The sequence below is a fragment of the Rattus rattus genome, chromosome 7 (genome assembly GCF_011064425.1).
Source record: "Rattus rattus isolate New Zealand chromosome 7, Rrattus_CSIRO_v1, whole genome shotgun sequence".
NCBI classification, from domain to species: domain Eukaryota; kingdom Metazoa; phylum Chordata; class Mammalia; order Rodentia; family Muridae; genus Rattus; species Rattus rattus.
The window spans coordinates 21,297,020-21,357,967 of record NC_046160.1 but is presented as its reverse complement, the minus strand read 5'-3'; the positions used below and the strand labels follow the sequence as shown (position 1 = coordinate 21,357,967).

Sequence of the window (60,948 nt, the reverse complement as noted above, 5' to 3'; positions counted from 1 at the left end):
GTCGATCTGAGGGGAATTAAGCCCTTATCTGTTCAGCCTCAAAGAGCTCTACAGCTTTGCCCAAGTGCGTTTGTCTCACTGAAGGCTGCGAGCTAATTACTATTTTTCACATAACAAATCAAATCAGACTGACGGGCAACCGAATCATGTTACAATTATAGGCCTAGCTTCAAGTCATTCTTATTCCCCCTCCCCACAGCGCCACTGCGGGGGTCCATGTTAAAACCCAGTCCACAGTGTCAGTGACAGTGGCTCTGACAGTACCCGGGAGGGATAAGTATTGCTGTCTTCTTCTAGGGGTGAAAATGATCCCTTTCCTCGGTGGATTCGAGAGTGAGTTTGGACAACCATTGCAAGTCTCAGATTGAGGGTGAGAGAAAGGGCCTTGCTTTGTGTAGGAGACAGAGCCGAAGAGAGCACTGCAGAAGGCTTCATCCCAACGCGCCGATCAACGTGGGTCTCTCATGATCCCAGAGCGCATCCCAATGTGCCGATGATGCCGATGAAGTGGGCCTCTCAAATCTCAGGGCGTATCTCAGCGGGGCCATGAGCATTAGTAGAAAGGCTGGAGTTCCCTGCACCCGCTTTTCTCTTTCTCGAAGGGAATGGAGTTTAGGGAATTAAGGGTTGTCTTGTGTTCTCCCTTCACGCGCCTTGTTGCGACAAAGGAAAACCCCGTGTCACGTTCGGCTTCATTTCTTTTATCGCCGTCACCAGCTGTTTCTCGGCATGTCCACGAGGAAAAAGAGTTTCTGTGTTTAAGTGACTTCTTTTGAGGTCTTTGAAAGTCTAACATAGATGATACTTTGAAAATAAAGCGAAATAGATTTGATTTCTTAAAACCAAATATCAGATATTTTAAGCTGTAGGAAATTCACCTACAGCCCTCATTTTCCTACCTTGGTGGGAGGTTGTTGGCCGTCCTTTGGAGTTTCCTGTTTCTGCCTAAGCTAGAAAGGAACACCGCTGAAAACAGGCTTTTAGCATAGTCGACTATGCCTCTGAAAGGAGGGGCTCTCCAGGCTCTGGTAATGAGAAAGGAGACTCCTCAGTGAATGCCCTGTCATGGCCCCTGAAGAACACTTGTAGATGACGCTGGAAGTCAGAACCCTCCCAAGGCAAACATATTGGGCTCTTTGTGGACACTAAGAAATGCAAATCGTGCAAATCGACCACTGCCAGTGCACGCGGCTTCTCATCCTCAGCACAGCTCCAAGTCAGCAGGTCTAACGTCTCCTTTGGGAAGGCAGCTCTGGTTGCAGGAAATATTAAGAGACGTGAGTGAAGTTACACTGAAGGCGTGGTGGTCACCAGACATGGCTAAGAGTTCTGTCCACCGTGTGGCTTGCAGGAAGCCATCTGGGCCTGTTGGTATTCTGTTTAAGCTCCACCCACACAGCTACCTGGCGGCAGCCAGGTATGCTCCGCCCCACAGTTGCCTGGCAACAGCCAGCTGTGCCTGACATTATAAAAAGGGGTTGCTTGACCTCTCCTCCTCCTATTTCCTCTTACTCTCTCTTACCCCTCTTGCTCTTTGTTCTTCTCTGTTCTTGCCCCCTTCCCACCCCCCTCCACGTGCCTTTCCTCTCCTTCTACTCTTCTCTCATTAAAACTCCTCCACGTGGAACGATGGTGTTTGGCTGTTTTCTGTCCCGGCACGGGCGGAGATTTAAATCCTAACAGGGCCCACTTCCTTTCCCAAATGGCTTTATGATTTTGACTAGGAAGGGGAAAAGTGAAGGGATGCTGACCCTTCTAGCCTGCTTCTCTGTGAAGGAAACATAACGTCTCACTAGGGTTGAGCCCTGAATTCATTATATTTGGTCCTAAATGAGTTATTAAGGTTAAGGACACACAGCTATGTCCAGCAGGTTATGGGCTGGCCATTAGGGTTTCCCTGACCCAGGTGAAGTCTCCTAGGTTACACAGTAGGGAGCTGGAAGGATCCCTTGAAACCAAACCCTTTAGTTTTTTCATGGGTTCTCCCCCCAACTTCTTTGAAATGGTTTTTCTGCTTAGTTCAGGCTAGCCTTGAACTCATGATCCTCCTGACTCAGACTCCTCGGTGCTGGGGTTAAAGATTTGTGTCACCATGTTTGGATTCCTTAATTTTTAAAAGGAGAAAATTCCAATCCCTTGCCCGAGTGACCCAGGTGGGTGATGGCCGTCTAACACGATCTCTATCCCACCCTCACCCCTACCCCCACGCCCACCTCCGCTTGCTCCTTGTTTGGGGAGTGATAGCTGGGTGCCAAACCATCCCTCATGACGTCATCATCTGAAATTTGACCGACTTGGTATTCCTCTCTGTTGGCAAATGGCTTCCTTACAATGTAAATATGTATAGGGAGGTCTGATAGCGAAGTTGCTCAGGCTCTGAGTTTAATAAGAACTCATGTTTTAACTGACACCAGCTGGCAGAGGAGCATGGTAGGTAACTGCGGGTGAGTGTTGACAGGGATGGAGTGAGGAGAGAGCATGCAGGGTGTCCGAAGAGGAAGTGGATCTGGGCAGGAACCGGAAAGAGGCCGAGGTTGTCCTCTACGGAGCCTGGTAACACCACTGTCCCAGGCGAGGGGCGCACACTCGTTTTACATGTATCATGCCGCAGAGAGAACAGGGTGGCTTTAGTTTTCTGTCCTAATTCACAGGACTTTCACGCCGTCCCACTAATTTTACATAATCACTCTGTCCCTGTCAAACTTTTCAAGTGTTTGCAGCTTAGCAAGAGTTTGGATTCAAGGATGCCTTTGAAATGAACTCTACCTGCGTCAGGGAACCAAGTGCAAACAGAACCTGACTAACAGCCTTCCCGTGGTTTCTCTGGCATCCTCTCTGATTTCAGGACATCGTGTCAAGGAATTCAGGAATAGTAGTTTGTATCTGTGAATGCGTGAGTGCGTGCGTGCGTGCGTGCGTGCAGCATGGGGAACCATCTGCTGCTGTGAAATTAGTAAAGTTGGATTGTGGCCTCTTTTGGGACTCATTAAAAAAATGCATTAGCGAAAGACAGATTGACAGCACTTCAGACAGCATTGGGAATCTTGCCCTGGAAAGCCTGCGTTTGGAGGAGTCTACGTTCATACACATTTTTTTTTTTTTTTTAATTTAAAGAGGGCTTTAAAGCTCAGGAGGACTTTTAATCCTGATGCATTACTGGAGAAAACCTATCACAGTAGCCCAGTCATTAGAATTGCTTACAGGTGCCTCTTGTGGATTTGGATGGAAAAGCCCCACGTTTTCAAATAATAAAATTAGTTTGTAATTATGTAATACTTTACCACCCTAGGGTTCACCAAATATTATGTGAAAATGACTATTTTAAAAGAGCTTCCTTTCTGTTTCCAATATTTGGGAGTTCGGTCTTTACAGTCTTCTTTTGAGCCCCAAAGGAGACAGTCAAGATGGCAGTCTTGTGACTGTCATCAGACAAAGGGAAACCTTACCTCCAGTGGGAGAGCCAAGAATCCTCAGTGTGCATAGGTCAGTCAACCCCACAGCATTTGGGAGCTACCAGAGTGCAAGAGGACTGCTTGTGATTTTGTGTTTACGATCTCCCAGGGGGACCAGGGCGTTACTGTCTTTTTTGGATATGTGCCTGGTTAACTTCAGTTAGCCGGGACTCAGACACCACTTGGTGCCAGAGAGCCTACCGTAGTCTGCTAAGCAGGACGTACTGTTTAAAGGCAGATGCCGCACCTCTCTTTTGATTTGACGTATACAGGCATCATATACTATTAACAAGCCGGCCATTCCTCACAGATTGCTACTCCCACAGGCGAACAGCCATGACTTTTTTGATTCTTCCTTTATAGACACAGAGTACAAATAATTAGACTAGCTTATGGTTTGATTAGCATGGCTCCTGCAAACCTTAATTGGGCCTGTTCACGTCCTAAGTGGAGCTCGCTGTCCTGGTTAATGAATGCATTAAGAGTCCAGCATCTGTATAGATTACCATAGCCATATGGCTGGCACAATACGTAGTGGACAGTAATCCAGAGTCATGGTGCCGAGGGAGTTGCGCCAACTTCAATGAAACATCTGATGTCATCATGGCTCAGTATGGAGCTGTTTATTTACTTATCCATGTACACAGGCTTGAAGGTTTGACCATCATTTACATGAACATTGATTGATACCAATAAAGACAGAGAAAAGCAACAAATCCATCAGTGGTAGTAAGGCACAACCTGAATCTGTAGTTTTTTTTAGAGCGGAAAGGGGCAAAATTCCCCCATTAACAACAGAGCTTACTCCCTGCCTAGTCGGTTAGTGACTACCGATGTTGCCGTTAGAAAAATGGAGCTGTTTTCTCGGTTACAGACAGCTCCTCTGGCATCAGCCTTCAGGGCAGTGTTTCTCAAAGCGAGACTCTGGAATCCCTTTGGGTGGTTTGTGAGCTGGAACAAGGTTTTTTGGTCGTGTGCCTATTTTTTTATTTTTTATTTTTTGCACAAACCCAAACTTTCCCGATAATGTGTTTGTTTTTTTTTTCCAGAACTGTTATCCACAGTTGCACGCCTGTCTTCCAGCTTCAGGGACGTCCCATGGGAAATGTTTTGGGAAGTTCTGGGAAAGAAGTCCCTGGAGTATTAAAGAATCTCTAGATGTTCAGAATCAATTCGAGGGCCAGATAACTGCCTTGTGGAAACTGAACCGTTGTCTGGAATTGGCATATTAGAACACAATGGCTCTCCTACACTCAAAGCGACACTTTTGCAGTGGACAAAATGGAGAAGATGAGGAGAAAGGCACACACACACACACACACACACACACACACACACACACACACGCAGTCCCTCTGCTGGAAATGCTTCGTACCTAGCAAGTAACAAAAATGTCTCACCCCAAAGAAATCATCATGGCTCCCACCAGGAACAAAATGGGCAGGAGAATACAGAAGGAGAGAAAAGGAACATGAAAACATAGGTAAACTCGGTATTGCATAAGCATGTGTAGAACATTTAATGGGTTCCCGATTGCATTTCATAGAAATAAATCTCATCTGTGAAAGCCAGGTTCAGAACACCCACTGAAACACAGCACTATCCTCAACTCTCCAAGCAATTTTTTAATTCCAAATGTTTTGTCGTAATCTGCATTGGAGATCTATATGAATTATGCTACGAGTATTAAATCATATTTGTATTCCCAGCAAACCAGGATCTCATGGCTAAGGGAGAAAGAGAGAGCTTGGGAGAACTGGGGAAGGACCAACCAGAGTCTAGACCACTGGAAGGCCCAGTGCATCACGGAGGAGGGGAGGAACTCAGGGAGGGTCGAGCCTCAGATGTATTGATATACGTGTCCACAAATGTGTGTCTTCCTATGCTTTCAATGGACCGCTGCTACTTGAGTTTTAAAAAGTGATCAGATCTGAATGAATGCAAAGTGTGGAAGTAAGTAATTTCAGTCTTGAGTTTTGAATCCAGTAGGAAACCTCACACGCGGTATTTTTACTTTTAGTAGGAAGAATTTTTTTTTCTTAAGGCATGAGGTATGTTAACAGGGTGTTTGAGTCGCTGCGTCTCTACTGGAGTTTCATACGCAAAGCATTTGCGATGGCTGCATTTCGCTTAGATGAATATATACACCTTTTTCACTATACTATGAACTAGTCACGACTTTTTTTTTTACAATAGGCAATGAGTTAGAACAATTAAAAGCCTCTAACCACCATCCACAGCGATGACAGTGTATGATATTTCTTTTCCAAGTAAATAACGTCTCTCCCCATGCTGAGTCATTGAAATTAATTCCTTTATTTCTGTTCCCTCGCCCCTCGAATGGTTCATATCCACAAGGCAAGGAAACACCTACGACTCCCCCTATGAGACATGGAGGCAGCTATTTCTGACTACACGGAAGCAGAGAGCACACACAAATCGGAAAGAAGCCTGAGGGGACTGTACAGCAGATCATGCACCAAAACTACGCAACCAATCTGGGCCTTGTACTGATCGCTTTCTTAAGAACGGCATTTTCTTCTTTTGAGAGGATGGATGAACCCATGCTCAAAACCCTTTCTAACACATCTTGAAAACAAGTTTTCCTCTTTTTTTTTCTTTTTCTCTTTTAAATGTGGCACTTCAAAACAAGTTGGCACAAAAATGAAAGTGAGTGACATTTGGTCTCGGATTTGTGGTGGAGTCATTCTGTCTGTCTCCCTCCCGGTGGGCATCAGCTCCAGCCAGGGAGAAAAGCTAGTGGGACGCAGGGCTCAGGGCCCTGGCTGGGTGACCTTATTCTTGCTTTTCAGCACGGTGTCCCCCGGGGCAGCAGTGGCTTCCAAGGGGAGACCCTGTTGCTGGTAACCATAGTTGACGTTGCCGCAGGGGAAGTGGCGCAGCCTGAACAGGGGCACCTCCTTCATGGTGGCGCTGAGCGCCGACGGCTCGAGCAGCAGCGCAGCCTCGGCTCTGCGGGGCCCCGCACCCGGCCCGGTCCAGCCACCCTCGGCCGCTCCAGCCCGGGCCTGCGGCTCCGCGCCCGGTGGGGGATGGGTCTTTTTGGCTGGCTTCTCGGTGAACCACGAGCCGTAGGTGGGGTTCCACAGGCTGGTCGGCTTGTTTCTGGAGCCCGGGCCTTTGTGCAGCTCTGGGGGAGGGTTGGGCTGAGAGAACGCCATGTTCACGTGGCCCCGATCGGCTGCACCTCGGGGCACCGGACCGGCACCCGCTCCCGCGCCCGCACCCGGGGGCTTCTTCACCAGCGGGCCTGGCGCCGCCAGGGCTGAGGGTTGGGGGGCTGAGGACGCCTCCTCCTGCTTCGCAGACTGGGGAGACACCAGCAGAGGAGGCATCCCCTCAGGATCTTTGGGGCGCATGGGCACTTTCTCCTCCTCCTCTACTACCGGGCCATATTCGATGGGCAGAGCTGTATTGATGACATCGGGGTCCTGTGGGAAGAAGAGAGAGGATGGATGAACACGGAATCATAGAGATGTTGAATCTGGAAGAGATGAGAGAGAAAGGAGAGAGGAGGGGGCGGGGCGGTGCTAACTGTTTACAGAGGATCATTTCTGTCAACTGGTCACAAACTAGAGTCACTGGAGACTCTAAGGAGAGAACCTTAACTGAGTTATTGCTTCCATCGATCCGATTGGCCTGTGGGCTTGTCTGTGGGGCATTTTCTTAATGATGGGTGTGTGAGGGCTCAGTCCACTGTGGGCAGTGTCACTCCTCCAGGGTTATATAAAAACAAGCTGAGCAAGCCGCAGGAACAAGCCAATAAGCAATCTTTCTCCGTGGTCTCTGCTTCAGTTCCTGTCCCTTGCCTTGAGCGCCTGCCCTGGCTTACCATGATGACAGACTGGTAAAGTGTTAGGGCGAAATGAACCCTTTCCTCCCCAAGTTGCGTTTGCCCATGGTGTTTATCGTAAACAGAAAACAGCAACAGGAAAGCAAGCTAAGCATTAATTCACAGGTAGGTATCGGAGTACTGAGTGTGCACCACTGTTCTTGAAAACCCACTGTAGTAGGAGAGGGTACCTGGTGCTTAGGGGTTGCTGGTGAGCCTGGGGGGCAGTGGGATGGGAGAGGACTGAGAGAAACCCCTGGGGCAATTTTTACAGATTTTTAATTTTTTTTATTAGATTTTAGTTTATTGTGCGTTTGTATATGTGTGCAGGTATGCGTGTGCGTGCGTGTGCATGTGTGCGTGCGTGCGAGAGTGTGTGTGTATAAGTTGAGGACAACCCTATGGAGTGGGTTCTCTGCCCTCCACTATGTGGGTTCTGGGGGGTCAAACAGGTCATTTGGCTCTGGCAAGCACAAACCTTAAGTCTGTTGAGCCATCTCATTGGTCCCTGCCTTTTTTTTTTTTTTTTTTTTTTACATTACTCTTAAAACATCACGGTCTATTTTCAGTACTATTTTTGCAACTTCAAAGACAAAAGATAATGTGACTTTTAGTTTTGTTGTAGGGAAGGTGGCAGGAAGAGGGACGCCACATTTGGCTTACGCAGGGCACGGTTTGCTCCTTCCCTAAGCAGCTGGAGTTTTCCTCGTAGTGACTCTCTGCTGTACGTTCTCATTGCCTGTGCAGATGTTCCAAGGCAGAGACTCATTCGCCCATTCAGACGTGATGGGCTTTTGTGGAGGAGAAACCATTCACAAAAAAACCAGCTCGTGCTAGATCACTGTCAGAGTCACAGACTGCGAGACGAAAGCAGACGCAGTTGCCATGGGTTTAAAGGAAAATTTGTGGGAGAAAACTCTGGGGAAATTTAATTCGGCGGTAGCTTATGCAAACGGAGGGGAAAAGGCTTCCACTGCTTAAGTTTTACAGAGCAGCACAGCGGTCCCGTATCCATCAGCAAAGGGCTTCAGAAAACATCTACAAATATCTTTTTAAAGGCCATTTCATTTCTCCCCAGCTCCTTCCACAGTGAGTCCTTTACGACACACAGCTGCCTAGCCACCTGCTTCTGTGAAGGTGTTACATATTCTGGAGAAAACACCCCAAAGAAGGTACGTGAATGTGTGTCGGTTTATGAGGGCATTCGATTCCTGTTACAGCATCCTAAGCTGAATGTCAGTAAACAAGGTTCCCTGGCACCCCCTTCCCCCCAGTAACATGGCCACTGAGGCCAGTTGGATGAAGAAGGTGTCACCCTCACAGCTGAAAGCCTTGGGAGGGTTGGGACAGTGCGCTAGACACACAGTGGCAGAAGTTTGCAGAAAGTGTCTGTCCTTGGTCCCAGCTGAGGGAATTTAGAGAGATAGTGGCTCATGGCTTGGCTTTTCTAAAATATCTCTGTGGCACGGACACGGGTTGGTGTCCCATGCGTCAGCAGATGAGTCCATTCCGGGCACATAGGGTGCTGGCTGGTTTTTTTTTTTTTTATGTCAGCTTGACACACACTAGAGTCATTGAGCGGTGGGAACTTCAATTAAGAAAATAGTCCCCATGAGGTCCGGCTGTGGGCGAGCCTGTGGGGCATTCTCTTAACTAGTGATTGATGGGAGAGCCCAGCCCACTGTGGGTGGGGCTACTCCTGGTCCTGAGTTGTGTAAGAAAGCAAGTTGAGCAAACCGCAAAGAGCAAGAAGCCAGTCAGCACCACCCCTCCACGATCTCTGCACCAGCTCCTGCCTCCAGGTTGCTGCCCTGACTTCCTTCAGCGATAGAGTGTGATATGGAAGTGTCAGCCTAATAAACCCTTTCCCCCCCAGCTTGCTTTTGGTCACTGGTCATGGTTTCATCACAGCCACAGTAACCTGAATAGTACAGGGGACCCTAGTGGACTTAATGAAGTCGGGAAAGGGCCGTGTTAGGGAGATGCCAAGGGGTTGGAGGGGGTAACGTGTAGGTGGGGAGAGAACATTAGTTCTAGTGTGGGGCATAGGGAGAGGATGCTAACTTAATTCTGTAACCTGACGGGATCAGAGCCAGGAGGGAGGGAAAGATGGCAGACGGTAAAGAGAAAACCGGCCACTGACATGAAGTCCCGAGAGGCTGCTGGTGAGACCCAGATAGGAAGCCGGACTGGGGAGCAGAGCTGCGGTGGAGAACGCTAGCAGATGCTCGTAAGTCTGTGCAAGACGCGAGAGGGAAAGAATCCTCCCACCACTACCTCTATTCCCCTGTTGGGCTGCTGCTGACGAGTGGGGAGGTACAGTCTGCTGAAGATGAAGATGAACGGTCACAATCCAGTCAAGACGGGAGGAAGTAGGAGAGGGCTCTACAGAGAACCCAGGATGGTTAGGGATCCTCCTGACTTGTGCAGCCTCTCTAAGCCCAGACCCTCCTCTATAAAAATGGGATAAAAGGAACCCTCCCTGCGAACAAAACAAAATAACACAGGACGCTGGGGCTGGAGATGGCTCGGTGGTTAAAATACTTGTTGCTCTTCTAGAGGACCCAAGTTCAGTTCCCAGGACCCACTTGGTGGCTCAGGAACATCTGTAAATGCCAGACCCAGAGATCTATCGCCCTCTTCTGGCCTGTAGGGGCATTGCAAGTATGTAAGGCAAAACATTCCCACACATACAATAAAAGCAAATCTTTAAAAAAAATAACATGGAAAAAGCAACTTGCATAGTATAATCCCACCCAAGTGCTACTGACAAATGGCTCGAACATTTCCTCAGAGTGGATTAGCTAATATATAATTACCATCTATTAAATGTTATTATTTGTTTAGCCAGATTGTAAGTCTTGGGAGCTTTCATTCTTCTTTATATCCTGTTTCATCTACAAAACTCTAGCTGCCTAGCTGTCTGTGATACAGCAACAACATGGCTACCTAAATAAGAACCAAACATCAATACGCTAACACGGAAGGGGAAATACCAGGAGCCCCACTTCTAGACAAAGAACTACAGGCAACTGATGATGGCTGAGAGGGGAGAATTACTCTCCCCGGGGTGGAATCCTCTAATCGGTTATCCAATAGAAGTGGTTGGCCTGAAATCATGTGCATACAAGGAATACAAAGTAGATTCAGAAGGCTGCATTTATATGCAATAATAATAATAATGATAATAATAATTTAATGGGACATGAATTTGAGAGGAAGGGGGTTGGGAGGCTTGGAGATGGGAGGGGCTGGAGTGAGGAAAGGGAAATGACGTAATTATATTTTAATTGTTAAGATGACCACACACAGCATTGGCTGTCTAGCAGGGACGGTAGTTATGCTGGTGAATTGGATAGATTCTGTCTGACGCTGTGTCGTGAAAGCAGAAGTTTCCAGAGTTTATTGTAGGACACGGGCAAAGTGAGATGCCGACCCCATCACTTTGGACATCAGGATACTGGGTCTCACAATCAGCGTTATTCTCTGGTGCCTTTAAACAGTTCCCCCCATGTAGAGCCGAGGCTGGTCAAGGGGAGGAAACAATTATACCTGGGTGCAGTATTCGATCCTCTCCAGAATGATGGCAAAGTTGGGTCTGTCCTCAGGCTGATGCTGCCAGCACTGAGTCATTATCCGGTATCTGAAACAACGAGCACAGTTATGAAAGTCAGCGGCTGCCTCTCCAGAATGGGAAGACAAATGGGGCCACGTGATTGATCTATGCTGTCCCCTGCTGGTAGGACAGGGAATCACTCCCAAATGTAAGTCCAGCAAAAGACACCCCCCACTTCTCCAAAGCCACGTTTAGGATGAAGTAATCTATCTCTATCTTGTTGTTGTGTATTTTTTTTGGAAAGGAGGTGAGGGAATACCATAGGGGACAGAAAACACATGCACATGAGTGTGTGCACACACACAAGCACAGGGGTGGGGGGTGACACAGTGCAGAGCCAACTGCTTGGGTCTGGGATACACATTTCTAAAGTCAGTTGAGACATGTAGGAGTAAAGTCTACCGTCTCTAGTCTAGCCTGGCAATTGTGTTTGAAGGGCTGGGCGACTGACCCATTACTAAAGTCTCTGGCACACTCTGGGGATATAGTAAAAGAAGGCTGCCACCTTCTCTTTAATTTTAAAGGAGCATTTGCAGATCTAAATACTGAGAAACAAGACCGTGCTCAGTTTCTAGTAGGAAGTTCCCAAAGGTCATACACAGGCCCGGGGCAGTTCTTAGGTGGGTCCATCCGTCCTCCACTGGTGACAAACTCCAGAACTTCCTGGTTGCTCTTGCTGGGGTATGGCATATATCCGAGAGAAAATATTTCCCACAGCAACACTCCAAAAGACCTGGGCATAGAAAGAAGACACAGATATTGATGTGGACGCAGGCACACACACAGACACCTAAGTTTTTAAGATGTTTTCCTTTATGTCTCTCTCTCTCTCTCTCTCTCTCTCTCTCTCTCTCTCTCTCTCTGTGTGTGTATGTGGGGGGGGGAGCTTATGCATACACACATTTGCACACATATACACAGAGGCCAAAGGACAACATTAAGTATTGTTTCTTAGAAACCATCTACTTTTTAGAAATTTTAAAAGAATTATTTAATCTCTCTTTTCCTTCTCTCCCTTGTCTTTGTCTCTACCCCTGTCTGTCTGTCTGTCTGTCTGTCTCTGTGTATGTGTGTGTGTGTGTTCCCACATGTGTTCACAGAGGCAAGAAGAGGGTGCTAGACTCCTCAGAGCTGGGGTTATTGGTGGGCATGAGCTGTTCAATATGGGAGTTGGGAATGGAACCCAGGTCCTCTGTAAGAGCAGCAAGTCCTCTTAACCATGGAATTGTTTCTCCTGCCCCTACTTTGCTTTTTTTTTTAAATTAAAATTCTTTAAAATATTTTTAGACACAGTTTCTCAGTGGCCCAGGGTTCACCAACGAAAGCTAGGCAGACAGACTAGCCCTCGAACCCCAGAGGTCCACCTGTTTCTGTCCCCCGATCTCTAGCGTTACAAACGATGCCATCACTCAACCTCCACCTTTCTTCCCTTCTTGTGGGTTCTGGAGGTGGACGGAGGTCTTTATACTTGTAACCTGCAGGCGCATCACTGACTGAACTATCTCTCCCATCCCAGCCGACTTTCTAGATTCAGAAAAATGAAGAGAATGACCAAGCACTACACAGGATTCTCTATTAAAAGATAACTCCTGCTGATGTGTTTTTCATTCCAGCTGAACTCTGTGCCTGGATTTTTTTTTTTTAATCCGATCACAGCTATGGAACCTTGATAATTCTGCTCACTTCATCATGGTACAATCATTTTCCATGCTAAAAAATTTTATAACTAGAGGGCGAAGTGTCTGTGAAATATTCTACTGCGATGTAACACGCTTGGCCCTATCACATTGCTTTCTGTTTTCAAAATTCTTTGAACCTTGTGTGGCCATCTTTCTGTATTTTTAGTTAATTTTACTTTACCTTTTTTTTGTGACAGAGTCTCATTCTGTATTACAGCTGTCTTTAAGTTTGCTACATTGCCCAGCTGGCTTCAAACTCAGAATCCTCCTGCCTCTGGAGTACTGGGAATATAAGTTGGGCTACCACAACCTGGCTTTTGCCTGCTTTTAAAGACTTCCTTAGGATAAACAGTTTCAAACTAACAGAATGGTCAAATCAAAGATATTCTCTTCCAGCATGTGTGTTCTGGGCATTGAACTCAGGTCTGGGAGAATATGGCAACCCATGACTTCCTATGGTAGAGTGTTTTACTGAGGTCTGTTAATCTAATCCTTATTTTTATCTTATATATTGTCTGTTCACCTCTTTTGCACCAGTTCATCTGTCAGGGCATGTTACTGGACTATCTTTTATCTATTATCTCATTTTGTCTTTTGGGCTGTAGACTTTCTTTGTATGTTTTTAACATGTTAGTCTTTTGTCAAAAACAAAGATGTTTATTTTCTGGTGGATTTTAGGGTGGGGCTGGGGATTGAATCCAGGGTCTTGCACGCGCTGGGCAAGCACTCTAACTGCCAAGTTCAGTCTTCAGCCCTGTGTTCTTTTTTTATTTTTTCTAACTTAATTTTGGGTGGTAAATCAGGTTGGCCTTGAACTTGCTCTGTAGCCAGGCGGGCTTTGATACTACAGTGTTCTTGCCTCGGCTCCTTAAAGAGTTCTGAGTACAAGAATGCAGCACAAGCCTAGCCACAGTTCCTGTTACTTGCTTTATGATTTTCTCCCCTCTCCCTCTCCCTCTCCCTCTCCCTCTCCTCTCCCCCTCCCTCTCCCTCCCTCCCTCCCTCCCTCCGTGTGTGTGTGTGTGTGTGTGTGTGTGTGTGTGTGTGTGTGTGTGTGTGTCTCTCTCTCTCTCTCTCTGGTATAACAATGGCTTTTGTTTTCAAGTAGTTAAGTATATTTGTTAAGTTTTTGTGACTTGTTCTATGTACTTCACAGTTATGCAATCTTCTCTTTACCAAAGACAAAATATTTGCTATTTTCTAGGTCTGTTTGTTTTTCCCTCTCCTCCAGTTCAGTTAGATTTTTATGTCCAGTGGGAGGGAGGGGTCAGAATTGGCTTGTTTGTCCGCATGGCTCTTTCAACACTTTATAAAACGACCCCTGTCCCCACTGGCTTTGGAGTGAAGACTGGGCAGTTCTCAGCAGACACACCCACCTCTTCCTCTCATCTCTTTGCTCTCTGCAGTGACAATATTCTTTCTGTTTTACTTCTTCTGCCTGTGTTTTGACATCAAATAAGACATTTCCCTCTTTTGAAAATTGTCTTTGATTTCCTGTTATTTGTTTTAAAGGACTTTCGAGACACCATTTATTAGGTTCCAGAAATAATATTTTCTGTTTTGATGGCAGTTTTTATTCTCTTAGTTTGATGATCAGATTTTGAGGAAGAAGATCCAGCTTTCTTCGAGTGTGTCAATGCAGGTTCTGCTGTTAGAAAAACGGCCCTAACGTGGACGAGGAAACACACTCTGTGCGGTAGGCGTCCTTTAACTGTTGCTATGTCGGTAAAAGTAGCTGCCTGCCAATGGCCAAGAACATGAATTATCCCCTCTCATGTGGTCTTCCCGACTCTAAGAGGAAAAGGACACCTTCTCTCCGGTCCCACTTCAGCAAACAACAATGTAACAGACAAAAATCAAAATCCAAGGAGGAAGTTATACAACTCTGCTGGTCTATCAATAGGTAAAAATGTAGACAGATACCCACTGGTGATTACAGTATCTTTTGTTGTTATTTAAAAGACAAGACCAGGTCTGGTTGTAGCTCAGGCTGGCCTGACACTATGTAGTCCAGGTTGGCCACAAACTCCCAGTCTTTCTGCCCAAGTCCCCTGAGTGCTGGGGTTAAAGGTATGTGCCACATCATTTGAGGGAACCTGGGTGTTAGTTTGCCTTCCTGATGCCACTGTGCCTTTCCTTCTTGAACACACAAATACAGACATATTTCCTCCCCATCCTACCCGCTTGGCCCCTTCACTGAAGTTTACAGTGTACCCCCCCTTTAATCTTCTTTAACATGTGACGTCATATACAACTAAGATTGTGTATTACATCATTATTTTTCTTTCTTTTTTCTTTTTGAAGTTATTTATTTTATATGAGTACCCTGTAGCTGTCTTCAGACACACCAGAAGAATTCATCAGATCTCATTACAGATGGTTGTGAGCCACCGTGTGGTTGCTGGGAATTGAACTCAGGACCTCTGGAAGAGCAGTCAGTGCTCTTAACCACTGAGCCATCTCTCCAGCCCCTTACATCATTATTTTTGCATTGTAAAATTATTTTAAAATACTACCACATCTTGGTTTCGGTGTGGTTTGATTTTCTGTTGTTGTTGTTGTTGTCTTTCCATCCTCCGATCGAGGGTGAAATAAGATGTTGTTTTCTTCTTTTCTGCTTTGTAAACTGCATGCTGGAGGGGATCTTGGCCCAAGTGTATCTGTGCCAAGTCAGCCCTTGCCTACTGTCACACCTCAAGAGCAAGCTGACAGGTCACAGGACATTCACGTATTCAGAACGATCACTAACTTGCTCATGTTATTCTGCCTTGGTACAGCAGGTGGCTGCCACTCTCTCTTTGGCTTGTTAAAACCGGTGGCTAGGCCTCCGCCCCTGCAGCTTCTGAAGCATCAGGTTTGAGGTGGGAGGGGGCAAGGACGTGGAGTTGCCAATGACTACCCAGGCTACCACCCTCTCTGGCCACTTTGAGACTCCCGGGGTTATTAGCTCAAGGCAAATCTCACAGGCCTAGAAATAACCAAGCTCAAAGCAGCCAACCCGAGTCCAGAAGGGCGTCTTCTATCTTAGGGCATCACCTCAATTTGGGGCTTTCAGACTCAGGACATTCTCACTGCGGCCTTGTGTTTTCTGTGCTAGGAACCATTTGCATGCACTCTGATGGCCGGGCTTTCGCCTCAGATCATTTTCTCTGTTTCTGCTTGGAAGCATGCGGAACCGTTATCAGCAATGACCCGGAACTCCATGGCGGTTTGCTTCTCTGTGGTTCTCACGCTGTGCCACTTGACAGTGGATACCTTTACCCTGGGGATGGAGGTCCTGCCTATTCTGGAAAACCTCCCTTTATTTCTTTGCCATTTTTACTCTCTATATTTCCCAGGTCTTTCCTCCTGGGACCCTAACTTTGCTGGGTCATCAGCTCCATCGGCTTGTCTGCTCCATTTTCCCCTTTCTTTCCTACGCCTCTCATCTCTTTAGCGTTGTTTCCCTGAAGATTTACTTACTTCTGTATTCCAGCCCGTCCATGGCTTTTACATGGCGGTTATCAGATTAAAAAACAATAAACTTCATTTTTTTTAATAGGATAGTTCGCATTGTGAAGGGACCGTGTTGTTATAAATATTGTTCCCCTGCACACTGTACCCGGTTCTCAAGTATTTTTAGCATTATATTAGCATGGTACATTTATTATAATTAATGGAGCAGCATTAAGGCATTATTAACTAAAACCCATAGTTTATTCAGATTTCCCCAGCTTTCACTGAATTTCCCTATTCTCTTCCCAGATCCCATTACAGCATCACATTATACTGAGTGGTCACACTCCCTTGGGCTTCTCCTGATGTCCTTGTTCTTGCTGGCCTTGCCAGGTTTGAGCAGCCCTGTCAGTGGGGTATCTCTCAGCTGGGACTCACCTGCTTTTGTCATGATTACTCGTGTGTGTGTGTGTGTGTGTGTGTGTGTGTGTGTGTGTGTGTGAGTGTGTGTGTGAGTGTGTGTGTGAGTGTGTGTGAGTGTGTGTGTGTGTGTGTGTGTGTGTGTGTGTGTGTGTGTGTGTGTGGTGTGTGTGTGTGTGTGTGTGTGTGTGAGTGTGTGTGTGTGTGTGTGTGTGTGTGTGTGTGTGTGTGTGTGTGTGTGTGTGAGTGTGTGTGGGTGTGTGTGTGTGTGTGTGTGTGTGTGTGTGTGTGTGTGTGTGTGTGTGTGTGTGTGTGTAAGGAGTTTGAGGAGGAAGAGCCACTCCCACCCTTCATCCTAGGAGTGTGTACCTAAATGGGAATCAGGATGCTGATACTGGCCTCAGTCTCAGGCCTGAGGCTGTGCTTGTCAGCTTTCTCAACTGTGAGTCCCTCTCTGCTGTTTCCCTCCCACTTCTGTGCCCCTGGGACCTGCAAGGCTGCGGTTGTCTACAGCATGCAGGCTCAGAGGACCTCCTTGAGCGTTTCTGTTTGTCCTATAGCAGCCAGGAAGAAAAAAGCCATTTGCTGGGCGCTGTAAGATAATGGAAATCTGCTCTCAGATGGGTCTGAAAGGAGTGCTCCCAGGCAGTTGTGACAATGACACTGTGCAGTTGGTCCCTCTGAGGTTCTAGGACATCGGTTCTCTCAATCTATAGGCCATGACCCCTTTGGGGGTCACTTATCAGATATCCTGTGTACCAGACATTTATACTATAATCCATGACAGTGGCATTGAAGTAGCAATGAAAATAATTGTATGGCCGGGGAACACCACCACATGAGGAACTATTAAAGGGTCACAGTGTTAGGAAGGCTGAGAGCCATTGCTCTGGAGCAAAGCTTGTCTCTCTGCTTGCTTCTTTCAGCCTCTGATGGCAGCTGGGGTCCCTTCCTGTGGCCACTTCACTAGAGACTCTAGGGTCAGTCTGCTCGCTCCTCTGTATGTGCAGACTCTTCCCATCCCCCACCCTAACAGGAACACTGGTCTAGTCATTTGTTCTTTTCCCCAGGAGATTATAAAACAAAAGAAAAGAGAATCTACTCTGCCTCCAGATCCTTCTTTTAATCACATTCCCCAGGAAGCTTGAGGCTGGGGCATTTGCGTATTTGAATTGCTGATGAGTGCCTGAGGATCTGTTGTTGCTGACCAGTAGACCCCACTTTGAGACCCACTGGGTTAGATCCAGGCAGATGCCACTGGCTCATACATAGTTTCTAACCTAGGTCAGAAGGGGGCTCTGCCACTGGGGTGGTTCGAATTAAAATGGATGGCCCTCATAGGCTCATAGGGAGTGGCACTGTTAGGAGGTGTGGCCTTGTTGAAGTAGGTGTGTCTTTGTTGGGGGAAGTGTATCAATAGGGGTTGGGCTTTGAGATCTCAGTGAGCTCAAGCCAGACCTAGTGGCTCACTCCCTCCTGCCTTGGGATGCAGATGTAGAACTCTCCTCTACTTCTTGAGCACCAGGTCTGCTTGGAAGCTATTATGCTTCCTGCATGATAATGATAATGATGATGTGAGGATAATGGACTGAACCTCTGAACTGTAAGCCAGCCTCAACTAAATGTTTTCCTTTATAAGGGTTGCCACAGTCATGGTGTCTCTTCACAATATTAAAACTCTAACTAAATCAGCCATCTTAAGACATTACCATTGAGGGGTTGGGGATTTAGCTCAGTGGTAGAGCGCTTGCCAGAAAGCACAAGGCCCTGGGTTCGGGTCCTCAGCTCCGAAAAAAAAAAAAAAAAAAAAAAAAGAGAGAGAAAAAAAAGACATTACCATTGAGTCAGCTAACAATTGTGGGATTCTGGGATTAGAATCTCATGATTTCATGGCTTCCAGGGCTCTTGGTGCAAGGAGGACACACCCTACACTAGGTAGACTTTGAAAGCTGTTCCTGCTATGATTGGGTACCTCATCAGCAATGATGGTGTCGATGCTACACCAGAGGGCCTTTGGGAATCCCTTTGATGAGAGAGCACTGGGTTTAGTGACAGAGGAAGAACAGGCCACAGAATTCAGAGGGTGAAGGGTTGACCCAGAGGACTTGGTTAGTTCTTACAGACCTTTAACCAATTTTCCTACTTGCTATACTCATACTTTCAATTCCTGGGCATTTGGGACTCTGAGGAGACTGAACATGCTGGTTCTGAATCTGAATTGTGGTTTTGGATGTCAACATTTTTCTCTTCTAGTGGAGAAATGACTTGTCCATGAACTTGTCTGGGTCTAACCTGTTCTAAGTGTTTTTTTTTTTCCCCACCTTTTTCTTCTTGTTATGGGGTTTAATGCAATTCAAAAGACTCCTTTTACTGGGGTGTGTGTGTGTGTGTGTGTGTGTGTGTGTGTGTGTGTGTGTGTATACAATGTATACAAGTATGTTCGTGCTTTGTGAGGGAGCTTGTGTTCGACTTGCCATTTAAAAAGGATAAGGGAGTCTCAATATGTAGCCTGCCAGCCATTGAAGTCAGCATCACTGGCGAGCTTGGTAGAAATGCAAGTTCATCTGGATCCCATTCTTGAATCATCAGCTCTTAGTGTAGGGCCTGGCGATGTGCATGTTAAGATGCCTTTCTGATCATCCTGATAAATGACCACTTATGAGCCTACACCATGACTTCTTCCTTTCCGTCTCATAGCAAAGGAGCTGCCGGAGGAGTGTACTCCAGTTGGTCCAAGATCACCATCTCGGGCCACAGTGATGCTTGGAAGAGGGCAGTAGAAAGACTTACCATGTATCTGTTTTAGAAGTAAATATTCCTTCCATGAAGGCCTCCGGGGGCATCCACTTCACTGGCAGCATGGCACAGCCTCCCTTTCTGTAGTAGCTGGCCCTGTGTGGGGAGAGGAGGAGACCATGCTTGGATCTGAAGGGATCTGAACAGAAGCTCTGCCTGCCTGTGAACAAACTGAAATTAAAGACAGGTCCTGGGTGGCCGGGGAGGAGAACAGGGGAGCACAGATCATTTAGTTAAGAATCCCAGTGTCACTTAATGGCCCACTGGAGGCACCGAGGGAAAGATCTATGCAGCGACTAAGGTCCCTGCTAGCAACTGTTTAGATTTCCCTGTTGGGTTTTGTTTATTATAATTCACAATGAATAATATTACTCTGCCCTTAGAAGTACAGCGTGTTTCTGATGACCTACAGTAATTCGACTTCCAGAATGGGAGGGCTGAGATCAGGGCTTGTGTCTTACTCATTTCTGGTCTTCCATGGGAGTTATACAGTGGCGTTTCATTCACTGTTGGTACTCAACAAATAATCTAGACAGCTGGCCGGAGGCTGCCTCCCATAACACACCCAAACAGAAGGACACAGGCTGTGCACAGAGCTGGCTTAGCACATAGACGAATTAATTTATTGGTTTTCATCAGTAATGCCATTGACGCAACTGGCTAATAAGAACTAATAAATTAACTCATTTACCCGTTAAGCCAATTCCACACCTAGTGTTCTGAGCCCGTGTGTGTTATGGGAAGCAGCTTCCCACCAGCTGTCTACACTAATTAATGACTTCAATAAACATGGTCTGAGTATTAGAATGTATCAAGTACTCTGCCATGTGCTGAAGTCATAAATAAATCATAGACTCTCTTTCTCCCAAGGATACAGTTCAGTAGACGAGACACACACCCCTGAAATTGCAACACAGACATCGTGTGTGATAATATAGTAGGTATGGAGGTCTGTGGACGAAAGATTGATTTTCTGGACATACAATAAGGGTAGAGAAAGGGGCAGCGGGTAGAGACAAGGGCAGCACAGAGAGGCATTTACGGAGCTGGTCAAGTTCTCATCAAAGACCATATCTGGCCTAACAATCTACAAATGCATACAACTGGAGTATGGGCTGAAGTCTGGAGATAAGGGCTTGCTTTGGTTTAGATCTTAAGTGTCCCTAGAAGTCAGGTGCTATTGTCTTAGTCACCAACCTGGCGTACTTCTGGGATGTAGTAGAGCCTTTAAGTTAGCAGTTTTCAACCTGTGGGTATCAACTCCTTTGGAAAACCTCTCCTTCCAAAAATATTTGCATTGCAATTCATCACAGTAGCAAAATTACTGTTATGAGGTATCGATGAAGATAATGCTATGGTTGGAAGTCACCAGAACGTGAGGCACTGCAGTGACCGGTCTCAGCGTTAGGAAGGTTGAAAGTCACTGCTCTGGGTGGTGGGGCGTCTCAGAAGGCAGTTAGGTCACAGGAAGCATGCTCTTGAGGATGTGTGGACCACAGTCCAGTCATCCTTTTGTCTATACTTCTGTGAGGCCACCATGAGGAGAACATGGTGCCATGTGTTCCTGCCCCGATGTACTGTACCATAGGTTGGAGCAATAGAGGCAAACCTATGACCATAACCTAGGGCTCTGCAACCGTGGTCCAGAAGCAATATGTCCATCTTGAGCTGTCCATCTAGCTCAAGTGTGTGCCACAGAGATGGAAATCCTGACTTCCAGGAAGTTGTCAGAGAGGAAGACCCAGCAAGGAAGGAAGGGCCAGATAACACATGACACTGCTGTCCTTGAAACTGGAGGCAATTCCCGATGTCCAGAGAAAGTACAGGAAGGGATGCAGAGACTTGGGGAGGAGGCTGTGATGGTTAGCGCTGATTCTCAGTGGAACAGGCTCTAGAATCACCTGGATGATGAGCCTCTCTGGGCATGCCTACAAGGGATTGTCTTAAATAGGTTAAGTGAGGTGGGAAGACATGCCCTGGAGGGGGGGCGTGACATCATTACCTGGACTTGGGTTCTGGACTGGAAGAAGAGGAGGAGGAGGAAGGAAGGAAGGAAGGAAGGAGGAGAGGAGGAGGGAGGGAGGGAGTAGGGAAGGAGGAGGAAGAGAAGGAGGAGGAGGGGGAGGAGGAGGAGGAGGGGGAGGAGGAAGAGGAGGAGAAGAAGAAGAAGAGGAAGAAGAAGAAGAAGAAGAAGAAGAAGAAGAAGAAGAAGAAGAAGAAGAAGAAGAAGAAGAAGAAGAAGAAGAAGTAGAAGTAGAAGTAGAAGTAGAAGTAGAAGTAGAAGTAGAAAAAGCATGTTGAGCATGTATTCATCTCTCTCTGTTTCCTGATTGTGGGTGTGATATGAGCAGCTACTTCAAGCCCCTACTGCCTTGACTTCCCCTACCATGATGGACTGTGCTCTTGAGCCATGACAGCAGCACTCTGTCTCAGGAGATGGGTTTTAATTCTCACCAAAGTCCTCTGTGGTTTCCAGATAATCTTATGCAATGCTCAGAGACTGAAAGCTCTATGTCCATGATCCCACTTAGTTGCAATGAATGAGTTAATTATCGACCACGCAAAGACCAGCATGCTCATCCCACCTATCATGTCGGAGTTGTAAATAACTAGAAGGAAGAAGAAACTAAGATCGGGAGGTAAAGAGAGAAAGTACAGCAGAACCACTCTATTATATATAAAGACCCTGTATTCATTACTGTTATTATCATTATTTAAAGTGTTGAGGACCAAGACTGGAGCTCGTACATGCCTTACAAGTGTTCTATCACCATGCTACAACCATCATTCCTTCACTGGCAATTTTTATGTCATTTTCAGAGTGGGACAGGGAGAAAACAGGAGCAAACAATGAAGCCAAGCTAGGATGTGTTTTGAACTCCATTTCTGATTCTCTGACTGTGGGCAAGGCCTAGCACCCTGTCTTTCCTGGGGAGTTTGTGCCTATGAATGAATGCTACCCTAATGGTTTAGAATCTTTGCACGTTGAGGGGAGGGGGTGAGTAAGCTATAAAGCCCCTTTCAAAGCTTTGCCCACGTCAGGCGTCCATGTTGTTCTCTGTGTTAGAATGTGGACAACAGCTCTGAGGGTTGGAACCTGAGGGATGAGACAAACCACGGTTCCCATGTTGTGGAAGATTCTCGCTGAAATTCCATGTGGAAAGCTAACAAGATACCAGGTGATATTAGATATAAGCGGTCACAGGCGTCTGTCTGAGGAGACTGGCTGGTGGAGGAAGGTGTTGGTGGAGCAAGGCGATTAATCCTCACCTGTAGATATCTCGGGCCATCCCGAAGTCTCCGATCTTCGCTATTCTCCCAGCTCCTGGACAGGTCAGCAGACAGTTTCTAGCAGCAATATCGCTGGAAAGCAAAACACATGAGGAAACAGGGTTCTTAATTTTATACATAAAACTTCCTAGTGTTGGTTGGTATTAGGAATTGCCTTCAGCAGTGACACAGTTTGGTCACTGGTGTCATGGCAACAGCCATACATTCCCAGAAGACCTTTTGGCTCAATTTGCACATCCACCTGGGAATAGTTATGTCACATTCCAAATAAAAGGCAGATTTCCTCTGCCCTTATTCTCTTTTCTCCTCCCCCTCCCCAATTCCCCTTGTCCTGTTCTCCCATTAAATCTCACCACGTGGAACCATACTGTTTTTGTGTGCTCTATCCAGACAGGCGAGGCCAATATTTAATAACAATGAGATTTTAATAACAACACCTAGGACCTCCATCTTCGGTGAAATTCAAACAGTCCTTCCCTTCACCCTGTATTTATACTGTTATATTATCCTTCACTGTGACAGAGACAGCCATGCCGATTCCAGACCAGGATGAGGGGAACTGGTTGCAAAGTGTGGTGGCTTGGATGAGAATTGCCTCTCACTGGCTCATGTATTTGCACACTTCCTGGTTCCTGGTTGGTGGTGCTTTTGAGGGGAGGTTGTGAAATCTTTGGGAGGCAGAGGCTTGCCGGAGGCATCAGTAAGGGTGATCTTTAGAGCCTCACCCCACTTCCAGCTCACTCCCTGTGTTCATGGGTGAAGACGTAATCTCTCGGCTTCCTGGTGCTTCTCTTGTGGTGACGGACTCTCCCTCTGGAGTTGTAAGCCCAAATGAACTCATTCCCTCACAATTGCTTTTGAATATGGGTGCTTTATTTATTTATTTTTTTTATCTCAGCAACAGAAAAGCAACTAATCTAACAATGCTTACTGAGATACGAGCAATGAAGGCATCTATAATTTAAAGTAGAACTTGCTGGTCTTTCGTTGAGCGATAGGCACTGTTAAAGTCTAATTCTCATTACAATGTGCAGGGTATTATAATGATCCTCATTTTATGAAAAATCTAAGCTAAAGGCAGACTGCACAGGGGCATAAGAAACGCTATCTGGCTTTGGAATACCGTTCTGCATAGAGCACGGCTTAGTGTTAGTCTTTTGCCGGCGGTTTGAAGAAATGTTCAGAACACTATGACTTCAAATTCAAACAGGTTACCATACTTCCAAACATTTCTAGTTCTTTTTCATAATAACCGGTATCGTTCTGACACCTGTGAGTTTTATCTAGCGCCACTGCTAAGCCCTGCAGCTGAAGAGTCACTTTTTCCAAGCTGAGAAGTTGGCACTCGTTCCTGGGCTCCAGGTGGCTCATTCCCCTGCAGCATGCCTCTGAGGCACCACTGCTGGACGTGTCCACCTTGACCCCAGACTGATTCTTCCCCATCAACATAGGTGTGGGAACTGAGGCTCCAGCCAGAAGTCTGGAGTGTGGTGCTAATCATGTTAAAAGCCCTGTGCATAAAACAACCAGCAAGTACCTTCGGGGGCACAGATGGTGTTTTTATACTTCGAGTGGCTTCACGGAGGTTCTTCTTCTTGGTTGAGGATGGATTTGGAGGATAAACAACTGGCTGAGATGACGTCTAACAATTAGGATGGGCTGGGGGGGGGTCCTCGGTGGTGTGTAAGCACGTGGGCTGGAACTTAGTCTCCCCAGAACCCAGTGCCAGCATGGTGGGGCGGCCTGCTTGCAATTCTAGCCCTGGAAGGTTAGACAGGGAGTCTCCAGAGCAAGTGGGCGAGCGAGGTGAGCCATGTAAAGACCCTTGTGTTTGACTGAAAGAGCCTGCCTCGGTGAATCCGAAGGAAAAGAGATAGACTAATTCCTGACCTCAGTCTTGAGCCCCACATGGATGAGCACACATATGCATGCACCTACACATATATGCCCACATATATGGAAAACATGCATTATGCATACTAACACACGCACACACACACACATGCACACACACACATACACACTCCCATATCACATACACAGACCTACATAGATACACACATACATGCACACACACACACACACACACACAAACACACACACACACACACACACACACACACACAAACACACACACACAAACACACACACATACACACATACACACTCCCATATCATATACCATCCCCCCCATACCACACACACACAAACACACACAGACACACATACATGCACAAACACATACACACAGACACACAGACACACACACACACACACACACACACACACACACACAAACACACTGAAGAAGCTCAGGAAGGTGGCGTGCATATTCTTAGTACTTGAAAGTCTGAGACTGGAGAGCCTGCATTTGCAGCTATTTTTGGCTAAATACAAGTCCTAGGCCAGCCTGGGCTACCTAGTGAGACCCTCTCCTTAAAAATAGAGTAAAAGGGGGATGGAGAGATTGCTCGGTGGCTAAGAGCACTTTCTGCTCTGGTAGAGATCCTGGGTTCACTTCCCAGCAACCACACGGTGGCTCACAACCATCTGTAACTCCAGTTCCAGGTCTGACCTCCATAGGTACCAGATACACGCTATGCACATACATACATGCAGGCAAAACACTCATACTCATAAAAATGTAAGAGAAATAAAATAAAAGTTTAAATCTAAAATATTTTTAAAGTACGATTGGGTATCAGAAAGGTTACAGAAAGACGGTCTGGGGTGAGAACCAGGCGCTGTTAACCAATTCATAAGGCTGAAACTGAATTTTGGAGGAGCAGTGGTTCACAAAATACCCAAAGTGAACCTTAGAAAGCACAAAATGGCACCAAAATAAAGGAAAAACAATTAGCCGTTAATTTTGAAGAGAAATATAATGAAGTGTGTGGGGAAACATTTACAACTCCCAAAAGGTCTGTACACGGAAGCGTGTGAGATCATTGCTTTAAAGGTGACTTTGAATTTAATGATAAGGAAATAATGCCATCAGACACACAAGGGATTGGTAGAACAGCACATGCATCTTGAAATTTCATTAAACCATGTCCAAAAGCAACGATTTTAGTGAAGAGAGAATGTGGGAGCGTGCGGCTGGTGAGGGGGTCTGCTCTGAGTTCAGAAAATGCGGCGGCCTGGGAATCTGCGAGGCAGGGTCAAGGGTGTTGGGCGAGGGAGAGTTACAAGGGTAACTGCTGTGGAGGGTCCCAGGAAACTCTTAACAAGTTGGAAGCTGCAAAAGGCACTTCCCTGATGCAAGATACCACAGGAGCCCAGGAGAAAAGCTCTGACAGAGGTGGGCAATTTCCAGACGTTTCCTTTCTTTTCAAATAGGTCATTCAACACAATCTTCACTTGACCTTTGACATTTAACTTCTTGAGGAGGACAAAATGAGAGGCTGGGGAGAAGAAGCTAAAGAGCTTGCTGTAGAAGTATGAAGAACGGAGTTTGGATCTCCCAATACGCACATAAAAAGTCAGGGGTGGTGGCTTGGATTGGTAACCTCGTGAGAGACCAATGTTTTGGGTTCAGACTCTATCTTAGAGAACCTGACCTAAGGTTGAACTCAAGTTAACTAACAGGCCAGTACCTAGCACCAGTTTCTAGGCTACTCCCCAACAAAACTTGCAACTCTAGGTTAGCCCAACCCTGACCCCAACACACACACACACACACACACACACACACACACACACACACACACACACACACAATCTGCATCTAGCACCAATTTCTAGGTTACCCCCCAGGGACCCCAACAAGACCAGAGTCTAGCATGAGTCTCCAGGTTATTCCCCAACAAATCCGCACCACCAGGCTATACGCCTGCCCCTGGCACTTCACTTTCTAACAACCACCAATCAGGAGGAAAGCAGAAGGTAAGTTTATGGTTAGGTTCCCAGCACCAGCCAATTATGTTAAAGTCCATAGGAGCTGTCTCCTCCCCCACTTAGATGCTCGCTGAGTTAGTAACACTCACACTTCGCTTGTCATTTCCTAGAAAACCTTGTTGAGTTTGGGCTCTTCTCCACCACAACCATCCAGTGGGCAGTGAGTTGTCAGTGAGTTAAGCCCAAGCTTGACCTCGTGAAGAAAGGACTCTACAGATTGGCTCCTGATTGGTCCTTTGGGGTCTACGAACTCTTCCTGGTACTACACTCATACTGGAGAGGCGGACACAGGCAGATCCCTGAAACTCCTTGTTGGACAGCCTAGCTGGAGTGAGGTGCTGTGGGTTAAGGGAAGGACTCTCTTAACTAATAAGATGGAGAGGGATGGAAAAAGGCATTTGATGCCAACCTCTGGCCTCCACATGTGCAAACACTTGCGATGGCAGTCATATAAACATATGCGCATATATACATATGTACATACAGCCACACGAACATGAGTGCACTCCCTACCCCACATGCTTACACACACACACACACACACACACACACACACACACACACACACACACACACAAAGGGCAGCAAACTATCACTAAGATATCTCAGTCTGGTCTCCATGAACCATTTCTAGATCTGGAGGTAGGAGTTTTGGGAGACTGTGATCCTGTTATCTCATCGGGATTATCACCATAAGGAGGCAGATTTCAGATTGTCAGTCAAGGAAATGATCCCTCAGTCAGACACTCTGTGCCAAACATGGGTGGAATGCCGGAGTGTAGCCGTCTCCACGAGCAGCGAAGGCAAACATGAAGACACCGAGGTGATATACAAATTGGTTATGGATGAATCTAGACTTAAAGATATGGGAAGGGGGGCTCCAAAGGAGCTGATTTCCAAAGGGGCACAAATTTGCCTCAATAGAGGCATGGTACAGCCCAGAGTTGAGGTTTATGGAATGTTTTGGGCACAATAAAAAGGGCAGCAGACTAGGTGGCTTTGGAAGGCACAGAGGACTGGTCCTGGCCGCCCCTCTGCGTCTGTTATTTCTCCTGATCAGAATGGTGGCAAGTGGGCAAAGGTCAGAACCAAGAGGGAGGACTGAGGGCCGAAGCAGTGCCTGGGCAGTGAGGGAGAAGCTGGCTTAAGAGAGGGTACTGACTAGTATCAGAGTGACTCTGGGAACTGGGAGACTCTCCTTCCTGACCTCTGGCTTCCTCTCTATCAGGGAGGAAGTCTGGCTTGTATGCGCTTACACACGTCTCTTCTAAATGAACTCAGGGATCCTCTTTTCGACTCTGTGCCTGTGTGCGCTAATGGCCATGAGCATGCCTTAAACAGTTTAAAGACATGGGCTAATAAATAATCATGAGTTTGTCCGGCTATCATTGACTGAGCTAGGAACAAATCATTAAGAAGAGCTTTGCAAAGAACCCAATAATACAGTTGGCTTTTCAGGGCTCAGATCAGCTGTGGGCAGCAGCCAAGAGGGAGGAAACACGAGTCACGGTGATCCTGGGCATTGATTGTGAGTGTGTCACAGCATTTAAACCCAAGGTTCAGAGATGACAGACGAAATGTCACTGAGGTAAAGGAAACTATTATTAAGCTTCACTTCGGAGTATTTTAGAGAAAAATTAACTTACCAAGCCAGTATTTAGTGTCCAACAGTATGCTATGAATACAAGGATGAGTTGAAGAACCCAGTTTCTAGGTAGGGGAAGCTCAAGGTGATACAAGGCTTGAATGTACAGGCAGGAGGACCATGGGAGTGCCGAAGTCGCTCACCAGCCTCTAGCTAGCCCCTCTGGGCAAGCATGGAGATTTTAGGAACTCACTTTACCCAGGGACAAGAGATGCCTTGGGAGGCAGGTCCCCTTTCAAAGACGTCTCACTCAAACAATTCTGGAGAAAGCCTGAGTCTACTCTTAAAAGGGAGGGATCTGCTCTTGGGACCAACAGGGAAGCATCCAGGAAGCTCCAAGGAGATGCAGGCCACTGACTCACCGGTGGATAAAGTGATTTTCCTCCAGGTACTGACAGCCACAGGCAATGTCCCGAGCCACGTGCAGAAGGTCCAACATGGCCAGAGAGGTGGGCTGGTTCTGTGGGAAGACAAGAGGCCCGCTGATGAGGGAAGGTGGGAAATTGGTTCTGTTTGTGAGGAAGCCGAGGCCAATCACGCTGCACTACCAGGGGCTTACCCCTTTAAAAACCATTCGCTTTGCCCCAAACGTGGTCAAGCATCCATCTTTATGAATAGGCCCCAGGTGAGTCCAAAGTACAGCCAGGGCTGGGGATGTCTGGGCCACAGGAATCCAGCAGGGCAGACAATTCTTGCTCTTTAATGTATTCTACATATTTTACCCCAGAGTTCATGTGCATGCTACAACCTGACGAAGCAAACCTGGGAGAAAACCAATGGAGAATAATGTTTCTTCTACTGTAATGTCTTGCAGTGGTCTGTGTATTTATTGCATTTCCCCATTTGTGCATGTGCGTGTTTGTGTGGGTGTGTGCGTGTGTGTGCATGTGTGTGCGCAGGTGATTGTGCATTTGTGCATATTAGAGGCCCCAGGTTGAAGTCAGGAATCACTTGCTTTCATTTTAGTCATTCAGGCAGGGTTCTCAGTTGCACCCAGAGCTCATCAATATGGCTAGTCTCTCAGTGAGGCAGGGTTCTCAGTTGCACCCAGAGCTCGTCAATATGGTAGTTTTGTCAGCCACTTGTTGGCTCTAGAAATCCCATCTTGATCTTCTGTGGCTGGAATTTCAGGCATGTTTCATGAGGTGATGCAGGGACTCCAGCCCTTGTATGGCAAGTACTTTAACCACAAATGTTTTAACTATTGAGCCATCTCTCTGGCCTTTAAACATGGGGCTGGAGAGATGGTTCAGTGGTTTAGAGCACTGGCTGCTCTTCTACAGGACCTGGTTTTCAGGATTTATGTAGCAGCTCACAATCATATGTAACTCCAGCGCAATCTGATGCCCTCTTCTGCAGGAACTCCACACACATGGTGCACAGACATACATGCAGGCAAAACACCCGTACACATAAAGGAAAATAAATAAATTAAATCGATAAAAGTGTCTTAAACATTCATTTCCTTTAAGATCTTGGCCTAAATTGAATTTCAAAAGGAAAGCCTTGTGTAAAGAGCTGGGTGACTCAGAGCAACATCAGCTGCTCTCCATGAAGCCTCTTCTGTGTAAGAGCATCTGTGGGCGCTCCCCTCTCGGCCTCATGACAGGGTCATGAAGGTGATCCCCCATCTCGATCTAAATGCCTAAACTGTTTAGTAGTGTGCCACCATCCAGTGTCATATCCGTGTCACCATGTTCTTGCCCTGTGTTTATTGTACCCATGTTCCCAAATAAGCTGTGAGGTCTCCAGGACCTGGCTTCTGGATACAGAAATCATCAATGGAACAGACGAATCTAGAACGCTGACTGGATCTCAACCTGAGGGTTGAAAGGCCCTCTCACGGGGTCGCCTACCAGATATTTACATTATTATTTATAACAGTAGCAAAATTACAGTTATGAAGTTTCAGTGAAAACAATTTTGTGGTTCACCACGACATGAGGATCTGTATAAAAAAGGGTTGCAGCATTGGGAAGGTTGAGAACTACTGATCTAGAGGAATTCAGGCCTGGGATCCAGCAAACTCCAGACCTAGAACCCACCCCTTCTCTAGTGCCCTTGTTTTTTCATCCCAAGTACCTGGGCTATCCCTCTGCATCATCTGTAAAGATTCACTGGTTCACTACAAGTCACATTCCTTTCTCATAGTCAACCAAACACTTGGAGTTAAGCTGCCTTTGTGACACCAAGCGCATGGAGGGACCCCAACAAACCCTCCAGTTCCCCAGGAAGCCGTTGCTCAGAGATGTCAGCAGTGGGGGGTTAGGGAAGACTCTGGAGGGCAGTGCTGCAATCTGTAAAGCTGCTCCCCTGGGCCAGCATCGAAGGAAGGACAGCTTATGTGGAGTGCGCAGAGGAAGGCCAGTGAACAGGGTGACTGCAGGGCCACCTGGCTGTGGTTCCGTGGACACTTGGATGTGTGGTTAGCACCCAAAGGAAAGATGTCACCAAGATTAGATTCGATGGATGGGATCAAAATTCTGGAAAAGGGGGTTCTCTCAAGAGCACCCCTCAGATGGTGCCTGGTGTTAAGATCAGAATAGACAGCAGCCTCCACACTAACCTCCCCTAGGGTGGCACTGTAGGGGTCGGAGAGTGAAGGCACCAAGGATCTGTTTCTCCTGCCTGCTGTGCTGGGACAATGGTCTGTCTCCATGAGCTCTGCCAGCAACTCCAGCGAGACCCTCAGGGCAAGGGCAGAGAACGGACAGGGGCCTTGCTGGGGGGCAGTGGCAGGTGAGAGAACTCAGTTTTCATCTGCACAGATGCTAAGGCCAAAGAAAGTGAGGCTGCCCTGTGTTGTATGATGCCTGATGGCTATGCAGGGGTTAAAGGCTGGGCTTCATGGATGTACCTTAGAGTTTTTCACAAGTTCTGTCCCTCATACACGACACCACAGGCATACATACTACCTCCTAGGTATTCCAACATGATGTTGTCGTTGTCATTATTATTATTATTGTTATTATTGTTATTATTATACTGAAAACTACACAGTCAGGGTGCTGCCTATTATATTTGTTTTTGAGAAGAGATCAGTGGGTTCGGAATCCTCGGGTGGAGAGCCGGTGAGTGACACGGTTAGCATGCAAGTCCCTCTCTGAGTTTGCTGGTCCAGAGTCATCAGGTCATGAATCAGGTTATCGAATCTATCGTGTAGGGCTTGTACAGTCTCCTTAGGTTCTCGTCCACCATCCACTCTCTGTCCATTCGATCCTGACCATTCTCTTCATGACCAAACCCCAGGGCTGACTCCTAGGAGCCCATCAAGCATGTACTTCCCTTGCAACCCACTCCCCCGGACATGAGCCCTGGAGAGAAGACGCTCTCACTCACCGGGCGAGGACGTGTCTCCCTGAGGAAGGACTTGAGGTCTCCACCAGCCATGAGCTCCAGCAGGATGAAGCGGGGCAGGGCTTGCAGACTCACCCCGATGCAGCGGACAATGTTCTGGTGGTTGAATTTGCTACAGGGCAGAGGGCATAATCAAATTTAACGGAGCCAGGTCTGGGACCATCAAGAGAAGCAGGGCACAGAGTCGTGGTTTCAGCAACCATGCTATGATGCTATATTCTATAAATATGGGCAGCAGGGGTCTCTGGTTGAACTTAAAGTAAACCTCCCTGGAGAGATGTATAGATTGAGCAGGCTTGGCAGGAGTTGAATTAACAGAAAAGGATTCTGTTGGAGTCAGAGGACTCTGAGGTGACAAAGTACATGTATGTGTACTTTGCATGTGTGAGTGTGTGCGTGCCCCGTGTGTGCACATGTGTGTATATTTGCATGTGTTTGGTGTATGTTTATATGTGTGCATGTGTTTGTATGTGTTTGTGTGTATGCATGTGTACACATATATTTATATGTATGTGTGTGTTTGTGCATGTGTGTGTGTGTATGTGAGTGTTTGCATGTGTACAGATGTTTTTAGAGTTTGCATGTGTGAGCACTGCTGCATGAATTTATACCTGAATTCTCTAAGGAAGGTCTCAGGCAGAAGTTGGAGGAGTAGCTTCTGAAAGGGAAATCGTGTGACCTGTGTGGTGACAGTCTGTGACAGAGCATCAGGAGGAGAGATGGCCCACTGATCTCTATAGTCTTCTAAAGACTCCACATGGGCAGGGACTGATTAAGACCCAAGGTCCTGAGATTTGGTTTATCTTGTCATTTTAGAATATGCAGAACAGTGGGGCTAGGAAACCCCAGATGGGGACACACACACACACACACACACACACACACACACACACACACACACACTCTGAGTTGAAAGACTGGTGATTATATGCTGAAATATATCCATTTATTACTACCTAGTAGGAATACTACATGATTAAGCTCTCCTATGTAATCTTATACGTTTTAGGTTTTATTTATTACTCTTATATGACATATATAACTAGAAAATAAATATTATTTTTTAAAGCAAAGTGCTATCCTGGCAGTGTGTCTTCCCCATGTTCCAGAGCCTATAAAGGTACCACTCAGACAGCTTTTGGCTGTATTCTTGCTGCTTCAACCTGGACCACTCCAGGCCACCTCCCCGGGTCAGGATGTTTGGAGGCATCATAGCGCCAGAGACATCTGTGAGCCTCCTTCAGGTCACAAGGACAACTGTCTGCCTCCTCCTTCAAGAGACCTGAATTGCTACCCTCAGGAAGTTCCTGGTTTCAATGCAGGCCTGCCTCACCTGTTAGTGTGCAGCCCTTGTCATTGTCGATGTGGGGTATGTTGGTCGGCTACCTTTCATTGGCTTCCTTACTCTATGTCCAAGGACCTCAGCTCTGGAAGAGTCACTTAAGCGGGGGATGGGGGGAAGCCAGAAGGGAGCTTGCTTCCTTAAGTGAGGAATTGGAGCCAATGGCTGGCACTAGGAAGCCGGGGAGGCATGGTGCTACCAGTAATTAGGCCACTCAATCCTTCCTGAGATAATCATGGGGGTTGTTCCACTTCAGGGGTCCTTCCCATGGTTGTGTGGGTAGGGGGATGTTGGGACCAACATATATCCGGTTTCCTCTAAAGGTACCCATCCATTAGAAAGATCTTTCTATGCCTTGAGGGGCCGGGGGAGAGGCTGGGCCTCTGTGCCTTTACCTGATGATCAGCGCTTCCATGAGGAAGTCCAGCTCATCTTGCTCTGAACACACTTCCGGCAGCGTCTGGAAGGGAGGGTGGAGGAGAAGGCGGCTGTGAGCTGTGGCCGTAGCCCACAGGGACCTCAGGCTAAGGCTAGGCGGAAGGTGGAGCCACCCCTCACCTTTACAGCCACTTGTAGAGGGCTTGGGTCATTGGGCATTCCAGATACCTGGCCTTCATACACCTCCCCAAATGCGCCATGGCCTAGGCCCCTGTACCAAGAAGACAAGACAAGTCACAGTTAAGTGAACCACAGGCAGCTGGGGACCTGGAGATCAGTGTCACATGCAGTGTACACACAAGAGGAAGGGCGACCACTCGGGAGTTACACCTTCAGCTTGGCTTCACTATGTCACCCTGGGCCCCCATTTCTCTTCTCTTCTTTCTTTCCTTTCTTATTTAAATTGCCTTATTTTATTTTTTTAAACTGAAAGTGAGCATATTTTCATACAATTTATTCATATTATGGTTTCCCCTTCCCTAACTCCTCCCAGATCACCCACCCACCTAAATCCATACCCTTTATTTCTCTCATAAAAAAACAAAACAGGAATCTAACGTAACAACAACAACAACAATACAAAATCCAAACAAACCAGTCAGAATAGGACAAAACAAACAAAAAATAAAAACAAAAACAAAAAACCCAAAGAAACTCAGAGACACACACATTCATACACACAAATCTCCTAAAAACACAAAGCTAAAAACCATAATACACAAGTAAAAGACCTGTAAGGTAACAAGAAGAGGAGGAAGAAGAGGAAGAGGAAGAAGAAGAGGAAGAAGAAGGGGAAGAAGAGGAGGAGGAGAAGGAGGAGGAGGAAGAAGAGGAAGAGGAGGAGGAGGAAGAAGAAGAGGGGGAAGAGGAGGAGGAGGAAGAGGAGGAAGAGGAAGAGGAGGAGGAGGAGGAAGAAGCAGCAACAGCAGCAGCATTGGTAGCCCAGGTAAAGCATTATGAGTCAGAAAACTTCCAAAAAATACCATCGAGTTCACTTTGTGTTAGCCACCTACTGCTGGGCATGGGGCCTGCCCTCAAGTGTGTTCATATAGCTACCAAGAGTGTTGGAGAAACTAATGTTTGCACTGTTACTGGGCCTCCATTTCTTTATCTGCTCTGGTGAGAACAGGTCTGCTAAGGTTTGAGGTTCACATGCAGAAAAGCAATCCTGACTATGAGGAGAGGAAGTGATTCAGATGAGGCAAGGCCATTAGGGTGGAGCATCCCATGGGCGGGTCCTGGTAGCTTAGGGTACCCAGCTCTGTCTTTGCAAGCAAGAAGGTCATCACCAGATACAGTCACAGACCTCGGGATCCTAACTCTGAGACCAATCGAACCTCTTTTCTTTATAACTACCCATCCTGTGGCATTGTGTTATAGCACACAGAAAATAGATCAAACACAGGTCTAACCAGGGATTCATGAAGATGATCAGATGTTTATTCACGTAATGAAGAGTTAGTGAGTCCTTGGTGTCTGCTAGGGACAAAGGTGAGGGATGACTCATATCTGGAAGAGGGCGATACTTCTGGGAACAGGGGCAGATGATTGACAGATCCTCGCTGTGGGGTGTCGTGGTGGATGACAGAGGAAATCATGAGTTCTTTGGATGCTCAGAGAACAGAACTGGGGCCAGGAGTCTTCTGAACGTTGAGAACTTGATTTATCCTTTTCATTTCATAAATTGCGTGAACACACAGGGTGCTGAAGCAAGCAAACATTCCCATGAGCCTATGGACACTAAGCATGTCTCCCCGAGAGGCCGGGGCTGTACCCGGGGATGGCTGTTCAGGCTCCCTGTGGCTAGAGGAGGCCATGGCACTGAGAACCCAGCCCTGGGACAGAGGCAGGAAGCTCACCGGATGAGGGTGATGTTTTTCCGAGGCACCTCCTTCAGGTCACTGATGGATGAAGTCTTGCCAGCAAAGCAGTAGTTGGGGTTGTAGTCTGTCATGATGGTCGAGGTCCGTAGCTTGCTTAGCTTATACTCAGGGCTCTGCAGCTCCATCTGCATAGCTTGCAACTCCTGGTGCTTCCGGCGGTACACTGCGGGCAGATGGGTGTCGGCTGTGAGGGGGCCTGGACCAGGTGAGGCTCAGCAGAGGCCACCTCTTCCAGACCTTGACCTCTCAACTTTCCTATCACCGTTAACAGCACTAACAAAGTGATTGAGCGTGTCAGAGTATTCCTTCTCCATGGAGAACAAGCGTGACACTTAAAATCACCTAACTGGAATATTTTTTATTGTGTCACACAGGCACGGGGTTTTGTTAACAGACCGACAAAGCAGTTTAGGGGAGAAAGGGTTTTCTTTGGCTCACGAGTCCAGGGTATATAGTCCATCATTGTGGGGAAGTCAAGACAGCAAGAACTTGAAGGGGTTTGGTCACATCTAGTCAAGAGCAGAGAAGAAAGGAATGCCTGGACTCACCTCACATTCTCCCTTTTAAATCTCTTTGGTCTAGTAACCAAACCTGGGGGTTTGGGGAGGTGTTGCCACTTTTAGGGTGGGTCATCTCATGTCACTTAACACAACTAAGAAAATCCTTCACAGACATGTCTACAGGTCACCTAAATTAGACAACTCGTCACTGAGATGATCTTCTCAGATGATTCTAGGCTGGGTCAGATTGAAAATTAAAACTAACCCCTAACAGATGGACGTGCCAGGATTTTATTAGGGAGATGGCTGAGATCCATTAGACATGAAGGAGCAAAAGGAGGTTAGTTAGGGACCTTGTGAAGGTCACACAGCAGAGGGATGTTTTAGAGAGTTTCTTGGGGGGCATTTTGGGACCCATGATGGCCATCAGAGGTATCTCAGGTCTCCTAGGAATGATTCTGCCTGCATACTTCTGGGATATTCCCTCTGCCTGGCTCCTGTCTCTGCTTATCTGTCAGAGCATTGCATAGCTGCATGGTCCACATTGAGCACAGACACAAGGTCCTGTCGCACAGACATATCCAGCCTCTGTGACGGGCTCACCTTAGTTGGATGGAAGGTACTCAGAAACCAGTTTTAAATCTCTGGCTAGTATGGCTTGAGCCACATATACACAGGGGGTGGCCCCAGTCAGGACCAGAGTTCCCTCAAGCACAGAAGAGCTGACAGCAAAGATGGGGGTGCAGGAAAAGCTTTCTCTATTGTGTTGGGCACTGAAGGGTTTCCATCTCCGTGAGCAGTCAGTAGGCCATGCAGAGTCAGAGATCAGCATCAGAGACTCCTCTCTGAAACTGCAGATCCTCTGGTGGGTAGAGGGTTGACGGTTCTGCTCTCACTTGGCCCACCCAGGTCTGGGACCTCTCAGGGCAGGGTGACCTTGGTGTCCATGAATATCCTTAGACGCTATCCTTTCAGGACTTGTTTTGTCCCCTCAGAAGCGCTGCTGCTCTGGCGTACTCACCAATCATGATGCCGGAGAATGCCAGAACGAGAGCGGCCACCAGGGCAGAGGTCACGACGGAGAGGATCAATGAGAGCGGCAGGTGGGGTTCCGGGGTGGGCGACACTGGAAGACAGGTCCCGACGGGGCACTGACCACCATGCTGATTCTCCTCTGAGCAGGTCCCAAGTCAGAAATACCCTCCCCAGCTGGAAAAGCCACCTGCTGTTCCCCGTCTCTGGAGATCTTGTCACACCTCCCTTTTCAGGGGACAATGGACCCTAAGCAGGCTCATCCTGGTCTCATAGGCTCCCAGCAGTAGCTTTGGGGTAGAGGGAAAATTCCACAGGGACGAATATCAATCTTGGGTGTCGGTCCCCAAAATCAGCTGCACAAGGATGGGATGCGGACAGAGGGGGAAAACAGGAGTGGACATGGAAGAGACTTGGGAACCTTAGGGGACTGAGTCCATACTCGGGAGGACCCAGAAGTAAGGTCCCTTGGTGACACCCTCAGGAGTGAAATTGTTTCTTATGGCCTTAGAACAGGAGAAGACCCTGTGAGCCCCATCCTGGCCAGACTGAATGCATTCTGTTCACAGACTACCCCTCCCTTTCCTTCCTTTCCTTTTCCTTTTCTCCCTCTCCTTCCTTTCCTTTCCTTCCCTTCCTTCCCTGTCCCTACCTCTACCCCTTCCCGCTTTCCTTTCTCCTCTCCTCTCTCCTCCTCTCTTCTCTTCTCTTCTCTCTTCTCTTCTCTTCTCTTCTCTCCTCTCCTCTCCTCTCCTCTCCTCTCTTCTCCTCTCCTCTCTTCTCCTCTCCTCCCTCTTCCCTTCCCCTTCTTCTCCTCTTGTCCTCTCCTCTTCCTTTTTCTCTTTCTTCTCCCATTCTTTCCCCTTCCCTCCCTCCTTTCCTCTTTCCTTTCCTTTCTTCCTTTTCTCTTCCTCCTCTCTCCTCCCCTTCCCCTTCCCCATCCTTTCCCCTCTCCTTCCCACACCTTGTTTCTTTACTATATATATTTTTCTTTTCCTTTCTTTCCTCCCTCCACCCACCTTCTCCCTTTGGACTGAAGTCAGGTCTAGTGTATACCCTGAGCTACATCCCCAGACCTTTGTGTAGTTTTTACTTTGAGACAGGGTTCGATTAAGTTACTCAGGCTAGCCTTAAATTCCTCCGTAGCCCAGTCAGGCCTTGATGTTTCCACTCTTCTGTCTCCACTGGGGTCAGAGGCCTGTGCCTCTGGGTCTGGCTTGGAACCTGTGTGTCTCAAGGGAGACTTGGAGCATGTGTAGAAGAGGGGCTCTAGGATGGAAGCAGGCTTAGAGCTCTGTTTGCTCAGAACAAAAGCTATTGAATATGGAGGAGACTCAAAAACAAACGCATCCTCATCGAACGTGTGTACTAAAGTCTGTGTCCAGTCAGGAACCAAACACAGGAAGTTCAAAGTCACAGGGCCTGGCTCTGAAACTCCTCAATACAGGGGTGTCTTCGGAGTGGTGAGGTCCCCATGATAGGTACTTGAGTGACACAGGATGTTTGGCCCCTTGGTAGAGATGCCTCAGGTGTTGCTCCCTGGGTTTGGTAAGTTTGTAGGCAATTCTGAGACCGCCTCAGGTGCCACGCCCTTCACACAAGGTCTCTTCGCTCAGTTTTCGGAATGTGAACGAGCGACAGACAAGACGCTTAGAAAACAACTGGTTCTCCTTCAGTTGGCTTAAGCTTTGCCCCTCCTCCCCTCTCCCATTGCTGTCCCTTACCAATGCAGGAGACACCATCGTCAGCCAGCACGGTCCCATGGTCACAGAAGCAGATGACTTTGTGGCTCTCGGGGTCCATGTGACATTCGTCTACTTCACAGTGGCTGCAGTTTAGATAGTGCTTGATATTCACTTCCCCATGGCCCTCCATCACTGGTGACAAGGAGGGAGGACAGGTCTCAGGCTGAACACGAAGATCCATCGCCCTGGACCCTCGGGTCCCTGCCCTTGAACTTTGTCTCCGGTTGCTTGCTATGGATTCTTGTGGTCCCTGTCTAGGTCCCTCTGCGGCTGAAAGCACCTCTCCGTGCTTTGGGTGAGCAGAGCTGTGGCTGAGGATGTGTGTCTGTCTGTGTGTAAGTGAGAGACTGGCATTCAGGACCCTGGCGCTGGTACACGTTCTAGCTACTCTTGTGTCATTTTCCTGCCCTGTCGGGTGGTCCATGCTCTGCCTCTCTGCCTAAATTCAGTCACATACCCCCAACTTCCACACAATATGTTGAGGTGAGCTGTGGGGAAGACTTGTATCTGCAGAAGGTCCACAGCCACGCCTTGGTACGCCTGACCCCACATAATTTGCAGGTTGGTGGGAGAAATGGCTTACGTTTGTATCGTCACCTGGTAGAGGGGGTACCTTTTAAGGCCGGGGTGTACAGGATACCCAATGGACTGATGAAGGAAACCCCATCTTCCCCATCCATTTCGGGGTCATTGTTTGAGGCTGCGTTGCCACCTGTGGCAAACCAGAGAAGAGTTGAACCCCAAAAGGTGGGTGCCCAAGTCTCAACACTCAGGCACATCAACAGGCATGCAGTTCTGGCCAAAGCTACGGGTCACTGGGGGCCTGTGGAACAGGGAGGTGTGGAGGGAAGGGAGGGTTCAGGCACAGCAGCTGTACATTGGTTTAACTCTGTAGATGCCGGGTGTGTGGGGCCAATCTCTCCTCTGGGTTGGAGTCAGATCATCCAGGGAGTCTCACACTGCGGAGGCCTCCGTACGAAGTAGCAGGCAAGCAAGAGTCTAGAAGGTGCTAGTCTCTTGAGGTTGGGGTGCATTCTTGTGGCTTAGAGAGTTGCTTGGGTCGTTTGGGGGTCATGATGGGATCTGGGGGTGGGGGGAGACGAGCCACTGTGCCTTCAGGCTCCTGTCCCTCCTTTCATCTGGGACTGGGTGATCTTGGGGTTCCCCCTGCCCCAGGGTCCTCCCATCCACCCAAAGCTTACAAAGGAAGCTTGTGTGGTTAGCACAAGCGTTTCCCACACAGCAACAAAGCAAAACACAGACACGAAGAACGTCACAGTGCTGGCATGCAGTGTGTCCTAATCTGGGGGGAGGGTGGGGGTATCATCTGCCAGTCTCTTAGCTGCAAACTCTTCCCAAGGCCATGGGGGAATCAACGGCAGGCTGTTCGGGGCAGGGCTGGGTCTGAAGCTGCCTGCAGTGGCTTCTGGGTGTAGTTTTCACCCGCATGAACAATCCTGCTCTCAAGCAGCTAGTGGGCTGGACAGAAAGCTGAGAGGGAGGAGCCCGTGACACTGTAGACCAGGCTTGGCTTTGCTGGCTTAGCCAGGCCCCTCAAATAAGCTGTAGGGGCTAGAAGAATCTGGTCTTCGGGGCTGCCTGGTCCTTGGGTGGTTCATGGAACCTTAGGGGAAGCCAAACGCTTTTATGTTCAGCTTTGAAAGGGGCGCGGGAGTTGGGAGGGATGGGAGGGATCAAGGATCACGTAGGATCTTGATGCCATAGCTACACAAGCCTGGAGGAAGGATGCTGGCTCAGAAGCCAACACCCTACCTCTGGCGGGCCCAAGCCAGGCAGAGGGGAGGGGAGCGTGCAGTGACGTCACAGTCTACACTGGGGGGTGCGGTGGGAGCGGGAAGGTGACAGGGAGGGAGGAGCCTAGGACTAAGAGGGGGAAGAGTGACACCTAGAACGCGAATCATCTTTACCTATATATCCTCCGCCTCCTCCACCTGAGGAGCACCCCCCTCCACCCCCTCCGAAACCCCCTCTTGTCTCCCACCCCCACTTCTTCATGGCCTGGGGGCAGGAATGTCCTCCGGCGGCGCCTTCCAACAAAGACTTTCCGGCCCAGAGCAAGGAAGTGTTATCATTCCAGCCGCCTCCACCACCTGCGGGAGAGATGAGAGGAGGCTCTTGAGGGGCTGGCGGTACCGGAAGGAACTGAACCGGAGCTGAGGAAGTTAGAAAGGGGATGTAGTGGTCTTTGAGGGCCATTCCCACTAGCTCTGTTTCAGGACCCGGCTCATTACGGAGCTAGGACCTAGGAGTAGCGAGCCATTGGCGCTAGTGACACCTCTTAAACCACAGCATGTGCCTATAAAGTTGTTCCTTGTTTTCCTGCTTCCAGACAGACCTCTCGAGTCAGTGCACTTCAGTAGAGACTTGGGGGACACTGCGGACAGGCAGAATGATGACGGAACATCTCAGTGTCTGGCCGCCGACTCTTGAAAGTGAAGGATCACTTTACTGTTTCCATTCTAACAAGTCTCTGCCACCAACTGCTGGGCCCCTGCCGAGGCCACTGCACTAGTTCCTGGCAGGGTCAGGCTCTATTTAGTCCCAAGGGTTTCGCTGTTTGCTGGCTGTGAAATCCAGGCCATTGCCTCCTCATTCTGAGCCCCACCCCCATTTCCCCACCTGGAACTTGAAGATAATAAGGATTGAAATCGAAATGTCCAGGGTAGTAGATGTTAGAGCTACCGGACTGAGCTCAGAAACATTCTTCAAGGGCCAAGTGTGGGCTAGTTAAGTCTGACAGGAAGAAAACTTGTCTACTAGCTGCCTTGTGCCAGGCTCAGCCTGCTTCGGAGTTGTGGAGAAGCTCGGCAGGGAGTGGGGTAGTGCCTGATGGTGCTGGCAGCCGCTTAGCTGTGCTTCGGGAACTTCTGGGGCTGCCTTATGCTCTTGGAAAGGGGATTAACAGACAGAATTACACTCTGTGTATGGCCACTAGCACTTGATTACAATGAATGTCTCCTGCTGGTCCTTGAGAGTCCAGTGCACATTCCACTTCCTTGCTCCATACAACATTCTAGGAGACGTCGAATCCAATGACTCCAGGATATGACCTCAGTGGGCCCTGGAAACCCATGCAGAAGGAACTGAGTCACATATGAGTGGCTCTCCTGGGACTGTAAGAGGTAACCTGCCAGGTGGAATCTTCTGGATGAACTCCTTGGTTGAGGTCCTCCAAGCCCAAAGAGGGCAGTATAGTAGAGAGACAGACGGGATGGGGCTTCCGATAGAGCTGATTCGATGCTAGTAACTGGGAACCGAGCTTACAGTGAGGCTCAGATGAGGAACACACTCCAATTCACAGCAATGGCAAACAAATCTGAGTTGAACCCCCTTCTGCCCCTTCCCAGGCAAGGTGTGCAGGTTTTGTCAGCTCTAGAAACTGGAGGGTTGGGGTCCTGCGCCTCCATAGGGTTATTCAGCAAGCCTCAAGCCTGCAAGCTAGCTTCAGAGGCAATGAGGTCCCCCCAGCACCCCCAACATTGGCATCAATAAGAATAGCTCCCAGTACTCAGGGCCCAGTGACTACTATGCCTTCAGGGTCCCTGGGAAATTTCTGGTAGAGGGCGGGGCTTTACCTGCGGCTCCGGAATTGCCGTTCAGCCCTAGAACTGAGGAGTTATTCTCCAGTCTCTCTGGGTGGAACGTTTCTGTCTTGGCCCCATAGGCCCTGCCACCACCGCCGGCCGCAATAATCAGGGGCACCGGCACGCCGTCTTTCATCTGCCCAGGGGAGACATTCGGAGATGAAGAGACCAAGCTGGGCGAGCGTCAGGGAGACCCTCTGCCCCAGCTTAAATGTTTCAACTTAACAATTTGCAGGGCAGTGGGGTGACTTGCCCGTCCGTGGAGGTTTGAGGGTCCCGAATCGATGTTATAGTAACTCCCCCTCTGACCAGCTTTCATATCAGTTGGGGTTCAACCGGTGATACAAACCCACCAGGGTCCGCATCTCTTAATAGGTTACAAATGAGCTGGGATGGATCCTGGAGGATCTTCCCAGCAGCCCCTTCCCTGAAGCTCCTGGGAGTTAGTGTTGCTGGTGATTAGAAGCAGGTCTCCCCTCCTACTTCTTCAGTCCTCTTTTGGATCCCCACAAGTTCAGGAATAAGTCCCTAACAGCATTCATTGTCTCCAGGGAGAGCACCCGGTTGGAAACCTGCTTACAATCCGTGGTCTGGCTTTGATAATGTTAAAAAAAAAAAAAATGTCTGTTGGGCCTGGCTGGCTGAGAAGCCCAGAGGTTAAAAGGCAAAGTTTGTTACCCTTTCTCAGGCAGACAAACCCACCCACCCTCTGGGCTATTGGTTCCCATAGTTAACTCAGCATAGACCATCCCAGGGGGTTCTGTTTAGCTTTGTTCTGGGGCTATAACACCACAGTGGGCTCCAGCCATTGCTACAGCCTGTCCTTGAACGGAGAAGACCTCACCTTAAACACGTAGGTGGCTCCACCCCCACCTCCTCCTCCTCCTGCCCACTCGTGCACGCTTCTGTTCACTCGGATCTCTTCTTCTATCACATTGTTCTCGCCGACACACACTTTCTGGATTAGTTGGTTTGCCTGTACGAACAAAGACCGCCTTATTAGGTTTGAGTCCCAGTCAGGGACCTTGTGTGCTTACGGTAGGATCTGATCCCCTCTGGAAGGCTTATCGTCGAATTGAGGAGTCAAAAATGAACACACACACACACACACACACACACACACACACACACACACACACACAAACAATGATCACGTTGACCAGTGGGGCCAGAAAGGCCGGCTTGGATGCAAATGTTATTGTAAGCTGAGGGATGGATTGCAGTCAGGGAGGACTGCCTGCAGGAGGTGGCTTCTGGGTGGGCTGTAGAGTATGGGGAGAGTTTCAGCAGGGACAAGGAATATTCAGGTCATTCCAAGAGGAAAGAGTAGCATGACCTACAGGAAAGAAGGTAAGTGGGGAGTGCAGGGAAAAGCTTAAAGGGCTTAGATAGAAAAATCCAGCTTAGTCCAGAGGGCCCAGTTAGAATCTTGTGGCTACCCAGAAGGGATGCTAAGACCCTGGGAAGTGAGGCTGGAGGGCAAATACAGATTAAGTGAACAGCCAGGTCAGGGCAGGGGGCCTGTGGTGATCAGTGCTGGACTTGGGTGTAAAGAGCCATTGAAATCTGTCTGTCTCTGTCTGCCTCTCTGTCTGTCTCTGTCTCTCTCTCTGTCTCTCTGTCTGTCTGTCTCTGTCTCTCTCTCTCTCACACATGCACACACACATTCTCTCTCTCTCTCACACACACACACATTCTCTCTCTCTCTCTCTCACACACACACACACACACACACACACACACACACACACACACACACACACACACACCCTCTACAGTTCTGGAAGGTTATGAGAAGAATTGAAAATAAATACAGAACAAATAAAACCCATTGTAGAATTTCCATTCTCAGCTCACCTTTGGGAAAGTCCCCCCCCCCACCTTATACATATTATTCTTCCCATCTAATGTCCCTTTCCTTGTTTCTAGAAATCTCTGGCATGTAGCCCCTGGTAGGGTTCTCTGCCTGCCATGTAGAAGAGGTTGTGGGCCCTGGAATCGGATAGCTAGGTTCACCATCACTTCGAGTGACCGCCGCCTGTGATTCTCAGGTGTGGGATGGGAACGGTGCCACCATAGGTTGCATGGATGTGCAGCCTGGGGCTAATATTGTGTGCCGCACATGTGAAGGATGGATAGGTGGCTGAATTAGTATCCCATCGGATTCACCTCTGGGCCCCTCAGGCCTCTGGGGATGTGGAGGTTTCTGGAATTATACTGGGATGTCTGTCACATAAAATCCTGGAATCCTGGGAGGAAGAGGCTACTGCCTGAAGACTGCTCACACCTTCCGTGGCCACCACAGCTCAGATGAATTCTCGAAACACCAGCCTGACCTCAGAGGAAAATGACTTCTCTTACACTTAATGGAATAAAAGCCAATAAAACATCAAATTTTCATCAAACGCTGCTGCATAACCAGCCGGTGGACGTGGCAATCCATCTTGAGTCACTCCTCATGCTAAAGTATTCAGGAGTGTCGGCAGTGGGTACCCGGGAAATTTCCAGATAAACAGCCGAGATGCAATTTGTTTTATGGCATTTTGGATTTAATGATGGAAATAATTTGACATTTCTTAGGGTGGATTTAGTGTGCACGGAAAGCTCTGGACTGCTGGAGTAGAGCTAGCATTTCTCCCCGGTATGTGCAGCTATGGCCAGGGCTGCAGGAAGACTGCTGGGTGGGTGGCTCTGGACAGGAACGGGTGGCACTCAGAGGCTGGGTCCTGGGTGAGGGAGAGAGGATGGGGGCTGCCAGTTGAGCAGTACTTTGATGAGACCCTCAGGGTCCCAGACTTGCCTCCAACTGTAGCTCAAAGGGCTGTCCAGAGTGACCCAGCAGAGCTGAAAAGATCAGCTTCCAGACCTGTCCCCCGTTCTTTCTCTCCTCTGGGGGCTAGCAGTGTGACCTACACACCTTGGAGGTGCCTCTTTCTGAGAAATGATTCTGGAGACTGCTGGTATAGTGCGGGGGCAAGAGCAGTGGAGCCTTTTAACATGTCCCTGTCCCATGTTCCTGCCCCATGCATCCCTTAAACTGGGGCAGAGGATACCTAAGAGGTGATCTGTTCTCAGCAAGCATCTCTCTGACCTAGCAAGAGCCGCTGGTGGAGATGGCGCACTTCTTCACCCAACTCGTAGGACCCTCCTCCCATCCCCCAAGTCCTACCTCCTGTTAGAAGAGTCCTTTTCCTTAACCTCTAAATAGTGAGACCCAGGGCACATCCTTGGTTTCTCTTCTCTATCTGGACCACACCACAAGCAGCCTCAGCTCATGATCTCTATGTTGATTTAGGTCTTCCTCCCTGGATCTCTTCTAAGCCCCAGCAGTCAGTCTGTGTTGCCCATCTGCCATCTCCCATAGATACTTTGTTGTCTAGGGGATCTCCGCAGTCAGTGTGCTGACCGTGACCTCCTCACCTTGTCCCCAAATCTACTGTGTGTGTGTGTGTGTGTGTGTGTGTGTGTGTGTGTGTGTGTGTGTGTGTGTGTGTGTGTTAAGACAGTCTCACTTGTAATTGGGGCTAGCCTGAAACTCAGTATGCAGGTCAAGCTGACCTCCAACTTGTTGGGATTACAGGCATGAGTCCAGCCCAAGCTGCCCCTTCTGCAGTACCCTCTGCCAGGTGACCACAGCACTCAGTTCTTGGAGTCACTCTTGACTTTTCTCTCTCCCAGTTCCTCATGTAATCAGGCAGGAAGCCCTTTAGGATTTCATTTTCCAAGCGTGCCCAGTATCCAGTCAGTTTCCACCGCCTCCACGTAGACTACATGGTCCAAGCCACCAGCATCTCTTGCTGGGTGAATGCAGTAGTCTTTGAATCTGGTGCTTGCCTCTTCTCTTGTCCCCATGGGATCCAAACTTCATGGTGCAGCCACGGTGAGACTTTGGAGGCATACCCTTCATAACACTATTTGGCTTTGAGGATCTGGGATGCCATCACAGTGGCCTGTCCCAGACTGTTCCCTTGGCCCTCACCTCTTAGTGACCCCTTTTGCCTTCCACCTCTCTCCTTGGGTGCACAGGCAGGCTACCAGCCCAGGGACTGAGGCTGGCCAAGTCTTTCTCTCCTCACTAGAATAAGTGTGCCTTGTGTAAGATCTCTCTCATTCATTGAATGTCCCTATTTCCAAGGAGGGTCGGATGGCACATACAGGTACTCAGTTCGTGTTTGTTGAGTCATTTTGAATGAACAGAGGATGGCCCGGCTAATGCACTGGCCTTCCTGGTGTTTGCTGGGTAGGGGTATGGGGCTTAGCAATTAGGTCAGTGATTTTGCCATCTAGGGGGCATTTGGGATTTTCAGGAGATTTTTTTTGATGGTTGTTGCTGAGGATATGGCTGGCATCAAGTGGTGGAAAATGAGGATGCTACTGAACACCATGTATGACATGGAAGAGGTCCCTCTCTGCTGTAAAGAAGTTCTGCTCTAAAATTCCAACAGTGCTTATGTGGAGGAAGCCTGATTTGGGCTCATGTTGTGAGGCAAGGTCTGGTAGGAAATAGGCTCTCTGTGTGTCTGTGTCTGTGTCTGTGTCTGTGTCTGTGTCTGTGTCTGTTTCTGTGTCTCTGTGTCTCTGTGTCTCTGTCTCTGTCTCTCTGTCTCTCTCTGTGTCTCTGTCTCTGTCTCTCTCTCTGTGTGTGTGTGTGTGTGTGTGTGTGTGTGTGTGTGTGTGTGTGTGTATAAAGGGGTGTTTTCCAGCAGCTGCTAGAGCAGACTTCCTGCGCCCAGAGCTTGAGATAGCCAGGCATCAGGGTAGAGAGCCTCCCACAGATATACAGTTAAGCCGGCTAAACAGCAGCTTGATTCTTAAAGTTCACTTCATTCTCAGTTTTTCCCCCAGTTTTTGAAAACTGGAGGCAGAGATGATGCTTGAAGACAGGTCCTCCTCTCCTAAGGACCCACAAGGAGAGGGCAGGAGGACCCATAACCTTCTTCCCATGCTCGAGTGTGCATGGTATGCCTGGCCCACCCAGCAGAGGGCGCTTCCCCCTGCTTATGCCTGAGATGGCCTCCTCCTGCCCTCTTGGGAACTGTCCCTATGTATGCCCAAAGTTTGAGAACAAGTAGGTTGATTAATAAGAATGATAAAGTGCAGCAACCTAGAGGAACAAGTAGATTACAATTGAATTAAAAAAAAAAAAAAAAAGAGGACACAGTCCCGTGAAAAGACATAACTGATTACAATCCAATCAAGTAAAAGTCCCTTGCAGAAGTCAATGCAATCTTTCTGCTTAGATGAAAGAATTACATTAGCACTCAATAAATTCCTGTGAAAATTACAGCAGCCTGTAATTTAATGACTTAATATATTATAACAGCCTGCAGATTCCTGATTATGGCTCCTAAATAAAAGTTGGAGTAGAGACATTTCTCAGACTGGAGTTTGTACCCACCAGCCTTGGTGCTCTGGCTTCGTGTTACCGGGAAGAGGGGTGGAAGTATGAAGTGGGGGGGGCAGGGCAATGGAGGGGCTCTCAACTGCTCTCTCCTGAACTCACAGCCTGGCACCTGGCTCTTTGGAGCTGAGTTCCGTTTGTGGGACTGAACACCTCTCTTGGCCGGTCCTGCTCCCCAATTGGCCCCCTGAGGCTTCTGGGACGACTGTTGGAGAAGGTGCGGTGCCAGGGACTGGGACCCAGGTCTTTTGCCTGAGATCTACCCCTGCAAAGCTGTGTCTCAGACTGACCCAAGCATCCTGGGGCCCGAGTTCCTGCCAGCAGGGCCAGCAGTGGCAAGGTCTTAACCACCCCCTAACACTGGCAGGCAAGAGGCAGACAACTGGGGTGTCTGGGGCTTCATGGCTGATGTCTAGATGTTTGGTTCTGTGGGTCACTTTCAAATATTCTGGACGTTCTCAGCTCCTGCACTGGACTTTTCCTTGACCCACTGGGGTCGAGGAAATACAATGCCAGGCTGTCTTCGGGATCACAGAAGCTTGTCCAGTGATGGGCTATATAAGTGGAAAAATGGGGGAAAAGTCACAGAAACTACTGCTCGGACAAGTGTAGAATGTAGCCAAAATGGTACTCTAGATTCTAGGCTTCTTAGTGAGTGATAAGTCCCTTCACCTCTGTGTTCTCTGCTTTCCTCGTTTGTAAAATGGGAGTTTAATCCTGAAATGTCCCCCATAGGCTTGTAGTCTGAGTGTTTGTTTTCCAGTTGGGGGGTTGTAGAGTGTTTAGGGATGAAGTCTAGCTGAAGCAGGTTAATGGGTACGGGACTTGGAAGGTCTTTCTTGTCCTAGTTCCTGCTGGCCCCCTCTGTTTCCAGATCTGCTGCTATGAAATCCCCCGTGCCTTCTCCATGACTCTGACTGAGACCTCTTGAAACTGTGAGCCAAGATGAATCTTCCCCTTTAGACATTGTTTCTCACAGGTAGTTCGTTAGAAGGACATAAAAGCCACTAGTGGGAAGCGAACTGCCAACATTCCAGCTCTCAGTCTTTAATCACACAAATAAATATGAAGACTCTCTCTCTCTCTCTCTCTCTCTCTCTCTCTCTCTCTCTCTCTCTCTCTCTCTCTCCCCCTCTCTCTCTTTCTTTTTTTTTTTTGAGTTAGGGGCTCCTGTGTCCACCTATCCCAGTCTGACTTCAGACTCCATATGCAGCTGATGATGACCTTGATTCTCCTTCTTGTGTTTCCCAAGTGTCGGGAATTTGAGTGTGCACCACCATGCTCAGGAAAAACACCTCGTGCAGGCTAGGCAAACCTTCTACTAATTGAGCTACATCCCAGACCTAAGAGCATCCTTTATGTGACAATTTTAGACATTATTTACCAGACATCCCCGCTCCAGTCTCCTCCCAAGAAGACACCACTGTTAGCTCTATCTTTCAGAACGTACTTTTTGTGCTTTTATATATAACTACATGTGGTCATATGTCTGATTTTGAGTGACTGTTCACTATTCATAACAATATGATTAAGTACAAAACAACAGTGTCTCAGCCAGAGCAGAAGGGGACTCCATTTCCTACTTCTGTAGAGAACATCCAACCTTGGTCCATTTGGGTAGGATTCAGACCTTTGGCTTTAAAGACAGTCACGAAACCCAAACTTCAGTCTTGGCTCCTATGGGGCTATAACTGCAGTAGACCCCCATTCCCTGTGTCCTTATGCACCCAAATGGCCCTAAGAAAGGAGGGGGATTCACAGACAGAGTTGCTGCAGGTCATGCTGTCTTTGAATATGAATCCCCAGAAGGGTCATGGGAGGTTACTGTCCTTCAAGAGGTCACCCTCATCTCACCAGGTGCCGGGACAAGCCCCTGCTCTGGGAACTTACCCTGGGACAGGCATCTTCCCCTTGTTGACCGACAAGGATGTAGAGCGTGTCATCTTTCTCCAGATTGAAGATGCCCAGGACAGACACGCCATGGGACCGCATCATGGTGTTCTTCCCACCTTTTCCACCAGCTGCTCCATAGCCCGAGATACTGCAATGGGACAAAGCATGATGGTTTCTATTGTGGTAGGAGACTGAACCCCTATCTTTGAACCTATGAGCTTCCAGGGACCAAGCCCCGCCCTCACAGTACTGTCTTCCAGGGACCAAGCCCCACCCTCTCAGAACTTGTCTTCCAGGGGACCAAGCAACGCCCTCTCAGTACATGTTTGAGAGTTCTTGCCCACATTACTTGGTGAGGTCAACCAGGCGGGAGATCTCTCTTCACTATTGGGAGAGAGGAGCTGGTTTAGAGGGGAACTTAGGGTTGCTTACTCATAAAGCTAGAAAGCTGAGGGGATTAGTCAGATGTGAGATAGAGAAGGAGCGGGGTTGGGGAAAGGGTAGGACACCCAGACCCTATTCTGAATTTCCTAGCTCAGTATCAAAAGACTCATGTGACCCTAGATAAAACCCCTCCCAGTTCCTTCTATATGATTGGAAAAATAAGACAACCTTCTCTTATCCCACACGTGCTATGAACAATAAAGGAATTCAGCCTTGAAATCCTTGGGGCTGGTACACAATAGGCACTCAGTAAGTGGTCCTTGTTAATGTGTGTGAATGGTGTTAGTAGCTAGCAGTAACTGGCTTGGTACACAGTTTGAAAGTCTCTCCTTGGGGCCTAGAAAGAGAGCGTGCTTATGAGCCCCGACTGTTTATCTCATCCCAGCAGTAACTCCTCCTGGAGCGATCTGTGCAGACAACAAACAAGTGATTGCTATGAAAATAAAGACGGAGCATGGGGAAGTGGGGAAGTGGCATTAGATTTGCCACCTCTGCGATTGCTGAGATGACGTCAAGGAAGGATGGGAAAGACTCAGCTTGTGAACTGTGGCCGAGACACAGCAGGTTTTGAAGACGGCAGCATACCAACTGACAAATGCTAACAAACGTCTCTCTGGAGATCTGTTGCCAGGGTCTCAGGGAGGATTTTCCTGTCCCTATGCATTAAGGTGGAAGGAAGGTCCTTGATGAAAAGCCAGCAAGAGATGGAAGACGGCTTTGTCCACATGTAGAAAGGCTTCTGTAAAACCCCATGTTCTGAACTTGGGAGATACTGAGGGGTCCAGGTCCTGCCTGCAGGGACAATCCTAGAGACTGGCTGTTCTCTAATGCAATGGACAGGAACCTGAGTTCTCCACAGAATGCAAATGCTACCTGGTGGTCATGGTCCGGTCAGCTACTCAGACACCTGCTTGAGCTTATCTGTGCTGGTGATGGCACCCAGCTTCATGGAGAAGAGAAGACCTGAGACAGGTCCAGCCCCTGTAAGAGTTTACGAAGAAACAGAAATGCACACAGTGATGCACAGAGAGACGCCCACCATAGCGGCTGCTCTACCATGAAGCAAAGTGGCGGGAGCTGTTGGGCTTCAAGAGCAGAGTTTGTGTGCCTGCTATGGAGACCCAGCCTCATCTCTAACAGAACAAGAGCTTTGTCTTCTTTCCCAAACTCACACGGTGGTGGGAAGCAAAGAGAGATGACTTAACGGAGATGCACGGGCCGCTGCACATTTCACTGAAGACCTTGGATCATCAGGTTCTCAGAGCTGGATGAGCGGAGATCTGAAGTTGTGGTGGAGGAGACAGATGGGAGGATTCTCAGACAGGACAGAAGGGTAGAGGGTACGAGTCAGGAGCGAAGATGCTTGGAGCGTCTCATGTCCAGTGACAGCCAGTGGCCAGGGTGGGAAAGGTGCGATTGTAGGTTTGGAAAAGGAAGGAGAATGCTGCGAGGCATGTTGGCACAAGAAAGAGGCGATCGATCTCATTCGGAAGATGAGGGAATGGAGACTCGGAGAGAGGAACTCCCTTGAGGCCACAGACCTGAACAGTGGTGGACTGTGTTCCAGTTCCTCTCCTAGAGGCCACTTCCTGTCCCAGGCATAGCTGAGAGGCACAGGAAGCAAAGAGGGGCCAGAGAGGACATTCGTACGTGTCAATCCCCTCTGACCCCCAGCCAAACATTCTTGGTACACGCCCTATACAAGGACAAGAGAGGGCTGTGGAGATGGCTCAGCAGGTAAGAGAGCTTGCACGTGCAAGCATGAAGACCTGAGTTTAAATCTGAACTTGTAACTCTGCACTGTGTGTGTGTCGGGGTGAGGGGGGGGGAATGAAGAGCCACTGGGGCTTTCTTGCCGTCGCATGGTTCTAGATTCAGTAAGGGACCCTGTCTCAAGAGAATAAGGTTACTCTCCTTTGATCTCTGTGCAAGTGTGCATGTGTGCATATGCTGTGTGACCTTTGTTAGGTAATCTTCCCCCTCTGAGCCCCAATCTCTTGGTAATGTAAGAGGAAGATAATATTGGCCTTAAAAGATAATTTCTAGGACTTTGATAGATTGCGTGAAAAGGCCTCATTTCCACCCCAAGATGGGTTTTGCTCAGGGAAACTTCTACCTAAGTCCTTGACTGCTTACTGCAGAGAGGTGGGCTGCACCCTGCTCATTCCTGCCTGCCTCATTTGCATAGTCATTTACATCAATCTGCATGCATTATGAATCATTCTGAACTCTCTCACATGTTTAAATTTAGCCAAATTATTATATTTCGGAAGTTGTTTGTTCCTGATTCCCTTTCTCTCCCTAGTCCTGTCTTCATCTTTCTCCTACCCCTCCAGAGATCCAAGCTCCACCAGCTCTCTCCAGATCTCAGTTCTTGGCAGTGAGGTGGGCTAGCAAGAGTCCTGGCCAACAAGCTATACTTCTTGTCCTGGAAGTCCTGGCTGTGTGATCTGAGGAAACCCAGCCAAGCCATAGGAGCCTCACCTCTCACTATTGAGGGAAAAAGTGAAGGCCTCAGAGATGGGGAGAGAAAGTGGGTTTTAAAAAGCCATGACCGGAGACAAGTACAAGGCACACCATGCATCAGTGACTGGTGCTTACTCCTGGTGGTGGCCTCAGCCACATGTCTCCACCTTAGGAACTCAATGTTTAAGGGACTGTTAAGGTCTTGGAAGGGTGTGGCTCTTCCTCCTCCCCGCTGAAGCCTGGAATCTCAGAGCTTAACTCCCTTAGTACTGCAAATCCCATCCTGCCCCATAGTGACATGTGACACAGCAAGAAAAACCAGGGTTTGCCTTCACACAAACCTGAAGCCAAATTCCAGCTTTGCTCCTCAGGGCAGGGAGCACCTGGACCGACAGCTCCTCCTTCCTGGTGCTGACTCTGCACCGGATGACGCCAAGACACTGCCTTCTTCAAGTTCATGGCTGAGACGTCAGGCTTTCTCGTCCTGACTTTGCCTAGTCTTACTCAATTGCTGTGTGACCTTGGGTAGATTATCTTCCCTCTCTGAGCCCCTTGGTTACATACTACTAGCGCTGGTCTTGAAAGATGATGGTGGGAATTAAGTGAGCTAATGTCTACAAGGACCTCGAGAGGACAATCACTGAGTGACGCATGAAGACATCGTTAGGGCGGGCTCCTGCCAGTCTGTGTTTTTCTCCGGAGTGGCTGCCGGGAGGCAGAAGGGAATGAAAGTGGGGTACTAGGTAGAACGGGGCACAGCACGGGGGCCTGGGCCCACTCCTGCTCAGTTTCACCCGGGAACCTCGTCTGTATGGCACTGATAAAGCACACATTTGCTCAGCATGGCCGCGGCTTGCATTCTCTAGATCAGACCTTCCCACGCCACGCCAGAGTAACCACCGCAGTCCCAGTCTCCGACACGCTCTCCCCAAATCCCGTAAACAATTTACTTTTGATGGTTGACAAATGATGAGAAATTAATATACCTGCCACTCAAGTGGGGGAAAGTGACTCGCAGTGATGCCAATTTACTGGAAATTGCCAGATAGTACTCTGGACGAGTGGATGCGGTAATCTCTTTGTTTTCCCTCATCTAAATCCGGGTCCCCTGGTCAGACGGGATGTGTACTGGGTTTGCGTTTCTGTATTATTGACTGTGAGCTATTGTTACCTGGTGTAATTGAGTTGTGAATCTTTTTTAAATAAAGAATTAGTAGCGGATCAAAGTGGCTGCCTGCTGGATTCTGGAATGACAGCACAGCTGGGTCGCAGCGTGTTGGCTGCCATGGTGTCTGCTTGGGAGGGGTGCTGGAGAAGAGGAGGAGAGGACACCCCACACTCAGAGAAGCACATGAGGTCCTCATTCCTCACTTGTAGCCCTCTCCAGAAGTGCAGCAGACTATGCCCCTTTCCGGGCTCTCCCTCACTGTCTTCCTCCTCTGTGAGATGAGGACGTTCAGATCTGGTCTACACAGCCTTCAGGATTACTGGAAGAACACGAGGTCATACCGAGCGGGAACTTTATGACCATGCTATGTGTGTGTTGAAGGGGCCAATTGGACCTTGGAGGGTGAGCCCCTTGGTGGGGTCACCTGGTTTTATTACCGTCCATTTCGTCTCTCTACACCTGGCCTGCACAGCTCTCAGCACCAACAAGATGGCTCTCTCTGAAACCTTTGATACTGCGGATGGATTTGTCCTTAGAGAGAAGGGAAGATAGCTTTCAAGGTCATATGGCTGTGGGTGGTAGAAATTGGACCCAGGCACCATTCTGCTTGCTGCTCATTGATCGTTGCCTAATCCCCCACCTCTGACTTTCCCTGCTCTGTGCGATGACTATCTGTACAATTACTTTGGCAATTCATCATGCCTGTGACATCTATCCCACTCTTGTCTAGAACTTGATTGGCGGCGGCGTAGACGGTTATCGAATTCCTGCCCTGTAGCTGCTCTTCCCAGAGACTGAGAGGCTCTGGAGTCTTCGTCTTCTCTATGAGTCCTGAATTGCCTACTCAATGCTAGGTGCATAGTAGGTGCCCCATAGCTCACTGCTGGGCACACAGTTCAGTGTTTGACACACAGTAGGGGCTGCACAGATCAGTGCCCGCTACATTCTACAGCAGCAGTTTTCGACCTTCCTAAGCCTAGGAATTTAATACGGTTCCTTATATTGTGGTGACTACAACCATAAAATTATTTTTGTTGCTACTTCACAACTGTAATTTTTCTACTGTTATGAATCATAATGTAAATGGCTGATATGCAGGATATCTGATAGGCATCCCATGTGATAGGGTCATTCAATCCCCAAAGGGGTTGAGACTCATAGGTTGAGAACCACTGCTCTAAAGGTCAGTGCTGGCCTCACAGTATGGCCACGACAGCTTCGGGCTGGGTACACTGGAGTAGTCCTACTACTGTGACTTGGTTGAATGATGCTATTCATCTGTGCACACAGGTGCCTGGGTCCCTGGGTCCCTGTGTCCCTGGAGCCAGGTGAGGAAGTGAGTCACAAATGGAGACCATCAGAAAGAGTTGTGCTCCGGGTCAGCCAGCTCTACCGGAGACCTGGGGCCTCCTGGAGAGAGTGTGTGAACCAAGAGGGAACTCATCTCAGGAGCCACGGTCGGTCTGTGCGTGACAGGGGTTTCCAGATGTGATCTTCAAACATATATGAGGAGGTGGCGGGTGGGGAAGGTTGCTAAGCTCCCAGAGAGAGAAGATGGATGGAAAGAAGGGTGAGGGGCTAAGCAGGAAGTCAGGGAGAGTGAACTGAGCTGCGCCTGGCATCAGGTTAGTACTGACTTAGTGCCTCCCCTCCCCCAGCACCCCTGCCCCAGATCTCAGAACTGCGCTCCAGCGGCCGCCATTTATGATCAGGCTGGGGCTCTTGTCCTCTGGCAGGCACACATCTGAGAATCCTTGCTCCTTTTGTGCTTGCCAGTGCTCCGTTACTTTCATCCACGTGGGGCCTCCCACTGGGGACACTTCAGAAGGCACTGTGGCACAGTCTCTTCCTCAAAGCGCTGCATAAGCCTAGGCCTCAGCTCTCTTTCCCAGCTAAGCTCCCACGGAGAGTAGCTGCCGCTCGCCCGCCCGTCCTTGGTTCTTTAACCCCTCCCAATCCGGTTTCTCCCTCACATCCTTCCCGCCTCACCTTCATGGGTCCCTCATTGTCACACCTGTCTCTCCTGCTCTAGTTTGTCTGCTTTTTGGTACTTCCCGGAGCTGCCTCTCACTAGCACCCTCTGCCGTCAGCAGGGGGTACAGAAAGGCACCAGGGAGTAGGTTCCAGGCCTGGGACCTCAGCTATGTTAGCCTTGCTCCACTGTCATAAAAGCCTGGCGCTGGCCTTTTCCACCTCCTCTTTCTCTCCGTCCTTGTGGCTGTCTTCTACAACGGGGATAAGCCCAGGATAAAATGGAATGTAGTGTCAGGGAAGCCAACTGTGGTAGCACAGATTTGTAATTCCAGCTTCTCAGAAGCTCTGACTGAAGAGGTTTTCGAGTTCAAGACCAACTTGGGAAATCAAATGAACCATGGTTCGAAATAAAAAGTAAAGATTCAGTTTGTTTAACACACACAAGGCTCTAGGTTCAGTCTCAGCTATGAAACAGAACAGAGCAAACCAAAGAGAGAGTTGGGAGGAGGTCCTGAGCAGGCCCCAGGGATGGAAGCCGCACCCTGGCGCAGAGCAGTGGCCAGCGTCAACCACCATTTTCCAATCCTGACCAATGGGGCCATCATTGGACCAGGCATTACGCAGCAGCCAGACAGCACTAAGTGAGCACTGCACTCTAGGAGAGATGGATTTCGCAAGGCAAAGACTTTCACCCTTTGTCTTTCCAAAGACCCTTTTCTAAAGTCCTCTGAAATAGTCTGTGTTTTCTTCTCAGAGGAATTGTACTTATTAAATAATAATTACTCAGGAGAAAAAGTCCTCCAGAAGAGGGGGGTTTCCCTATGTAGAACACTGCCATACGTCAAGTGTGTGTGTGTGTGTGTGTGTGTGTGTGTGTGTGTGTGTGCACGCGCGGACATGCTCAAGAGTGTCTCTATCACTGGGGCTTCTTCAGGGATGTAGACTTTAAAGAATCTCCTTCTGCTCCCCTCTCATCCTCTTCCTTTACTCCTCCTTCTCTCCTCTGTTACTCACTTCCTTCCTTCCTTCCTTCCTTCCTTCCTTCCTTCCTTCCTTCCTTCCTTCCTTCCTTCCTTCCTTCCTGGCTTTTCATCCTGGAGATTGAGCCCAGGGCCTCACACATGCTAGGCTTGAGGACACTTGGATGTGAACTAAAAAGCAAACCATGAACTTTCTATTTAAGATACTAAGTTTGTATTAACCGGTAGCCATTATCGTCAAAGCTCCGAGTATCATCTGGGCTCAAGAATGAGACGAGGGGCAGGGATGTGTGTTAGAGTCAAGCTCTAGTGTCCAACAGCGACAAAGACAAAAACTCCACCTCCCTTTCTTTTCTGTTTTTATTTTCCCATTTCTCTTTGGTGAGATCATGACTTTCTCCTCACTAACGTGAACACTTCAAAGTGGAGCATGTATGTCTCTGGCAAGTCCAGCGCCAGACTAGGCTGAAGCTGGGGACTGTCTCCCAAGGCAAGTGAAAAGAGCTCTCTCATCCCTGCTGCTCCTTCAGTGAGGTGTGCTACCGTGGGCTTCATATAGATCAGAACCTCACTAGAATCAGAGAGGCTGTGATTAATAATAGATAGGCAAATGAATTTATCATTATTTAATGCACAGTTCATCTGGCTGGTCAAATCTTCTACAACTTCCGGCAAGTCTGAAGAAGTCAGAGAGAAGTCATCAGACGGAAGAATGGGACCACATGAATGTGGGACCCATTTACTTTTAGAAAGTCTGCTGTCAGCTACTCCCATTTCTCCAGCACGTTTCTCTGCCCAAAGGCCAGGGAGCCCCTAACACACACAGGCACCGTGACGCATCTGTAGGTATCAGCATGGCCTATCTCATACTAGGAGGAAGTGGAATATGGGGTCAGGGATTCCTTACCCTGTGTACATCTGGAAGCAGGCATCTCTCAATGTCTGAGGGGGAAAGTGAAAAAATACTAAAAGAACAAGGCATGTCTTAAGGGTGGCCTTTGTGGGAGAGACACGTGAGTTTGAGTGTGGCTTTGGACTCAGTCTGGGCTGGGAGCATCTCTGATTCTATTTTTTTCTACTTGTGAAGATTCTTGATAATGATCATAGCACTACCGTTCTTCACTGCTGAAGACATGGGACACATCTTCTGGGTCCTCAACTGACTCTGTTCCCTTCTCCTTAGGAGTTTTTTCTCCTTGCCCTGTCATGGGTCGAGGTTCTGCTGTGAGTTTCTTTGAAGGCAAAAGACATCTTTGTTGCCACTGTCCATCCCTGTTCATTATATCCCACTAATGGGCCAGCGTCTACAACCCTCTGTATGCTTGAACCCCCTGGGACATGCGCCCCCACCAGGTAGGCCTTGAGTCTTCTTCAAGGGAGCTGATTTGCCACTATACATACCTGTAGGTGTCAGTAGCTGGCACTTTCCAAATCTGGATGCCCCTCAGAGGCCCTTCACTTCCCACCACCACGCTCAGGTTGGAGTTCTGGTAGGCGTTGTTGCACTGTGCCTGTGTGGGGCCATGAGGGCCACTGGCCCCACATGTGGTGAACAGCCAGTGAACTGTGACACAAAAGGAGAGGCAGTCAGTTACTAGCCCTGGCTCTCCCTCTTCCCTGGGCTGTCTCCAAAGTGTCTCTCCATGGCTCGAGGCATACATTCAAAGAAGGCTCCGAGATCATGGGAAGAAACTACGATCTGCTATTCAAACTGGATAGTTTTGTGAAGAGCCTGCTATGGGCCAGAACCTGGGTCATGTACAATGGAAGAGATAAAGACAGAAGATTTAGATCAAGAGGGATGCAACCAATTACAATACAGTACAGCAAGGGGGAAGCCATAGAAAGATATAGCTAGCACCATGCTCTTAATGAGGGAGTGACCAACAGGCACAGGCAGTGGTTGAGTACCCTCCTCATCTCTCACCGTGTCTAGCATGGCACTGAGCAAAGCCCAGGTGCTTAGGCTTTGATACTGTGGCAGCCTCTAACCTGTTCCCAAAGATCTGCACATAAAAGGACCCTGTAGCTCTGAGGGGCTAGAATGAGAAAACAGGACACAGAATCAGTCCTATGACCCCGCTCTTGGCTCTGAGACCCAGCAAATAGGACTAAGTAGCCTCAAGTTCTCTAGACATGGCTTTATATGAGAGATGCTTTCTTGGCAACAGGCCCTCAATGGGGCTGACTGGAGCCTGCTCATCCGGTCAAGCTGGGTTTTGGAAATGAGTGGCTTGCAAGTTCTTTCTTCAATTGACTGTGGAAAAAAAAGCCAAACTTGCCAATCTCTTAATGCCCTTGTATGTGTGTATGTGCACTTGTGTACGTGTATATGTGGAGGGCAGAGGAGAACCTCTAGTGTTCACCTCAGAAGCATCATCTGCCTCCTTTGACATAGAGTCTCTCGTTAATCTGGAGCTAATCCATTAGGTTCAACTGACTGGCCAGAGAACCCCAAGATCTTGTCTCTGCCCACCCCCTGCTGGTATTACAAGGGCGTGCCTGGCTTTTTTATGCAGGTTTTAGAGATTGAATTCAGGTCCCTCTGCACAAAACAAGCAGTTTCCTGACTGAGCCATATCTAGTCACAAAGTCGTCAAACTTTCTTCCTTTGCCCAGGTCCTCATTTATTCCTTACTGTGTGTGGTCTGCCCTTGTCTAGTGTCCTTCTGTAGCTTTCTAGGGACATCACAGTAACACAACTCAAACCCTACCTGCCACCTCATCTTCTACTACTGGGACATTTCCTTTCAAACGTCCTCTCTTTTAGCCAGGCTGGACCTTGGGGATTTGTCAGATCTCTTGGCCTCAAATCTAACACTCTTTATAACTCATAAAAGCTTTAAGAACTGCATTCTTGATAAATAAGTTTCTACTTAAAATAAATCTCATTTTCAGATGGCCCAAATTATTTCTCCCTTTAAAGAGAGATTGAGTCAAATTCTGTGCACAGAAAATGATGGAAAATTAATTTGAGTGTATGTAACACTGCCACTAAAACATTCAAGAGAAAAAAATTGAAGACTTTGAGCTAATTTGATGACGAAAATGTAAGAACCTAATTTGACAGTCAGAGGGAGGTCACCTTGGCAGAGCTGAGAAACTGAATTCTCAGCCAGTCTTGACTTACTTTTGTGAAGGTGACCAGGCCTTAAGGTCTGACATTCCAGAGGAATTCTAACACATCTTAATAGAGAGGCTGACTTCCATGTGCTTTCTGAAGGTCACTTTCAGGTTTAGGAAGTAAGGTGCATATTGACTGATCATATATATTTCTGATCAAATCTATTCATTCAAAGGATTAACTCTTTGTGGGAGGTTCTGTTTGCTTGCTTGCTTGTCTGTGTGAGACCAGGGTCTCACTGAATAACTCAGGTTCACACACGTTTAGAGCAATTATTCTGCCCCATTGCTAGGAGAATGAGCACACTTCACCATGTCCTAATTATGAAGGTGTTTTTGCAGAATTTGTTTGGCCAGGTGTCCGTCCCTTTACTTCTTCCAAAGCCAAACTACACATGTGGAGGAGTGTGGTGGGAAGTCTGGAGGTGGCTTTGGCATCTTCAAGACACCTGGCTTTGGGGGACTCTTCATCAACCATGGATCGCCAGACCTTCATCTAATTTCTTCATCCGTGACAAGGGTTTATTGGCATGATAAAAACAGCAGGGAGCAGTAAGCTCATCGTAGAGTCCCAGACTCTATGCATGTGAACTATATCAATAGATCCTGATTGTGTCTAAGATTGATATTGCCATTGACAAGGGGACATTATTCGGAGAGTTTCTATAATTATAAATCCCATGCCCACAGCACCTGGGAACTTAAACTCAGTGAGTCGACCAGGAAGCTGGGCAGAGAAGAAAAGATAAAACTAAAACATGGGGTTTGGAAGTCACGCCTTCCCATCCGGGGAAGCTGGATTAGCTAGAAGCCCATTCTGCAGACAGCCTGAATCTACAGCAAACAGCGTAGTTTGCAGAAGACCCTCCACCTGGTGTCTGGGAATAACGCCTGTACCTTGCTTGGAGCATCTAACCTTGAGCAGAACCCTCTTAATTTCAGCCTTTGTTAGCTACAGGATTGACAGTTCTGAGATCGTCCCAGGGAAGTTGGTCACCTACTTCTTTGTCAGCTGGAACGTCTGATGAGGTAGGATAAGACTATAGGCTCTAGATTCAGATGGGCCACAGTTTCTCATTCCGAACTTTGTTCCCGACTAGCTGTAAGACCTCAGACCTCAATTAGATCAGAGCGTCTTAGCTGAGGACAAAGACCCCATATGGGATCATGTAGCTGAACATGTGGGTCATAAGAGATGTGGCAATTGTACGTCTGTGAGGGTACAGTGACCAAAAATTCACTTAAAGTCAAATACTTAGTGAGTCTGAGATGTTTCTGGCAGTGTTCACAAGTGTTGTATCCCGTGACTTCACTCCCGTCTTAATTACACACACACACACACACACACACACACACACACACACACACACACACCACACACCACACACACACACAAACACACAACTAGTGTTATATCCTGTGACTTTACTCCATCTTAATTACACACACACACACACACACACACAATTAGTGTTGTATCCTGTGACTTCATTCCTGTCTTAATTACACACAC

General features: G+C 48.2%; 1 protein-coding gene across 2 annotated transcripts; it reads right to left on the bottom strand.

The window, feature by feature from the left end:
- Positions 1-5,631: 5,631 nt before the first annotated feature.
- On the bottom strand, positions 5,632-40,457 carry Alk (ALK receptor tyrosine kinase). 2 transcript variants are annotated; one of them, XM_032908950.1, is made up of 14 exons: positions 40,384-40,457; positions 38,995-39,093; positions 38,361-38,513; positions 36,626-36,730; positions 35,081-35,267; positions 33,342-33,432; positions 33,179-33,243; positions 31,424-31,553; positions 28,447-28,544; positions 22,522-22,614; positions 19,246-19,347; positions 11,520-11,654; positions 10,858-10,948; positions 5,632-6,904 (listed from the first exon to the last, which is right to left on the bottom strand). In XM_032908950.1, the coding sequence occupies exons 2-14, from the start codon at positions 39,059-39,061 to the stop codon at positions 6,227-6,229; spliced, it is 1,995 nt and encodes a 664-aa protein (XP_032764841.1). In that variant the 5' UTR covers positions 39,062-39,093; positions 40,384-40,457; the 3' UTR covers positions 5,632-6,226. The 2 variants fall into 2 exon arrangements, with proteins under 2 accessions (XP_032764841.1, XP_032764842.1); XM_032908951.1 differs by lacking the exon at positions 40,384-40,457 and having other exon boundaries at positions 38,995-39,302.
- Between the last annotated feature and the right edge of the window lie 20,491 nt (positions 40,458-60,948).

What these genes read in the sequence shown, in the direction of transcription:
- Alk (XM_032908951.1), bottom strand. Translation starts at nt 39,160, where the DNA reads ATGTGCCTGAGTGTTGAGACTTGGGCACCCACCTTTTGGGGTTCAACT. An exon ending in AAAAACATCACCCTCATCCG is followed by an intron (nt 33,433 to 35,080) that starts GTGAGCTTCCTG and finishes TTCTTGGTACAG; the next exon opens with GGGCCTAGGCCATGGCGCAT. An exon ending in CTCTACAAGTGGCTGTAAAG is followed by an intron (nt 33,244 to 33,341) that starts GTGAGGGGTGGC and finishes CCTCCCTTCCAG; the next exon opens with ACGCTGCCGGAAGTGTGTTC.